This window comes from Carcharodon carcharias, chromosome 15, assembly GCF_017639515.1.
Source record: "Carcharodon carcharias isolate sCarCar2 chromosome 15, sCarCar2.pri, whole genome shotgun sequence".
NCBI lineage: Eukaryota > Metazoa > Chordata > Chondrichthyes > Lamniformes > Lamnidae > Carcharodon > Carcharodon carcharias.
Window position 1 is genome coordinate 10188746 of NC_054481.1, and position 72089 is coordinate 10260834.

Sequence of the window (72089 nt, forward strand, 5' to 3'; positions counted from 1 at the left end):
GCCCATCGAGTCTGCTCTGCCATTCAATGTGATCATAGCTGATCTGATAATCCTCAACCCCACTTTCCTGCCTTTTCCCCATAACCCTTGATTCCCTTATTGATCAAAAATCTGTCTATCTCAGCCTTGAATATACTTAATAACCCAGCCTCTACAGCCCTCTGTGGTAAAGAATTCCACAGAATGACTACCCTCGGAGAGGTGATTCAGTATTATCTGATGAAATACAGTGGCTTAAAAACATCATGTTATAGCCATCCACCGTCCAGTTGCAAGGCCCAGGAGGGTCGACACAAAGTAACAAGCCAACACTTGGCAAGATGAAGATACAAGGGTAAAAAAATTATGGAACCCCTGTGCGTTATAAAGAACCAGGAACCATCGTTACTCAGCAGGCAAGCATACTTGCAGTTGAGGCACATTTACAGGGTTGATGAAATTGCTGATGAGCAGTCTAATAATATATTCGGAAATGAATTCCCATCCCTAGTTTCAGGCTTAGGAAAGCTGAAGACAGGATATGATGTAATCCTAAGGGTTAGCCTATGTGCCTCTTCACAGTGAGGAAGATCCCTCACCCATTCTTGGACAAAGTCAAGAGCGAGACTGAACATGGTTACAAGAAGCGGTTATCTTTCCAATAGCCATACAGATAGTGGTGTTCTGGAATAGTCATAATACCAAAGCCTAGTGGTTCATTTAGAATTGGTGTGGACTTGACTCATTTAAACAAGTCAGTAGAGTGCAAGACCCACCTGATGGCATCAGTGGATGGAAGTCTCGCCAAATTAGCAAAAAGCACCCCCTTTACAAAATTGGATGCCAACAATGGCTTTTAGCAGTTGTCTCTACACAACAAATCAAGATTTTTAAACTGCTTTTATCACCCCATTTGGTTGTTACTATTTTAACAGGTTACCATTCAGAATTGCTTCTGCATCCTGCAACACTTGAGAAGCTTGACATTGTCCAGGACAAAGCAGCCCGCTTGATTGGCACCCCAGCCACAAACATTCACTCCCTCCACCACTGATGCAAAGTAGCAGCATCTACAAGATGCACTGCACCAATTCACCAAGGCTCCTTTGATAGGCATGGACACAGTGCTGTTTCAAGTTCAAAAAGATGGACAAAGAAGACCAGCATATTACACCTCGAGAACTCTCAACAACACAGGAACCATTGAAAAAGAACCATTATCAGCCACATGAACCTCCGAGAAAATTTCTGATTATGTCATGGGTTTAAGGTTCAAAATTAAAACCAACCACAAGGCTTTGGTTCCTCTCCTTAACCTTAAGGAAATTGCACATTCAACATTTTAGCCGAGACTCATGAGACTCAGTTACTAAAGGCACTCAGACCAGACGACAGAAAATGCATTGTCAAGAAGATGAGCTTGTTGTAACTGTGTTCAATCTCGCATTTGACTTTGTCCAAGAGTGGGTGAGGGACCTTCCTCACTGTGAAGAGACATATAGGCTTGGCATCTACTCTTAGGATTACATCATATTCTGTCTTCAGCTTTCCTGAGCCTGAAAATAGGGATAGGAATTCATTTCCAAATATATTATTAGACTGCTCATCAGTAATTTCATTGTCAAATGCATTGTCAAGAATTCCAGTGGAAGAAGTCAAACTGGAAGATTTAAATTTTATTGAGGAAATGGAAGCATATACTTCACTCAATTCCAAACGCTTACCAACTACTGAGAAAAGACTACAACAGATTAAGCTAACACATTAGCAAGATGATCAGTGCATCAAAACAAAGGAGTATTGCCAGAATGGATGGCCAGAATACATTCCTAACAACCCAGTACATTGTCAATACTTTGAGCAGAGAAAACATCTTACAATCGTTGATGATTTCTTAGTTTTCAACAACAGACTAGTCATCCCAAAAACACTTCAACTAGACGTTCTCCAGAAAGTCCGCCAAGGTCACTTGGGAATGGTGAAATGCAGAGCAAGAGCCCAGCAGTCAGTCTGGTGGCCAGGCATCAGTCACCCCATTGAAGAGTTCATCACAAATTGCCTTACGTGTGTACAGCATAACCAACAGCAGAATGAACCACTTGCGCCATTTACCTTTCCTTCGAGGCTGTGGCGGCTGCTGGGAATGGATCTATTTGAATGTAAAGGCAAAGTTTTCATCACCATTGATTACTACTCCAGATGGTTTGAAGCGATTAGATTACACATCACAGCAGAGACAGTCATTATATCACTGAACAGAATATTCTCAACACATGGCATCCACAAGAAACGAAGGGATAGCCAAGCTCATGATTTCAACTCAAGGCACATGGCACAATACAAAAGTGCTACAGCCCCAGGAGAGAGTGTGGATATGAGATCAACAGAAAGAAGGCATTGTCATAGAAAAAACTCCACAACCGAGATCTTATAGAATTGAGACGGAGCAGGGAAATATCAGAGGGAACCGAAGAGCTTTGATGTCATTGGGAAGGAAACCAATGGACCCTTGGACATACTATTTGGATCTGGCTGGAGTCAAGGAACCAGAAAGAAGTAGAAACTCAACTACCAACAGATGGAAGACATTCCCATCTCAAGATGAGAGAGTACAGTTCACCCTCAACCTCAAAATGAAATCAGGACTAGATCAAGGCACCTGCGAGACCAGCTGTCAATCTTAAATTGGTTGTCAGCATAATTCTTAGCACACTGAGGATTATTTATCAAATGTCCAATTGCAGAATCACATCTAATGTTGGGTACTGTGTTTTGAGCTTTGTAAGCATGGGCTGGTGGGTACGGTCTGTACCTTGTCCATTGCAAACAATGGAAGCAACATGCTGCTTGATATGATCCACCTGTCTTTGGGTTGTACAGTCCACATACCTAGCATCGCACTGACACTGAAATTCATATACCACATTACTCATTTGTGTGATAGGCAGCATCCTGTTAGTGGAGAATACCACTCAAGTTGCTATGTTTTTTCTCAGCAAAGGAAATTATGAACGTATGAGGGGCAAGTTGGCTATGGTGGATTGGGAAAATACATTTAAAAATTTGACGGTAGACAGGCAATGGCTAGTACTTAAAGAAGTATTCCATGGTCTACAACAAATATACATTCCTCTGAGACACAAAAATCCAACAGGAAAGGTGAATCAGCTGTGGTTATTTTTATTCATTTATCCATGGTTTTACCCCTTTTTTTATCCCCTTTTCTATTCTTCTTTTTCCCCACTACCACCCCTCCCACCACCTCATCCCCTACAGAGCCATCTGTCACCATGTTGTTCTTTCATACAATACTACCCTTTTTCTGCTATAATCAAATTCTGGAAGCTTTCTTACCTTAATGCCACTATTAGCACCTTTTTTTAAGCACTAAACACTACCATTATCACTCAAAACAAAAACAGAATTACCTGGAAAAACTCAGCAGGTCTGGCGCAGTTTTTTGTTTTTACCATTATCACTCCCTTTGTCCTTTAGTTCATGACATCTTTGTCAACCCCTCCTTTGTCCCCACCTATCGCTGGCCTCCTATCCAGCTCCACCTGCCCCACTCCCACCCCCTTTAAACAGTATAAATTTCATCACATTTCCACTTCTCTTCAACTCTGAAGAACGGTCATACGGACTCGAAATATTAACTTTGTTTTTTCTCTCTCAACAGTTACTGTCAGACCTGCTGAGTTTTTCCAGCATTTTCTGTTTTTGTTTCATTTCTGGACTCATTGGTGTCTCCAGGGCCCCCTGAGGATTCAAACCGTGTGGACCCTTCCAGGTATCAGACTGCCTTCCCTTACCCTGGGAATGGGGATTGTGGTCTCCGCTGGAGGCACCTCCTCTGAGGAGGAAGAAAGGAGCAGAAGGGAGGGGAGGCCAGGTGTCCCTATGCAGCCTCCATAGGAGTGACCTGTGGGGAGAGAGGCGCAGGCTCAGGGGGTGCAGGACCAGCAGGAAGTCCAAGGTGGAAGGGGCCACAGAAGACGTCACTATCCTGCAGCCAGGGTTTACAGGCGGTGATGCAGCTGCCTCAATATGTCTGAGGTGCAATGGCGAAGGAGGGTCCGTCTCTCCAGGGAGACTGTGACCTCCATTTGCCAGATGATTGGGCCTGAGATCAGTCCTGACTGTGTGTGTGTGGGTACCCCATGCCAGTGGTTCTGAAGATCACAGTGGCCCTCAACTTCTATGCCTCCAGGGCTCACTGGGGGATCTGTGTGGAGTCTCCCAATCAGCTGTCCACAGTTGTGTCAAGCTGGTAACAGAAGCTGTGTTCAGGCGGTTATTGACCTTTATTCATTACTATATGGACAAGGCCAGCCAGGCTTTGCAGCGATTGCTGGGTTCCCCTGTGTCCAGGGTGCTATAGACTGTACACATGTGGCCATCAAGGTGCCAGCAGGTGAGCCCGGTGCCTTCATCAACAGGAAGGGCTTCCACTCCATGAACGTGCAGATAGTGTGTGATCACCGGATGCTGATCCTACAAGTCTGTGCAAGGTACCCTGGCAGCTCCCACGATGCCTACATCCTCAGACACTCCCAGATGCCGAGGCTCTTCAGTGCTCCGGCTTGGCTGGATGGATAGCTTCTGGGTGACAAGGGCTATCCCTTGAAAAGGTGGCTCATGAGACCTCTCCACCACCCAAGAACAGAGGCAGAGCAGCGGTACAACAGGAGCCACGGCTCCACAAGGGCGGCGATAGAGAGAACCATAGGTCTTCTCAAGGTGCACTTCCGATGCCTGGACCGTTCAGGGGGCACACTCCAATACCCCCGCCCCCCTCAGAGCGGGTGTCACTGATAGTGGTTGCGTGTTGCACTCTCCACAATCTGGCACTGGCAAGGGGGGACCCACTGGAGGAAGAGGATGTTGACACAACTGCACAGGCTACAGAGGATGAATCCAGTAGTGAGTCAGAAGAGGAGCTTGGCGAGGAGAATGCTGAGGGTGTGGACCCAGACCTCGGTATCCTCCAGGGAGGCAGGGACACCAGGGACGCCTTGATCCAACGCTCCTTCAGCTAGCCTGCCAAATAAGAACTATCACCTCATGCCAGGGCTGCCGCATCCATCAAGAATCACAGAAATGACCCTTTCCTTGGACCCCAAGATACACTCAGTGCCTGTGCAACAAAGTTTCGAGCCACCCACGTCCAACATTACATACAGGCCTACCCTGCACCTACAAAACAAATGAAACATACTCAGGCCAATAACACAAAAGCAAATTTAATTGTATGTTTGAACACACATGGTCTTGAACAGAAAAGAAACTGTGTTGGTAGTCATGCCACTAAAAAAGGAAAAAAAATGGGGGAACAAAAGATCACCAGTGAGCAGTTCCTCTTGTGCTTAAGGTGCTTTAAATTTATGTTTATGGGTGCTACGTCTAGATGCTCCCCGCTCGCTGGCACCAGCTTTGGAGACAGCCTGCTGACCCTGCTGTCCTGTTGGCCTTGATGACTTTGGCAGTCACCCTCTGGCCAGTGAAGCCCGTGCTGGCCCCTCCTGGGAGGGAGCAGCTAATGCCACAGCTGGCATCTACCCAGTCGCCGTAGCCTCATCAGATGCGACAGAGGGCACTGGCAGACGGGCGGAGGAGCTGCGGCCCTCATCCGGAGCGCCCTGAGAGGAGCCCACAGGTAGCTCGTGCACCAACGTGAAGTCGCTCTGGACCTCCCTGCTCACCAATAATGGACGGGCACCTAGCTGGGATATCGGGTGCTCCATCCATCTCCCATACAGTCACAGACCAGCTGAGGTCAGTGCCTGTGTGACATGCCCTCACCAATGTTCACCAAGATACTATCCGCCGAACTAATACCCACCGAAGTGCTGGTATCTGCTTCAGACACCGGGTGTGACTCAGGTGCTTGGGTCAGGGTGGCCCTTCAGGTTCCGGAGAGCGAACGCCTGCTGGCGAACCTAAAAGGGAGAAGAAGGACAGGTTAAAGTCTTCACACTGTCACCGTGCATGCCAGGCACCCTGGTGAGACAATGGAGATCTGCATCATGGTGCCCTCTTCTTTCAATTATCAATGGGGACTCAAGGTTTGATGCTGACATCAATGATGAGACTGCACTAGTATGGTTGCACGAGCCGAAATTCTCACCTCAGTGCACTGCACTCTTAACCACGTCTGACAACCCAGCCTCACCATGGCCGCTAAACCGAGGTGCATGGCACCTCTCGAGCTCCAAGGCCTCCTGCTCATAGCGGGAGAGGATGAGCAGGTTTGGGAGCCTCTGCCAGTCCCCACTCACTATTGTTATGGGATGTCTTCTCCTGAAAGGACAGAGGAGCATTGATTAGTCCACTCTGTACCTGCAGAGCCATTGCAGCCTGGCCAATCCCAGCTGAGCACCACCATGCAGGGCAGATCCGAGTCGTGGGCCTCGAGCTGCAAGGCATTCAGTCAAAGCCGCCAGGGCTCATTCCCCTTGGCCATCTCCGGCGTGATTGACAGTTGGCACTCTAACACCCCTGAGCTCATGGGTGGGGGTGGGGATGGCTAGCCCAAAACAATTGAACACACTGACCCACGCCAACATGGTACTCACCCTTCCTGAGCGTAGCAGGTCACTGAAGCGCTTCCCGCACTGCTCCCAGGGATGCCACACCACGACACCCGGTCTGCCACCTCCTCCCATCTCTGAGGACCAGGGTGTCCCTTCTGGCAGCCACCTCCTCCAGATGGGGACCGAGGCACCCTTCGGATAAACAGGGAGCCGAGTGCACCCCCCCCCCTCCCCCCCCAACCCACCCACCCCCGACCTGCCCTCCCGCCTGGCTTTTGCTAAAACTCTGGACTCCATCCTTGCAGCAGTTTGTTGCTGAGTAAGTGCCACTTGATGATGATCAAGAGTAGACTGGTGGGGTGGTAATTTGCTGTGTTGGATTTGTCCCATTTTCTGTGGACAGGACATACCTGGGCAATTTTCTACATTGCCAGGGAGATGACAGTGTTGTAACTGTGCTGGAACAGTTTGGCTAGGGGCACAGCTAGTTCTGGAGCACAAGTCTTCAGTACTATTGCCAGAATATTGTCAGGGTCCATAGCCTTTGCAGTATCCAGTGCTTTCCGCCATTTCTTGATATCATGTGGAGTGAATCGAATTGGCTGAAGACTGGCATCTGTGACACTGGAGACCTCTAGAGGAGGGCGAGATGGATCATCCACTCAGCCCACCGGGCTGAAGATGGTTCTGAATGCTTCAGCCTTGTCTTTTGCACTGATGTGCTGGGCTCCCCTATCACTGAGAATGGGGATATTTGTGGAGCTTCCTCCTCCATTTAGTTGCTTAATTGCCCACCACCTTCCCCAACTGGATGTGGCAGGACTGCAGAGCTTAGATCTGTTGGTTGTAGGATCGCTTAGCTCTTTCTATCACTTGCTGCTTCCACTGTTTGGCATGGAAGTAATCCTGTGTTGTAGCTTCACCAGGTTGACACCTCAAATTTAGGAACGCCTGGAGCTGCTCCTGGCATGCCCTCCTGCACTTTCCATTGGTCCAGGGTTGATCCCCCAGCTTGATGGGAATAGTAGAGTGTGAGATTAGCCAGGCCATAAGGTTATAGATTACAGTCGAATACAATTCTGCTGCTGCTGCCCCACAGGACTCCATGGATGTCCACTGGGCTGGATGAGGTTTCCGAAAGCAAATAAAAAATTAAAACGTTAAAATTTAATTAATAACATGTCCCCACTCATGTAACAGAGTCACATGAGGGGGACATGTTTTATAAAATCTTATGAGCCTTTATTTATTTTTCTGAAAACTCTTCATCTCTCTGAGGCAGCTCTGTGCCTCAGGGAGATTTGCAAGTGTGCACTTGTGCGCATGTGCGAATTCGGTGCTTGCACTCACCACCCCCCCACACCCCCCCCCCCCCCCCCCCCCCCCCCCCCCCCCCCCCCCCATACAGGCAGCGCTGCCGCTCGTGTTTCATGCTGGGCAGGCCTTAATTGGCCCACTATCTTGAAATTGCGGCCCAGCCCCCATTGTGAGTGGCTTCCTGACCGGACCCGCCCAACCCCCGCCAAACCCACCCGACAAGGGCTAAATTCTGCCGCAGGAATACATTTGATGACAGTTGGCAACCCTATGTACTAGTCTACATTGTGAATACACAATGAGCTTTTGTTTAACCTCTTTTTGTAGACTATAGTGTTTAAACTTCTCTAACCTTTTACTCATGGCTCATTGATTTTACACATCGAATCAATCTTGTGTTAGCATGGGAGAGAATGTAGAAAGGCGCCACATTTTGTGCTGAATAGAATTTAATGCCAGTAAATTTTACAGCCCCTATGTAACCTCTGGAGGTGTCATCTGTTTGAGTGACACATTCCCAAACCCATCAGCTGCTTCAAACTGCTTAACCACATCTGCCAGGCATTTTGCTATTTTCAGTTCCATTCATCATATACATATATGCACATTTATGGTCCAATATTTAAATTGCTCTGCAATTCTTTTGCAACATCCACTTTTCCAACTGCACTCGAGGAGAAATTTTCTGCTTTAATCACAGTGCATAAAGCAGGTGATAGCTGCTCATTTTACACCTACTCTGGTTTTCTTATCAATCAGAGCCCCATATTTTCCTGTTTGCCAGCAAACTTGGCAAAGGTACATTTATTTATGATAACCAGTTCTCTAATTGCTGACTATAAAAGCAGGGTCCCATTCAAACACTTCCCCATATTTTTTTCCTGGTACACAAAATGCTACAATTAAAGATTGTACATTTGTTATTATATTTTGGCATGGCTCACCAAGATTGCCATTAATTTGTCCAGAGGCTCACAAATCATACCGACGAGAAATGTCCTCAGTTTTAACTGCGAACGATTTTGAATGAGCTCTGTGCAACAGCAGTAGCAGAATTGGCTATTGTGTCTTCAAGTCTGGGGGGAGGAGAAGGGGGAAAATCTCACAAGAATATAAGAAATAGGAACAGGAGTAGGCCATTCGGTCCCTTGAGCCCACTGTGGCCTCTACTCCACTCTCCTGCCTGTGCCCCATAACCCTTGACTCCATTGTCAATCAAAATTGTTCCTGTGACAATTCATGGATAGGGTTGCCAACCCTCCAAAATTGGCCTGGAGTGTCCAGGAATTGAAGATCAATCTCCAGGACACTGCTGTGTGCAACCCTGAGAAATATCTTGGGGACATTAAAAAAATATAGATTTTTCTTTTATTTGCTTTGAACATTGCTCTTTACCAGATATAATAATATTGACAGTCAACCATCATCCGATTGGGTAATGAGTCTTTTCACTTTCCAATTGGGAGAGGAAGGCGGTACATCACAAGGTTGGATGAATTGGCCAGCAAATGGCTGGGGTGTGGGGGCATGTCATGTGATGAAACCTCCAGGAATTTATTCACAGTTGGCAACCCGAGATGTGGACATTGAAAAAGTTACCAGCTACAAGTATCTAGATATAAAATTAGGTGATGAGCTGAACTGGGGGAGGGAACTGTGTAGAGATATGGTTGGCAAGGGACATGCACAATTATACTACCTCAGAAAGTTTAAATCCTTTCGAGTAGATCCAGCAATCATGAAACTCTTTTATATGGCTGTAGTTGCAAGTGTTATCCCTTTCAGGTGTCTCACCTGGTATTGCTGTCTTATTGAAGAAGATTGTTTAAGGTTTCAGAGATTATTGAATCAGACAGGAAGGGTAATTGATGAGCAGATCTTTCTTGACAAAACCTGCTCTCCAAGAACTTTGATGAAAATAAAAGATAGTTATGAACAGTGAGAGTCACTCCTTGTTTCAGGATTGCTGTTGGATGCGTTCAGGAAAAAGGCTACAATCCCTCAGAAGCAGGACAATCGGCTCTTGAACTCATTCGTGTCCTTCTCTATAAGAACTCTTAGCAGGAGTTTGATGGCTTCTCATGATGGGACTCGCTGACTGATTATTTTAATGTACTGGAATAGTTTTTAATATATTTTAATCAAAGTTAGATTTCTGTGATAAGGTAGTTTTCTTTCTTTTGTGTTATTATTCATTTCTATATCTTTTTTAATGAATGAGCAATATACCCAAAATGAATTTCAGTATTAGACAATAAAGTGAAATTGAATTGAATTGAATTGAAAAATCTGTCTAACTCAGGGGATGGTATTTTTAACTTTTGCCAATAGCACAAAATAGACAGTTGCCCTTTATGGACCACTCCCTTAAGTCACTGGAATGGAAACAGGCAATTGGTCAACAATAATATAAAATAAAAACAGAAAATGCTGGCAAAACTTAGCAGGTCTGACAGCATCTGTGGAGAGAGAAACAGAGCTAACGTTTTGAGTCTGTATGACTCTTCTTCAGAGATGGTCAACAATGTCTGTTTTACACTATTGTCAAAAGTTAAAAACTGACCATGTGTTTTTAGACTGATTCAGAGCAGGAGTGAAAAGAACATTTGTGGAGAAAATTAAATTTTATTTATATGTAGCAATGTAGTGCAGCTGGTTTAGAAACTACCAAAATCTTGGGGACACTAAAGCACTAAAAATCTTTATCATACGGGATTAAACCAGCGCTTCATAAATTACCTTCCAATGTGACCCCATTTTAATATCTGAAAATTAACAAAACCCAGCAAAAATAAACCAGCAATAAAGCAGCGTTGTAACATACAGTATAGAATAACAAATAATACATCATATAAATATGCAAATCTGAGCTTCTTGAGTGTTGATGGAGCTGCACTAATCCAGGCAATCAGAGATTATTCCATCACACTCTTGAATTGAGCCTTGTCAATGGCGGACAGCTTTGGGGAGTCAGGAGGTGAGTCACTTGCCATGGAATTCCCAGCCTCTGACCTGCTCTTGTAGCCACAGTATTTATATGGCTAGTTCAGTTCAGTTTCTGGTCAATGGTAACCCCCAGAATTTTGATAATAGTGTTTCAGCACTGGTAATGCCATTGAAGGTCAAGGGAGATGATTAGTTTCTCTCTTGTTGGAGACGGTCATTGCCTGGCACTTGTGTGGCGCAAATGCTATTTCCCAGTGGAATAGTTGGGCCATGGAAAGGACACTGTGAGCTATCTTAGTAAATGATCTTTAAATAGTATGTGGTTAAAAAAAGGAACAAAAGAAAATATAGGCAAAAACAAAAGGATACATTAAAATAACTGGAGGAATGCAATGCTGATAATGCAAAAATGATCAAAGGACAAAAGTCAGGAAAGTTGTACAATTAAGTTGGCCAGCACAACTGTACAATGACCAGGAAACGTGTGTGAGAGACCAGCAATGATATTGCACTATTGGAGTGAATGACAGGGAATTACAAGATGTAAAAGCCACAAAGAAATAAGTTTAAGCCTCTGCTGAGGCTCACAGACTGGAGGGCACAAATCTCCTACAGCCCCCAAATGTTGACTGGGTAGGAAAGATTCTGTCCCAGGTTTCCCCCACTCCCCCCACTTTACCCACCACTGCATGGGAACAAGGTTTTTAAAAGTCGGATGTAATCTTCTATTTCCAGGGGCTAACACAATTCAACACACATCTGGGACACATTAGTCTTACTATGTGGAGCATCAATTGAAATCTGAAATCACCTCTTCTACCAGGCTGAGGTGTTCTAGGTTACATTCCCGTGTTCATACTGTTCTTCAGACTCGCCACAATTTCCCAGCTTGTCTATGAAGAAACCAGCCAGTATCACCACCACAGCATTACTACAGGAGAGAAAATACAATTTAGGAATAAAATGCAAAAAACCATTGAGGAATTTTGTTCTCTTCAAAGCAATAAAGCTGGGTTGGAACTCATCTTCATCCTCCCACAATGCTGTTACGAACGGAGTTCCAGGACTTTGACCCAGTGACAATGAAGGAACCGCGATATATTTCAAAGCCAGGATGGTGAGTGACTTGGAGGGGAACTTCCAGATGGTGGTGTTCCCATGGATCTGCTGCCCTTCTCCTTCTAGATGATAATGGCCATGGGTTTGGAAGGTGCTGCTGAAGGAACCTTGGTGAATTCCTGCAGTGCATCTTTTCGATGGTACACATTGCTGCTACTGTGCGTTGATGGTGGAGGGAGTGAGTGTTTGTGGATGGGGTGGCAATCAAGTGGGCTGCTTTGTCCTGGATGGTGTCAAGCTTCTTGAGTGTTGTGGGAGCTGCACTCATCCAAGCAAGTGGGGAGTGTTCCATCATGCTCCTGACTTGTGTCTTATAGATGGTCACCAGGCTTTGGGGAGTCAGGAGGTGAGTTAGTCGTCACATGATTCCTAACCTCTGACCTGCTCTTGTAGCCACAGTATTTATATGGCTAGTCCAGTTCAGTTTCTGGTCAATGATAACCCCAGGTTGTTGATAGTGGGGGATTCAGTCAACATTAAGGGGCGATAGTTGGATCCTCTCTTGTTGGAGATGGTCAATGCCTGACACTTGTGTGGCAGGAATGTTACTTTCCATTTGTCAGCCCAATCCTGGATATTGTCCAGGTCTTGCTGCATTTGGACGTGGACTGCTTTAGTATCTGAGGAGTCGCAAATGGTGCTGAATATTGTGCAGTGAACATCCCCACTTCTGACCTTACAATGAAAGGAAGGTCATTGATGAAACAGCTGAAGATGGTTGAGCCAAGGACACTATCCTGAGGAACTCCTGCGGTGATGTCCTGGAGCTGAGATGACTGACCTCCAACAACCACAACCATCTTCCTTTGTGCTAAGTATGACTCCAACCAGCAGAGAGCTTTCCGCCTGATTCCCATTGACTCCAGTTTTGCTAGGGCTCCTTGACTCTGTCAAATGCAGCCTTGAAGTCAAGGGCAGTCACTCTCACCTCACCTCGGGAGTTCAGTTCTTTTGTCCATGTTTAAACCAAGGCTGTAATGAGATCAAGAGCTGAGTGGCCCTGGCGGAACCCAAACTAGGCATCAGTGAGCAGGTTATTGCTAAGCAAGTGCCACTTGATAGCACTGTTGATGACCCCTTCCATTACTTTACTGATTGTCAAGTAGACTGATGGGGCAGTAATTAGCCGGGTTGGATTTGTCCTTTTTGTGTACAGTACATACCTGGGTAATTTTCCACATAGCCGAGTAGATACCAGTGTTGTAGCTGTACTGGAACAGCTTGGCTAGGGGTGTGGCAAGTTCTGGAACACAAGTCTTCAGTACTATTGCTGGAATATCGTCAGGGCCCATAGCCTTTGCAGTATCCAGTGCCTTCAGCTGTTTCTTGATATCACGTGGAGTAAATCGAATTGGCTGAAGACTGGCATCTGTGATGCTGGAGACCTCCAGAGGAGGCCAAGATGGATCATCCACTCGGCACTTCTGGCTGAAGAATGTGGCAAATGCTTCAGCCTTATCTTTTGCACTGATGTGCTGGGCTCCCCCATCATTGAGGATGGGGATATTTGTGGAGCGTCCTCTTCTAGTGAATTGTTTAATTGTCCACCACCATTCAGGACTGGAATGGCAAGACTGCAGAGCTTAGATCTGATCCACTGGTTGTGGGATGGCTTAGCTCTATATATCACTTGCTGCTTATGCTGCTTGGCACACAAGTAGTCCTGTGTTATAACTTCACCATGTTGACACCTCATTTTTAGGTAAGCCTGGTGCTGTTCCTGACATGCCCTCCTGCACTCTTCATTGAATCAGGGTTAATCCCCTGGCTTGATGGTAATGGTAGAGTGGAGGATGTGCTGGGCCATGAGGTTATTCGAGTACAATTCTGCTGCTGCTGATGGCCCACAGCGCCTCATGGATGTCCAATCTTGAGTTGCTAGATCTGTTCAAAGTCTATCCCATTTAGTACAGCGGTAGTGCCACATAACACGATGGAGGGAATCCTCGATGCGAAGGCAGGGCTTCGTCTCCACAAGGACTGAGCGGTGGTCGCTCCTACCAATACTGTCATGGACAGACGCATCTGCGGCAGGCAGTTGGTGAGGATGACGTCAAGTATGATTTTCCCTATTGTTGGTTCCTTCATCACCTGCCGCAGACCCAGTCTAGCAGCTATGTCATTGCGGACTCAGCCAGTTCGATCATTAGCAGTGCTACCAAGCCATTCTTGGTGATGGGCACTGAAATCTCCCAGAATACTTTCTGTGCCCTTGCCACCCTCCAAGGGGTGTTCAACATGGAGGAGCACTGATTCATCAGATGAGGGAGGGAAGTACGTGGTAATCAGCAGGAGGTTTCCTTACCCATGTTTGACCTGATGCCATGAGATGTCATGGGGTCCGGAGTTGATGTTGAAAACTCCCAGGGCAACTCCTTCCTAACTGTATGTCACTATGCCGCCACCTCTGCTGGGTATTGTGCATAGTTTTGGTCCCCTTATCTAAGGAAGAATATTCTTGTCATAGAGGGAGTGCAACGCAGGATCACCAGATTAATGTCCGGGGTGGCAGGATTGTCTTACGAGGAGAGATTGAAGATTCTGGGTCCATATTCCCTAGTTTCGAAGAACGAGGGAGGACTTTATTGAAACTTACGAAATTCTTACAGGGTGTGACAGGGTGGATATAGACAAGATGCTGACTCTAAAACCAGGGGATGTAGGTCTGAATTTTTCATTCATCGGGCGCTTGCAATCGGCGGACTCAGGAGCAGACGGGAAACGGGTCCCCGACTGTGATCGGCCCCTGACTGCGATTTCACGCTGGCTGGTCAAGTAATGGTCAGCCAGCACGAAACACGTCCTGAGAAAGGCTCAGCACTGCCACTGGCAGCGGGAAGAGGGTGGGCACCGATATCATCATCACGGGTGCTGGTGAGCACTTCCACTGATCTCCCTGAAGGCAGACTGATACCTCAGGGAGCTGCCAACCTCCACAGAATAAAATAAACAAAATAAAAAAATGCTGCAAAGTGTTTCCATGCACCGCAATCAAACATCTGAAAGCGTACCTCATAAAAAAAAAGTCCCCAGATATCCCTTTTCACTTTATTGCCCCATGGAGATTTCATCCCACCCTGGATAGAGCTTTGTGAAAAAACATAAAGGCCGCCTGGTCGATTGGCCCACCTGCCAAGGGTAAAAATGGACAGGCCTCGATAGAGCGCTTTCAATTGCCTACTTAATGGGCTTAATTGCCTGTATAATTGTCAGCGGACACCCTTCTGACTGCCGAGGGCCTGCTGAGCAAGATATCGTGTGAGTGCGCATTGGGATGCTGACCTGACATCATCACGCGCTATTTCGGGACAGACTGGTCGGGCACATGCCTGCCCGCGGGACATAAAATTCTGGCTATAATCTCAGGATAAGGGGTGGGCCATTTAAGACTGAGAGGAGGAGGAATTTCTTCACTCAGAGGGTGGTGAATCTTTGGAATTCCCCATCCCCAAGAGCTGTGGAAGCTCGATCACTGCGCATGTTCAAGACAGGAATTGATAGATTTGTGGAGACTAATGATATCAAGGGATATGGAGATAGTTTGGGAAAGCAGCATTGTGGTAGATGATCAGCCACGATCTAATTGAATGGTGGAGCAGGCTTGACGGGCTGAATGGGCTGATTCTCTTCTTATGTTCCAGTCTCTGCCAATGAGGTTTTACAGCAATTGGGTTATTAAGAAAGGCCAATGTCCAGTAGAATATTGCGTGTCATTCTGATCTTCTTCGATCTAATCAGAACGTCCTAAAACTAACATGATCACTACTAGTGACAACAATGAAAGCTGAGCCTTGGGCAGAAGGTCACATACAGTATTGATTTTATAAAACATGTTCTTTGTCAATTCAGAAAGGATGTTTCAGTTGGAAAAGACAATGTGTGATCGAGCTGTTAAGAGCAGAAAGCCACAGGTCAGCTAATTGCAAGAGGGTGACGTTATGAAAAAGATCAAATTCCTTGAGCTGGAGGAAAGGAAACTAAAAGAGAGAGAAACTGCCTGGAGTTCTCGTTTCTAATTACAGACTAATAACCACTGCTGGAAAATGCTTTGGTTGGGCCAGAGTGAATTAGAATCAAAGAAGATGACCACGTTCGAACAGACTGCAGACACTCTCCGCCTCAGCTCACATCAAGAAAGAGAAAGATGCCATAGGGTGGCAGATGCCCATTGAGCATCATCACTTGACAAAGGAATAAGGGAGAAAGTAAGTAAAGAAGTTTAAAAGGGAAGGAACATCAAGAGAAATATCTTAAAGCATTTCAGTAATTTAGTACAAACGGATGCTTCAGCGAAGAGATGTGGGACAAAAATGGAGCCAAGGAAATCATGGTCATCAGAAATTCAATGATCAAGGCTGGACAGAACTAGATTAGCTACCAGAGTCTGATAAGCTTTTTACTCACCTGACAAGACCAATGATAGTTGAACAAATTTATTGAGGTTTAAGATAAGAATGGTCAAGAATAGACTGCTGTACTGGTGTTCACCATATAGAATCAGCTTCAAACTGAGATAAAAGTACAAGATGAAGAGGGCAGTTTTACAGTGAGTATTTGTTACAGTGTGTAGAGGCTTCTCATGTCCATGCATAGATAGCATAGAGAAGGTTGAATTATTGTGGGGTAATCCCTAGTCCCTCCACACAATCTGTTGTCCCATTGGTCACAATTGGGACAAGTGAGATTCTAGAAAGACAGAGGTCACAATTATTATGCAGGTACATCAGAAAGTGCTGCATCAGGACAGACCTACACTCTGACAACCTAAACATTTCATGTCCTAGATGCTGAGCCTTTGGCCTTGGAACCAATCAGAATCTATAATCATTCACATCAAAAATCATCCTTACAGGTTTAGCTCATGTGACTTCTATAGTAATTTCCCAGCACCCAGGACCAACTGAAAATCTGCTAAATATTGAAAAGATAATTCACATTAAATTTACAGTTAAAGTAGGGGAAAAAGATATTTCAGATTATATGTATTGCCAGCTATATAACTGCTTTGTTTTAATACATTGTCACTTTAAATTAGATTGAAAATCAGTTACATTCCTGCAACAAATTCATCCCTCCCAAGAGGCTAATGGACCATACCATGAAGTTATATAGATTGAGTATTACTGAAAGAGACATCACAGTATCTTTACAATGCAGAAGGAGGACATTCAACCCATCAAGTCTGCACTGGCTCGCTGAAACAGCATTCTACCTAATCCCACTCCCCTGCCTTATCCCTGTAACCTTGCATATTCTCGCTTTTCAGGTAGCAATCCAATTCCCTTTCAAGTACCTCGATCAAACCTGTCTCCGCCACCATTTCAGAAAGTTTGTTCCAGACTCCAATCACCCCCTGGGTGAAAAATGTTTTCCTCACATCACTTTTACTCCTTTTGGCAATTATTTCAATTCTATGCCCTCTAGTTCTTGATGTTCTCTTGAGAGGGAACAGTTTCTCACTATATACCCTGTCCATACCCCTCAGGATCTTGAATACCTCCATCAATACTCCTCTCAGCCTTCTTTCATCTAAGGAAAACAGTCCCAATCTATCCTCATAGCTACAGTTCTTAATCCCAGGAATCATTCTTGTGAATCTCCTCTGTACTCTCTCCAGTGCCACTTTTTTCAGCAATGTTCAAGTTCTGTACCACCAAATGACCACATAGATCAGTTTCTACAACTCTAGTCAGTAAAGTTTCAAATAAAATTCAAAGCAGCAGAAATTGTTTTTTCTTTAATTCTTTCACAGGTTGTTGGCATCACCAGCTAGGCTAACATTTATTGTCCATCCTAATTGCCCTTGAGAAGGTGATAGAAGAATAATAACTTGGTAACAGCTCGTACCCAACTTCAAAAACTATAATAACCCTAATGTGCCCACCATCATACACGATAGGTCATTTATCACTCTGAATGAAGAGATTCTTTGTCAAAAGGTGTTATATACATGATTTTTCCCCCACTACTTTCCTGGCTGTCTTTGAAGAAATCATTTGGACAATTCTGAACCATCAACCCATAGCATCATGCCAGCAGAGGGTCACATTCAACCCACTGTCAGTGGGGAGAGAAATGCAAGGGAGAAATTGACCTTGGGTGGGTAGTCATGCATCCCAGTTCACCCAAAACCAGCATCCACTTTCTCAGCCAATGGTGACATTTGATTTGGAGAAAGAGCAAGAGGAGAATTTTATTGCTGCACACAGAACAAGTTCAACAAGTAGCCAGGAGTCTCTGAAATGGTGGCCAACAATATTGTATATATCCAGGGTAAACAGCCAGAGTACAATGGAGGTGTGTTCCTTTAGCTGGAGGACAGAATCCGGCATCACCAGTCCCTCATCAGGCAACGTATTCATTCTCTGCACAATTCTGTACTCACCCTCTCCCTGGAACTGCTGCGGAAGCACACTGGGCATGTCAAAGCAGAAAAAGGAGCCAAAGGTCAGTAGACACTTGAAAAAGAGCAACATAAACCTTTGTAATAGGCCAGAAAGAAGGAAGAAAACTAAAAATAAACTGAGGGAGAAACCATAAATCAATTCACTTTCCTTAATATGGGACTAAACAATTTGAATTGTTGCTCATTATTATATTACAGTTCAACACTGACAAAAACCAAGCAGGAACATAAGGCCTTGATTTATGAACTCAAGCCCTGGAGTGTGGGACTTGAATCTGGAACCTTGTGACTCAGAGGTGAGAGTTACCAACTGAGCCAAGCTGACACTCCATATTTTTATACCTAGTATCATGTGGTGAATATGACTGCTTGATTGTCACAAGTTTGGCCGGCATCAAAATCCTATTGGACAACACAGAGCTAGGGGAAGGGAGGGACGTGACAGAGACAGCTATGTCAAAATGTCTCAATCTTAGTGACCAAGAAGCTCCAAGTGACAACAGGTTCCTTGGACTTGTGGGAGATGAGCATGGAAGGGTGAGGGGAAGGGTTTAAAAAGTCAGTTTGCAATAAAGGGAGCTGGGGATGATCATTGTATTCCTGGATGATTCTGGAATAATGAGCAGCATTGGCAGACGTGGGAAAGACCTGACAGTGCTACATTTGCTCCAGTAAGACCTAACAACGAATGGCTAAACCAACTGGCCACCATATCTGTTCCAGTCTCTGTCCTTGGACTTGAAAACAGAGATGACAGCCCAACTGGGGAAACAGTCAGAGTGAAAGAGAGATTATTGGTGTTACTGGGGACTAGGGCAACAAAAGGGGGGGGCGAGGGTTGAAGGTGGGGTTGAGAAAATGTGTAGCTGCAGAAACATCATGGTGAATGGAAGATGGAAATGAGCTTCTAATTAGTAGAGTGTTAATTTCCTGGGGTGACATAGAAGTCAGTGGGTTTGGGAGGGAGAAGGGAGAAATGGGTGCAGAGTGATATAAGGAAGTGATCAGAGATAGGCTTATCTGTGATTCACACAATAGGAGTAGTGAGGCCATGTGAGACAGCTAGGTCAATGGGGTGTCCGTGAGCATCGGTTGGGGAGTTTATATGGAAGGAGAGATTAAGGACGGGGTAGGAGGGCAATGAACTAAGGAGAACAGGCAGCATGATTAATCAAGATGGAGGCTGCAATCACCAAGGTTGAGAAGTCACTTGGGGCAGAGGCTGAGGGAGGAAAAAAGTGAAGATATCTTGGTGAGAACATTTTTAAATAGTACTTGGGTGGGTGGTAGAGAATGAGTGTTTTAAATTAGGGGTGAGAGGGATGAAACAAGGAGAGGTGCTCAAAGAAGGAGAACATTCCAGAGGAGCAGGGGGACAGACCAAAGTGTGATTTGGTGACAAGAGTCACACGGCCACCCCAACGGTCTGGATGAAAGGTTTAACCAGGCCAGGAGGCTGCATTTAGGGGAAAGGTGTCATCATCCCTACACCAGGTGTCAGTCAGGAGCACGATGGTGATGCAATCATCCACAATTGAGTTCATGATGGCAAGGTCCTTGTTAACAAATGAAGGGCATTCACACATCACCACCAACTTTCCTATTCTTACCAACTTCCCTCAGCGAATTAATTCAAAAATCCTCACATTCAAATTCCTCCACATCCTCACTTCTCCTTACTCCTACAATCTTCTCCAGCCACACATCCCCCTTCATCCTAATCTGTCTAAACCTCTCCATCTTCACTCATTTCTCATTCCCTTCAAAAACCTCTCTTTTCAGTAGCTACTCTCACAGTTCATACTCAGGCCTGACCTGTCCAAGAGTTAAGCTGTTTGATATATTTGTTACATCCAAAGGCACTATTTCGGTGATTAATAGAGAGTTATTTTCATTTGGATTCTTTGGCCATTTTTCCCCACAGAAAGGCCTTTAAGATGAGCAATGTTAAGTGCATTTTATTTTAAGTAAATGTTTCCCAAGACAATGCTATGCTAAGTGGGAACAATAGGCAGATGAAATGTGTTCACATTGGAAGGATAGGAGTTTCTCTGAGGCCAAAATAAATAACAATTTGAAACAGAGCCTGAAGAGGAATCATATGGACGTGAGGCATTGACTCTATTTCTCTCTCCACGGATGCTGCCAGACCTGCTGAGTTTTTCTAGCATTATCTGGTTTTGTTCCAGATTTCCAGCATCTGCAGTATTTTGCTTTTATCTTAATGCACAAATCACAATTTGTTAGCCATGTCTGGTTATACAGAAGAACACTTTGCTGCTTGATGTTACAGGGACTGACAGTACCTTTTAAAAATCAGAGCACAGCTGCTGATTTGTCTTCACACTTTTAGACTCAAATTGCTGGAGCTTCAAGGAACGTATTTCTTATAGGTGGCTGGTGGACTGATATATTCTTGCTTGCCACCTGGCTACAATGCATCACTAATTGTGACACCCTGGATGTGCATTGACATAACAGTTAGCTCCTAGCTCTTTATAAATAACATAACCATACAACAGCCACCAACAGAGGCCTAAACCGTAGATCTGCAAATGGCAAAGAGCTGTCCACTACTGAGTGTTGCAGACTGACACATTTTGAGGCCCAGGATGCACTAAAGCTTGGGGCAGCCACCAATGTTTCGATGTCTTATCAATGTTGTTGCCGAGCATTAGTGAGGCTTCTTGGTCTACCGAACCTTGATGCGGCTTTGCTTCTCTTTGACAGACTTGAGATCAGTGTAGTTTAACTTCAAACCTTTCATTAAGACCTATTTACAAAGACCTCATAATGGACAGGACACAGGCTGTTCTGCTCCCAGCTCTCTTAGAGCCATTAATATCATTAACATATCCATTAACCCATTCCTCTATATCTTGCCCCCCAAGTATAATCTCAAACGATTATGTTATTTTGTTAAACTATTTATATTACATTTTCCAACACCTGTAAACCTCCTGTACTGTCACAGGTTCTATCCAACTCCATCCCCCCTCCCAAGTCACTGTCACAAAGGGCTTCAATCTGGCACACTGACCTCTACCTCGCAGAGGCTGAGCGTCAACTCGCAGACACTTCCTCCTACCTCCCCCTGGACCATGAACCCACCACTGAACATCAAGCCATTGTTTCCAGGACTGTCACCGACCTCATCTCCTCCGGAGATCTTCCTTCCACACCTTCCAACCTCACAATCTCCCAACCTCGGATGGCCCGCTTCTACCTCCTACCCAAAATCCAAAAACAGGACTGTCCCAGCAGACCGATCTTGTCAGTCTGTTCCTGCCCCACGGAATTAATTTCTTGTTATCTTGACTCCATTCTCTCTACCCTTGTCCAGTCCCTTCCCACCTACATCCGTGATTCCTCTGACACCCTACATCATATCAACAATTTCCAGTTTCCTGGCCCCAACCGCCTCCTCTTCACCATGGAAGTCCAATCCCTCTACACCTCCATCCCCCACCAGGATGGTCTGAAGGCTCTCCACTTCTTCCTCGAACAGAGGCCCAAACAATCCCCATCCACCACTACTCTCCTTCGTCTGGCTGAACTTGTTCTCTCACTGAACAATTTCTCCTTCAACTCCTCTCACTTCCTCCAAATAAAAGGTGTGGCTATGGGTACCCACATCGGCCCCAGTTATGCCTGTCTCTTTATGGGGTATGTGGAACATTCCTTGTTCCAGTCCTACTCTGGCCCCCTCCCACAACTCTTCCTCTGGTACATCGATGATTACTTCGGTGCTGCTTCATGCTCTCATCTGGACCTGGAAAAATGTATTAATTTTGCTTCCAATTTCCACCCCTCCATCATTTTCACATGGTCCATCTCTGACACTTCCCTTCCCTTTCTTGACCTCTCAGTCTCAATTTCTGGTGATAGACTGACCACCAATATTCATTACAAGCCTACCAACTCCCACAGCTACCTTGACTACAACTCTTCACACCCCACTTCCTATAGGGACTCCATCCCATTCTCTCAGTTCCTTTGCCTCCGTCGCATCTGTTCTGATGATGTCACTCTCAATAACAGTTCCTCTGACATGTCTTCCTTCTTCCTTAACCAAGGTTTTCCACCCACGGTGGTTGACAGGGCCCTCAACCGTGTCCGGCCCATCTCCCACGCATCCACCCTCACACCTTCCTCTCCCTCCCAGAAACATGTTAGGGTCCCCCTTGTCCTCACTTATCACCCCACCAGCCTCCGCATTCAAAGGATCATCCTCCGCCATTTCCGCCAACTCCAGCATGATGCCACCATCAAACACATCTTCCCTTCACCCCCCCAGCGACATCCGCAGGGATCGTTCCCTCCGGGACACCCTGGTCCGCTCCTCCATTACCGTCTACACCTCAAGCCCCTCCCATGGCACCTTCCCATGCAACCGCAGAGGGTGCAACACCTACTCCTTTACTTCCCCCCCTCACCATCCAAGGGCCCAAACACTCCGTTCAAGTGAAGCAGCATTTCACTTGTACTTCCCTCAATTTAGTCTACTGCATTCACTGCTCCCAATGCAGTTTCCTCTACAATGTAGAGACCAAATGCAGACTGGGTGAACGCTTTGTGGAACACCTTCGGTCTGTCCACAAGCATGACCCAGACCTTCCTGTCACTTGTCATTTCAACACACCATCCTGCTCTCATGCCCACATGTCCATCATTGGCCTGCTGCAATGTTCCAGTGAAGCTCAAAACAAACTGGAGGAACAACACCTCATCTTCCATCTAGGTATTTTACAGCCTTCCGGACTGAATATTGAGTTGAAGAACTTTAGATCATGAACTCTCTCCTCCATCCCCACCCCATTTCCGATCCCCCTTTTTCCAATAATGTATATATATTTTTCTTTTCCCACCTATTTCCATTACCTTTAAATGTATTTCCATCCATTGTTTAATCTCTACCTTTTAGCCTATTTTGATTCCCCCCACCCCACCCCCACTAGGGCTATCTGTACCTTGCTCGTCCTGCTTTCTACCCTTAATGTCCCCATTAGCACATTTCTTAGCTAATATCACCACCGCCAATATCTCTTTGTCCTTTTGTCCATGACATTTTTTGGCAATCTCCACCTATCACTGGCCCTCTATCCAGCTCTACCTGTCCCACCTCCCCTTAAACCAGCTTATATTTCACCTCTTTCCTATTTTTCCTTAGTTCTGATGAAGAGTCATACGGACTCGAAACGTTAACCGAGTTCCTCTCCGCAGATGCTGTCAGATCTGCTGAGCTTTTCCAGGTATTTTTATTTTTTCATCAATTTCACTACTCAGTGTAACAAAGCAGTGTAACAATTCAATTCGAACTTTACCTGATCCAGTGATACCTCAATCTACCTTTAGACAGGCTGAAGGAGTACTTGCGCGCAAGACACAAAGTTCGCTCCAGGTCACAAGAGTTTGACTGTTACACCCATTCAACCCAACTTTAGCAATGCTGGTGTTTACCCACACACGAGCCCCACTCCTGTTCAAATTACCGCTTCCCAGCCTGTCCTTTACGTCTTCAAGACCGGCAACAAAAGCGAACCCCCTTCAAAATGCCGCGTGTTTCCAAGCTGCTTTTTAACTTTCACCGCTTTCTACTGCCTGGGTCATGTTGCAAAATTAACCAGCTGTTTCCAGGCAGCGCATACTTGTTTATATCACTGACTTGCTGCATTCTGCGGTGATAGCGCCTGATTGGAGTCACGTGATTTCATGGCCACCCTGGCATGTTGATGTGTAGCCATGCCTAACAACTGGAGCGTTGCAGGACTTTAGTTTCATATCTTTCACTTGACATAGGGACTGAATAGTCTTTCAAAATGTTTTGAATCACTTTCTGAGCAGCAAGAGTTTATTTGTTTCTGAAACTATTTTACTGCTAGCAAGGGTTTGCTTCAATAATCCGCACCATCTTTCCATCTTGCTGGGGGTAAAAATGATTACCTTGCAATGGCAGGTAGAGAAAAAAAAAATGTCCATATAATTGTGTCATTTGAATAAAGAAAAATGAAGTTGTTAACTAATTTAATGTTCTATACTTTCTCGGTTGATCCCATCACATACCATTCTTGAGTGAAAAATTCAATAGGTTCCAGTGGCATCAGTGTACTTGCCCTATTATGATGCAAGTTAAGATGATCTGAGATGACACCAGAACTGATTTATATTTTCTCTGCTTGTGTATGCTCAGGCTCGCTATGGATGGCATTTCTCAATCTTTACACGACTTAGGCGCAGTTGGCCAACAGGCGTTTTCTTTAAATGAGTGCAGATATGCATTTTTCAAAGTAGTTGCCAGCTATATTTGGTTGTTATTCAAAGAGTAATTTTAGTTTAATGAACTCCATTTAATTCCCACAGTTACTTTAATCAGATAATGAGAAAAACACAAGGCTGTTCCAAACTGATTTAAATCATGTAGGTTGCATTTTCAATGATACTCTAAAACAAAGTTTTTTTTTTACAGAATTCGCTATCTTGGACACATGGGAATCAAGAGATGTGGGAATAGGGCGGGAAAGTGTTGTTGATGTAAAAGATCAACTGTGATCTTGTTGAATGACAAAGCGGGCTAAAGGGGCCATAAAGACTGCTCTTGCTCATAATTCTTATGTTCCTACTGTAAATAATATATTGCTTTGCAATAATGATACGTGTTCCATGATTTACCCTCCAGTGCCCTAAGGGTGATATGTTTTTCTATTTAAAAAATTAGCAGATCCTTGGGTGTTGCTCAATAAGAAAGAAAGGCTTGTATTTATATACTGCCTTTCACAACCTCAGGATGCCCAAAGCACTTTGCAGTTAATGAAGTACATTTTGAAGTGTAGTCAGTGTTGTAATGTAGGGAATAATAATTTGTAGGTGCAAATCTTTTTCAGGGACAGGTATATTGTACTATATTTTGTGCATTACATTCCCTGAGAGGCGGCTCTTTCCTCTTATTTCTCTGCTCCACTCTGTTCCTTCTTCACCCTGTTCCATTTCTGGTCTTCCCATTACACCCTTCTACGTCCCTAATTCACACTTCTGTTGTCCCATTTTCTCTTGTTCCCATTCCTCCACTCCAATCCATCTCCTTTTCCTCTATTTCCTTTCCTTCTCGTCTTCCTATTCTATTCCTTCTGACTCAGCTCCCGTCTCTACTCTCTCCATTCCTCACTCCCCTCCTGTGTTCCTCCTCTCTGCTTCCCTTCCTCTCAGCCCCTCTTCTTCCCTTTACTCTCATGTCTTCTCCTGGAAAGTGCCATTGTCTTGACAATGCCATGGGATCTTAGCTAGTATAAAAATAAGAACAGAATGCATAACGCTCAAATTGTGACTGAATTGTGTACATATTCACGTTGTTTCTTGCATGCACCTTTTTCATTTGCTGAAAAAAGAAATGTACTTTCGAAGCTTTTCATTTTGCACTCATCAGGACAGATGCAAGAATGTCAAATTTCAAAGGGATCAATAATTTATACTGCATGTGTAAAGACTGCTGATTGACTGGCAAATCAATGCTGATTGGTCAAAATGTTGCCATGGAGAATGCACCAAGGAACTATTGTTCCCCGTGGTTTCATTTAATTCAAAACATGTGCAATGCGTGGACATGTTCCTTTTGCCTGCAGAGGACAGGTCCCTGCATATGAATATATGTAGCTTCTAGCAGGTATAAATGAGCCACATTGCGAGCCCAACTGATAATCTTAAATTGGTTGTTAGTGTGATTCTCAGCATACTTGGGATTATTCAGCAAGTGTTTCCAATTGCAGCATCACATCGAACAGTAGACATTATGTTCTGAGTTTTACAAGTATGGGCTGGTTGTGTACAGTCAGTACTCTCCTATTGCAAAAAGCCAAAAGGATGTGCTGTTTGATACAATCTGCCAGCCATCAGGTTGTGCAGCCTATGTACCTGGCATCACAGCAGCACTGAAATTCATTAGCCACATTACTCACTTGCATGGCAGGCAGAATGTCTTTTTGGCTTGATGGCAGCATCCTATTAGTGGAAAATACCACTCGGGTTGCTACTGCATAGTAGTATCATGAATTGGCTAGCTTCACCTGTTATTCAAATTTTTGAGCTACCTTACCATTCCAGGGTAATGTCTACCGTGAGGTGTGATTCCACAACTGGACAGCACTTGCCAATTTAAGATCACCAGTCAGGCTCACAATGTGGCTCACTTATGCTTGCTAGAGTTACATATATTCATACGCAGGGACCTGTCCTCTGGAGAAAAGGAACATTTGCAGGCACCGCACCTTTTTTGAATTAAACAAAAGCATGTGGGACAATAGTTTCCATACACATTCTCCGTGGCAATGCCTTGACCAATCAGAATCGACTTGTCAGCCAAACAACGCACTTTTCTCATGCAATATAAATGGTTGCTCCTTTTAAAATTAGTCATTCTTGCACTTGTCCTGATGAGTGCAAGATGAAAAGTTGCAATCTCATGCCTCTTTTTTCAGCAACACTCAAGTTCTGTACTACCAAGCGACTATTCATACATCTGTTATTTCTCTCATTGTACCTCCATTTGTCTCCTGGTAATATCATATCAGCCATTTAGTCGGCACCCGTTCCCCATACATCTACTTCTTTTCCTGTCCCATCCTCCCGATGTTGGTCAGCAGTTAACGAATGTACAAGTTGCAAAAGACATTGGCAGGGATTTTCCGGTCCCATCCTGGTGGGACCCGCTGTGGGAGGTTCAGAGGCCCAACCAAAAGTTCATTGACTTTCGGCAGGACCGGACGATCCCAGCGGTGCACAGGACTGGAAAATCCCGCCCATTCAGTATTCAAAAAGGGTAATCTATGCTATGTAGTTTAAGTAATGTATGTCAGTGCTTTGGCTGGTTTTTTAAAATTGTGTTTGATCCCAAGTTGGTCATGTAAATGTTACTGAGTATGAATGGGTTAGGATTGTCATGTTTATACCTGTGAATACACAAAGTACTGAAAATAAACATTGCAAATGTCCTCCTAAGTTTTACCAATTGCTGGCCAAGAAAATAAAATAATTTTGACATTCTTGCAATTTGGTTAAGTTTAAGCACTTTTAATTTGCACAATTAATAGGTCATTAATTAAGATGGTAGAGATACATTGAATTTTTAATAAAATAATTTACCCCTAAATTACCTGAATAGTCATTCTTTTGCCCCTTCATCTCAGTTCACTTTGATATTCAATCCCTCTCCATGGTAAAGTAAATGGACTAGTAATCCAGAAGTCCAGGCTAATACTCTGGGGACAAAGGTTCAAATCTTACCATGGCAGCTGGTGGAATTTAAATGCAATTACTAAATCTGTGTTTAAAAGCTGGTCTCCGTAACGGTAATCATGAAACCATTGTTGATTGTCATTAAAACCCATCTGGTTCACCAATATCCTTTAGGGAAGAAAATCTACCATCCTTACCTGGTTTGGTCTACATGTGACTCCAGACCCACAGCAATGTAGTCAACTTTAAACTGCCCTTTGAAATGGCCTCGCAAGCCACTCAGTTCAAGGACAATTAGGGATGGGCAACAAATGCTGGCCTTGCCACATTCCATGAAAGAATAAAGAAAAAAAATGCAGTTTGTAGAGACACTAAACCAATCCAACTCCCCACTGTTTCAGACACTCTCTTCACACCTCCCAGTTCACACTGTCACCCATCTTCCTGTCTCTTGTCAATTCAACCTGGCATTTTTTACCCCTTCCAAATTTGTTTCACTGGTACTCTATTTCACTTCCCCAATTGGAAAAAGTGCTCTTCCCTCTTCTGCTTAGAATTCATGCTGATACCCCTGCCCCATGCTCCCTCCCCCTTTCCTTGCATGTAATGCTGGTACATTTCTGGTCAAGCTTCTGGGGCGATGCTTGAACCCATGGATGAGATACAGATCCCATCCAGCACATGAGCCACTGGACATGGAAGAGTAGGACAAGGGTACATAGGAGACTCGGTTGTGTATGCTTATGTCAGCAAAAAATATGCTCAGCCTAAACCATTTACAATTGAAAAATATGCTGTATATAAGTGGAAGAATTCAAGTTTACTGACAGACACAACCCACAAATCATTAACTTGGGAGAACAGGACAAATTTGGTTTGCATTTATTTAATTGCATTAATATGTATATATTTATATATATATATATGCAAATTCATAGAATCGTAGAACGGTTTCGCTATCACTTGAGCTGTCTTTAGAAGCTCCTGAAGGTCAGATGGCAGGACAAAATACCAGACCCTGAAGTGTTCAACCGAGCTGGCTTACCAAGGATCCACACCATACTGGGACAGTCACAACTGAGTTGGGCTGGTCATGTAGCCAGAATACCTGACGCTCACTAACCAAAGTGAATCCTCTATGGAGAGCTTGAGTCTGGGTGTGCTCTCACGGTGGTCAAAGGACAGGGACACTATGAAGGCTTCATTTAGGACTTTTGATATCAACCCTGAGTTCTGGCAGAAGTTTGTCCAGAATTGCTGCATCTGGAACAACCAAATAAAAAACTCCTTCGAAAGCAAGTGCTAATGAGAAGCAGAGGAAATCCCAAACCAGCCACTCATCTAAAACTCAATCATCTGCGGTATCCTGTCCTACTTGCAGCAGAACTTTCTGGATGCAGATCAGCCGTAGCAGTCACCTGTGTACTCACTGGAGCCCGTCCCTACCAAATGGCCCAGATGGTCACCTTCACCTCAAAGAATGAACGGGAATGATGTATTGCTGAAAAGATAAATATGTTGCTGAAGCTTTTAGTCTTGCAGTATAAATTGTTGTGATCATTTGAAATTTGGCATTCTTCCATTTGTCACAATGAGTGCAAGACAAAAATCTTCAGCAACATGTCCCTCTTTTCAGTGATATTCAAGAACAATGTAATTATAATGTATGTATGTATGTCACTGTGTACTGAACATAATGTTATTATTCTTTCTTTAAAGCATGTGGGCCCAGGAACTTGCCATGGGGCATTTTTGTTCCCATCTGGTGAGACTGGAGGAACTCAGTCCCACCCCCTACAAGACAGCACGAAGCACAATAGAATGGGCACATGGAAACACGTAGCCCCCAAGTGGAGGGGAGAGATGGAACCTGGAAACACATGATCCTGGGATGGAGGGGGGAGGGGAGAGATGGCACTAAGGGTGGGGGGAGAGACAGTGCCTGGAAACAATAACCCTGGGAAGGAGGGAAGAGATGGCACTTGGAGACACATTGATTGTCATCTGTGATTAAATGTATTCCTGGAGGTTTCATCACATTACTTGCCCCATACTCCAGTCATTAGTCAGCCAATACATCCACCTTTGTGACGCACTCCCTTCCTACACCAGTTTTTTAATATTCGTTCATGGGATGTGGGCTTCACTGTCTAGGCCAGCATTTACTGTATTGCCCATTCCTAATTGCCCTTAAGGTGGTGATGAGCTGCCTTCTTGAACCACTGCAGTCTATGTGGTGTAAGTACACCCAAAGTGCTGTTAGGGAGGGAGTTCCAGAATTTTGATCCAGCAACAGTGAAGGAACTTCAATATGGTTCCAAATCAGGATGTGGAGTGGCTTGGAGCTTGCAGGCGGTGGTGTTCCCATGCATCTGCTGCCCCTGCCCTTCTAGGTGGTAGAGGTCACAGGTTTGGAATTGGAAAGCAAAAAGACTCATTACCTAATGACGAATGATGCTTGACCATCAGCCAAACAATCTTTTTCCAATGTTCAATATTTTTATATCTACTTAAAGAGGAATGTTTAAAGAAAATATTATGACAAGGCAGATGATGCATGCCAGGCAGACGAAATCCACAAAGGAAACTTGGTCGCGCTATCACAACGGTTTTGCTGTTTGTATTTATTACAAGATGTGTGCACTGAATTCAGAAGTAATAAGTCCGCCAAGACCTTTAGAAATTTTTAAAAATTAAATTAAAATATTTATTAACAAAATAAAAGATGTTAAGCACATTACTACTATAATAACTCCTAAATTTCCTAATTAACCTGATTCCCAGTTACACTCCCTTTAAGGCAACATTCCACAATAGATTTTAGACTTAAAACAAACTCAGCAAGTTAACACAATACCCTGGACAGTGGAATTCCAAATGACTTTTCCCCACCTTCAGCTTTGTTAGACGGCGGACTTATGCACAAATGTGGAAGGCTTCATTAAGGCTATTTCACATACTCCTGTTGGATCTTACACCGCCTTCAGAATCATAGCCTTTCATTCTCCTTTATATATGTTTCTCTCTTTTTTTAATATGTAAATTATATTGTTTCATATGCCTATGAAACCGTATCTTCCTCAAAATATAAAAACTTTCATGTTGCCACTATATATATTGTCAGTAACCTCGGGGGGGAAAAAAATAACACGTTCCTTAGCCTTGCTTATCTGGCTAGTTATAAACAGGGACTAAGAGCCCTTTGAAATCCAAACCTCCTTTCATTTATCTAAAAATGCAAATTCCCTTCACACCTTACATGCTAAGCCAGCTTCCATGTTTATTCATTAGCATGTCAAGCACCGAGCTTCTTTTGATGATTTAAACTTGCAGTCTGCTTGACTCCAAATGTAATTAAATCATATAGGACCCACCTATACTCACACCCATAAACCTACTTCACAATAAACCAGAAAAATATTATGAAAAAAAATGTTAATTTCATGACAAAAATGAAAAAAAAATCTTTTTTAATATCCCTGTGATTTTTCTTGGAGGGCAGTGCCCTGGCGACTCCAGGCCAACCCTGGAGGGTTGGTAACCCTGGAAACACGTGACCCTGGGGTGGTGAGACGGGTCGGGGGCGCCGGGGAGCGCGAGATTGAGCGAGAGAGCGGGGGGGGGTGGGTGGAGAAATGTGCGACACGGACCACGTGATCCTTTGTGGGGCTGTCACGCACGTGACGGGGCTGTCGGCCAATGGGCGAGCGCGGCTGGGAGCGCGCGCGGGGACACGAGGGGAGGCCGCGAGACGGAGACAAGGAGCGGAAGCGAAAAGGCGAGGCCGCCATTGAAAAGCCCGGAGTTCAGAGCGCAGCCGTGAAATGGCCGAGGATAAAGCCAAGGGGGTGAGCGGCTTGAGCTGGCGGGCAAGGTCCGCGGTGGAGGTGGAGGGGGGGAGGATGTTAGGTGATGGCGGTCGGCCGCGACGCAAGGGCCTGGCCAACTGGTGTGGCCTGAGGGGGAGGTAGAGAGAGAGAGAGAGAGGGAGGGAGGTCGGAGTGGCCGCGGGTCCCAGCCAGAGGCTGCTCTAGGCCGCCTCAGCGCCGCTCCGTTAATCCGAGGCCTACACGGGAAGCGGGGTGTTAAGGCGCATCCCGCGGCCCCTGCTTACTCCCCGCCCCCCTCCTCCTCCTTCTTCTCCCTAGTGTTGAGAGTCCCGGTCTGTGACGCCGAGGAAACCCAGGGCGGCACTAGAATATTCGGGGGTTGGTGAGGCCCGAGCAGCGCGGCTGAATCCCCGGGCTCAGGCTGCAGCCACTTCCGCCTGCTCGTGCCCTTTGGGCACCAGCAAACGCAGTGATTGCAGCGAAATCAGCACAAATTGCAGCGAAAATCCGACACCATCCGTTGACTAATCCCTTTCGGAATTTTTTTTTTCATCTTGCTTTATTCCCGTGTTTTGGATGAGGACAATTGAATTTTACTTCGATCCAGGCATCCATTCAGAAAACTGTTATAGCTGCTTGGATGCGGCTGTTCTCTCCAGAGCACAACTGGAACGGTTTTTAATTCAACCCAGAGTTACGATTAAAGCCAGAGGTTGCTCAATCCATAAAACATCATCGTGCCCAAAAGGACTTGCAATTTATTCGTTCCTAGTCGAAGACTAATATCCAAGTCTTTCACATGTCTGGGAAGTCTCACAACTTGGTTAATGAAGCAAGGCTCCAGGACAGACCATCTGGAAAAATAAACATGCTTTATTGTGTAAAATATGGATTATAAATTGTTCCTATATTGAATTGTTGTATTTACACAGCCCAGCATTTTTGTTTTTTTTGGGGGGGTGAGTGGTGCATGCATGAGATTTTTTTTAAGACCAGTTTTGTCATGCAGAAGATAATGTAAGAGCTCTTGAATGGGAGTCTTTTCATCTGCATAAAATGCCCTTACTGTTATGCATCTTAAAATGATTGTCCATGAGTGTATCTTTGTGACTCTGATGTCACATACTCATTCTACATATGTAATATTTTCACATTCTTCACAATCAACATTACATTTCATTTCCTGCAGTCCAGTGGAGAGAATTTTTTAGTTGGTATACTAAGGTACCGAATTAGTCTGAAACTGTAGTTAGCTGGTATTTGAAATTATTTTCAGAAAATGCTTTTGGCGAGCCTGTATGTGACAAATTGTAAGAACGAGTAATCCTAAATTTCTTATACCAAATCAAAAGATTGTGGATGCTGAAAATCTGATATAAAAACAAAATGCTGAAAAGCTCAGCAGGTCAGGCAGCATCTGTGAAGAGAAAACCAATTAATGTTTCAGGTCAACAACCTTTTTCGGGTAATCGATCTAAAACATAGCTGCTGTTCGTGCCACAGATGCCCTTAGACCTACTGAGTATTTCCAGCAATTTTCTGTGTTTTTTCTAAATTACTTGCTCTTCAAACAATTGTTCTATTACCAAGTCTGGAACTTCCACCAAATCCATCATATCTTTGCAACATTGCCTGGTGTACCCCTGTCTTACACCCATTCAAATTTTCATTACCTCTGGGCTCATTCCCAATACCTTCCATCTCCAAACCATCCAAAACTACACTGCTGTTTGTTCCAACATTTAAGTCCTGCTTGTCTGTTATACAGACAAGCCAGCAATGAGTAATGTTGGGGGGAGGGAGCAATTCAATAAATACAGCAATCTAGATTACTTTTTTTGCCTCAGCATAAGACTTCAGTATAGTTCATGCTGGATATGAGTTGTATCATGAAATGCTACCAAAAGTGTAGTCCTAGTGACTGATCTGTTACTGAAGCTCAGCAATCTTATAGTGAGATGCTGTTCTTCATAATCTTCATCAACATGGTTGTTGGAGCATAAACCATTATCTTTGAACACAATGTACTCCAAATGTGAATTTTCAGTTTCCCTCAATCATCCTTCGTTCTTGGTGATTTCTATTTTTTGTGATGGACCGAATGGTCATTCTTTCAGATGCCATTTGATTTGAACAAGATTCAAAGCTTTGTTCTATAAAATAACCCACAAGCCTAATATTTCCTTCTACAGGATACTGTCAACTATATGCTATTAATATTGCTATTTAATTGATTAAGGTATTTCTGTTTTCTTGTTGCTTTATTAAAACACAGTTTGGTTAGACTGTATGTTATTTTAGCGCTGCCCTTAAAGGGGCACCTATGTTTTCTTTTCAGTGGCACTGGGCCTCAGTGTCGTCCTTCAAAGTTCTATTGAAAATAGGCCCTTGTATTATTTTTTTCCCAAGAAAGCAAAAATGTAACCAATTTGTGTTCCATTGGGAATGGGAAATGTTTTCACTTGCATGAGTAATGGTGTCAGGTTTTGTTTCTATGCAGGCAAGTGGAGGAAAAGGCCCTGACTTCTGTTGGGATTCCAAATTAAAGCTGCTTGGCAGCAAAATTAGCTCGGATTGCCTTTCATATGTACTTGACATAATTGTTGGCAAAATGGGAGCTGTTAATTTGGGTAATATTCTAAACCCTGTCAAAGACAGAACCTGCATTTATATAGTGCCTACATTGCAGGAATAAACATCCAAGGCACTGAGCAGAGGAGGATACATAACCAAAAGCTTGGTCACAGATAGCATTGAAGGGTGATGGGAAAGGTTTGAGGAAAGTAGGTCTGAAATGGCTGAAGGCTCTGCCAGCACTAGTGGAATGTTGAGAGTGGGGGAGTAAGTAAGGAATGTACAATAAATCAGTTTGAAGATGTGGACCCTGAGGAGGTTGTAGAGATATCATGGGACAAGTTCTGGAGCTTTGAACATGTTGGAAATAATTTTAAATTTGATTATTGGACATAGAACCAAGCCCATGTATGTCAGCAGTTGGAGGGAGCACTGCACTATTAGAGGTGCTATGCTTCAGTTGAGACTTTCACCCAAGGTCCTATCTGCCTGCTTGGATGGATGTAAAAGATCCCATGGCACTACTTTGCAGAAGAGTAGTGGAGTTAACCCCGGTGTACTGGCCAACATCTATCCCCCAGTCAACATAACAAAAACAGATTATTTAGTTAGTATTACATCGCTGTTTCACTTATAAAAATGTTGGTGGAATGCAGATGTTGGTTTGTGAGGCTAACACACCCAAAGCAGCAGCAGATAATGGTCAAGTGGGATTTGGGACCAGAAGCAGGCAGTGGAGTGTAGGGCACTGGAGCAATTGACCCCAAATATTATGAAAATAATTATAGGGGTAAGGTAGGGGCACAAACAGGCATTGCTGCCAAGATGAGGTTTGAGCTTTTGTGAAAGGAAGTAGGCTATGTAAGATATATAGCTGAAATGAACAATGAAAAGGAACAGAAGACTAGTAATGAGAAATGAAACAAAAACAAAAAATTCTGGAAATACTCAGCAGGCCAGGCATCTACAGTATTTTTCAGATTCTGTAGGTCCAGACTTTTGTTCATTATTGACACTTCGGTGCATCATGTGTGGACCTTCAGAAGGGAAGAAAGGATATTGACAGGTGTACATCTTTGTTTACCTCTGTGCACAAGTGCAGCAACACAACATCGAGTCTTGTCTGTACACTGACACTCGGCTCTATCTCACCAACAGTTCTCGACCCCTCCCTTCACTGTCCCTAATTGTCAGAATGTTTACCCGACACACCATTCCTTATCCTGGTAACTGTCTGAAGCTGAACCAGACTGTTTGCAATTGTATTTGACTCCAAGATGATACTCCAACTACTTAAGACTGCCAGTTTCCATCTGTGTAACATTGTCCAACGTTACTCCTGCCTCAGTCCATATGCTGAAACCCTCGTTTGTGTTACCTTTAGTTATGACTAATTCAATGCACCCTTGGGCCAACCTCTCATTACCTTCCTATATAAAATCAAGCTAAACCACAACCCAGCAGCCCATGCCTTAACGGGTATCACCGTATTCATCCATTGCCCTTGTGCTCGCTGACCTACATTGGCACCCGGTTAAGCAATTTGTCAATTTTTAAAATTCCTACCCGTTTTCAGAGCCCCAACACCCCCCAGTGACCTAACTCTCACTATCTTCATGACCTCTTCCAGCCTTACGAACTTCTGGCATGTCTGCCCTACTTCTATTTGTGTCTCGAGTGTTTCCAATTTTAATCATTCTGCCATTGGCAACTGCCCGTCTTAAACTCTGGAATTCCCTCCTTAATTCTCTCTGCTTTGCTTACTTTGCTTTCCTGCTTTAAGAGATTCCGTAAAACCTACCTCTTTGACCAAGATTTTGGTCACTTGCTCCGATATCCCCTTATGTGGCTCTGTGTCAAATTTTGTTTGATCCATGCTCCTGTGAAGCACCTTGGGATGTTTACTGCAGTAAAGGTGCTGCTTAAATGCAAGTTGTTCTGTGTGAGTACAAGCAGTTGAAGCCTTTAGAATCTTGAAAGGTGTTGGGATATAGTGTATGGTGTTTTCTTAATCAGAAGCAACTACATTTGAAAATGGACCAATTGCCTACTTAATTACATGGGAAATTAAATTTGCTCTTTCTGGTGAGGCCTGGATATTGTGAAAGATAGAAGTTTGCATCAGGAAAAATACACCAGAGCTAATGTACCATGTCTGAGTTCCTTTAAATTAAATCCTGATTAAATTAAAACCAAACATTTGAATTGAGTGAGCAAACCAGTATAGAACTGGCATGCTGCAGGATCCAATTTTATTTTAGTTTTCAGATTTGCTGAAGTTGGATAGTAGCTACCTGGCAATTGGAAGAAGATATTTAAAGCAGCGCATATAACTAAAATTCAGACCAGAACTTGTCCAAAGACCACTGTATAGTTCCATGTTTCTTTTTTGAAAGCTTTTTCCTTGTATTGATACACTCCTAGTATTTAAGCAGCTTGTTGAGTGTGGCTTGTCTTTTGTAGTTCTGGATATTGACTTTAATCGGTGTTCTTTATCCTGGTTTTAGGAAAACGTTAAAAGTGAAGGGAATGACCACAGGAATGATCATATTAACCTGAAGGTGGCTGGACAAGATGGTTCAGTCGTACAATTCAAGATAAAGAAGCAAACACCGCTGAGCAAACTGATGAAAGCATACTGTGAGCGACAGGTTAGTGCTAATGTGTTGAAATAAGTGAAAGTAGTCAGTAAATCTTTGGAACAGTTGTTCCAGTCGTGCAGCTAGTACTAATAGCCAGTATTGTACAGAAATACGTTCAGTCTCCTATGCTGTGTCACCTAGTTCCTTTGGGTGACTGTGAAACTACTCTTTGACTTTTGTATCACCTGTTTTAAAACAGAGACCAAAGTGGTATAAGTAGAACACTGCGGGCGCTGGAAATCTGACGACAGAGAAAAATGCTGGAAATAATCAGCATGTCAAACAGCATCTCTCCCTTTCTTAAGAGAGAAACCGTTAACAGTTTCTGGCCAATGGCCTTTCTTCAAAACTGGCGAACAATTCAAACATGAAAGAAATTCAAACCCTGAACTATTAATTTCTCTCTCCACTCAGATGCTGAATACTTCCTGCACTTTCTGTTTTAATTTAAGGCCAAAGTGATATTGTGTTTGCTCTTTCTTTCAGCCCTACTCCCCTGAGAGTGGATGCTCGCCACCACTCTGCACAGCAGCTACAGAGTTAGCAATGACAATGGTCCAAGGTGTGAGTTCATTTGAACCATATTGTTAAAAGAAGTGATTTAAGATGGTCTTTCTATTCATTGCGTTTGCTAGTGGCCTGCAAGAAGTTGGCAGCATAAGTGTTCATTGTAAATAGTGGGCTTTATTTGGAAGTGGAGAGGATCATCTGTCTGATTTCATTTTGGACTCCAATGTAAATCAGTTTTCCATTAAAATATTATAAAGATTAACTTTAAAATGCAAGATTGTTTTAAAGCTGATTTTGGCTGCTATGGAAACCATTTGTGTTTTTTGGGTTTCTTTATTCCAGATGTGTTTTGGCTTGAATATTTTGTTGGTATGTCCTAACTCTCTATGTTCCAGAATGTTTTCACTTGCCTGAATATCTAAGTAAATTTATGGTGGCAGGATAACACTATGACTTTGGTTTTTAACTGCCAAACTTAAATGACGCTAAAGTAAATAGCAGTAACAAAATATTTATACAGTAGTTATCAAGCTTAGCTAGCTTCTCAAGTAGTGAAATAAAAGTGACTATTTTTCTGAACTATGAAAAGGCATGGTCCTAGCTGAGATCTGATAAACGTACGCATCAGTAATTGAACTTTTGGGTCCATAATGCTCTTGATAGGCTTTGGACCGCACTAAATGGTTCATTTACCTGTTGAAACCCGAGTGTGTTTCAATAAATATTCTCTTTTTGTGCTCTTGAAGAGTGGGTTCTTTCTGAAGAGTGCAGGTCTGCAGTGAAGAAAATGCTTTGCTGGTCTGTATGTGTAGGCTGAGACATTCGTCGGTCTGTAGCCAGAAGGTGACCCAAACTCTCCGTCCATAGCATGACTCAGTTCAATGTTCAGTGCCATTGAACAGACCAAAGGGCTCCTCCAAAAGAAATCTTGGTTCCTCCGGCACTGGCTTACTTGGTTCCTTCTGGTGCTTTTGCTTTCAAAGCTGATCCTTTTTTAAGTAAATTAGGTATAAAAGTGCCCTACAATGTAATTTAACTGTAAGCTCACTTTAGAAGTGCACTGTACTAAATTTTGGGTGCTCTTGTGCTGAAGAAGAAAAACAAGATAAAGTAGCTGTAAAATTTAAATACGATATTTAGTTTTTTTTGTGTAGTACCTTCTTGCATCATGCAGAAATCCCCCAAAGTGATTAATAAAATGAATTGTTTAAATTTGGTGAACAAGGTCCCACAAACAGCAGAATTAAATGTTACAGGATCTTTATGCCCACTGAACAAGTATATTGTTAAATTGGTTCATATCGCATCTGAAGATCAGGACCTCTGATGTAGCACAGCTTCTGTATTGGCCTAAATTATATTTTCAAGTCCTGCAGCAGTTTTGAAGCCAAAACCTTCTAACTAAAGGTGGAAATTACTAGTTAGACCAAGCTAACACCTGTGCCTGAATGCTTGAAGCATTCAAAATGGGTCCTCGAGTTGGAATGTTGCAAATATTACTAAAGCTTAGTTGACTCCAAATGTGGATGTAAGATATACGAAATGGGAGGCTAGAAAAGGTAGAAATGTTGATATCTTGGAAGCAAAGAGAGCTGGATTGATACCCCGGAATCTAAAATTGCATTGATAGAGTATGCATTGGATCAGGGATCTATTACAGGATATCGGGGTTCAGTAAAGGAGTTGTAATTAAATAAGAAGGGTAATGATAACCATGGGGAGATAATCCTGGGTGGCTTCAACCAACCCAACATAAACTGTGATACTGCACTGACTAACTGATTTTGAGTTTGTGGTTGCTTTCTTTCCTGATCACACATGGAGTCTAGACAAAACACATCTTGATCTGATTCATAACAGCATTTATAATTTGGGTAGATGGGAATTAGTGATCATAATTGATTCATTCAATTTTGAGATATAAACCAGTGATGGCAGTTACAGACAAAAATACAACAGTGGATAGATACTTGGTAAACAAGGGGTGATAGGTTATTGGGGTAGGCGGGATGCAGATTTGAGGTTACTATCAGGTGAGGCTCGATGGGCCAAATGGCCTACTCTTGCTCCTTGTTCATATAACTTGTAAAGGACAAGTTACAAAGGAGTGGACAAAATATAAACTAATGGAACAGTTGAAGAGAAGTTAAATGCTTTTAAAATAATATTGAACACGGGGGAATACACGCTCAAGAAACTAGTGAACTAAACATCAATTCAGTGGATGAAAGAAAATTGAAATTAGGATGAATCATAAAGAGAGAGAAAAGGACGAATCATAGAGAGAAAAGGATGAACATTAGGAGGTGTACATGTCATTCCATATAGAGCTTGAGGTGCTAACTAGCTCTGAAGATGAACATAGTTATAAGAAGCCAACAGTAATGAATTTTTCCAGCATTGTGATACCAACAGTACTTGGAGGAAAATGGAATAGTAAGAGAAAATTGGAAGAGTGAAGGCTGCAAATACAAAATATTCCAGATACTTTGTAACAAGGATAAGAAATAATTTCCTTTTTTTAAAACAGTATATCACATATCCTAGAGAATTAAGGTTGGTGTAGCAATTTGGTTGGGTACAGATTAGTGATAAATACTTTGAACTGGGAAAGTTATTTGAGTGGAGTTCCATAGGGGTGAGTGGTTACATATATTTCATTTACATGAATTGTAGCGCTTGGATTTTGAAAAATTGGAGAGAAAGGTAAAACTGGGGATGCATCTGGGTTTGGATTATTCAAGGGATTGTTCAGGAGTTGAATTAAATTTAGCGTGATCTTTGCAAAGTGTTAGAAATTGGACACAGTAAAGTGCATCATAAATGCAGCAATTAGTGGAGTGACTTAAAGGAGTAATAGAGTTTTGTTTATGATAAAGATGAATAGCAAGCATTGGAAAAAACGTGTGCACGTTTAAAAGGATTGAATCAAGTTTCGGAAATAAACTTTAATATTGATCTGAGCAATTATCTAGTAAGTACTCAATATGGGTTTAGAAATGGAAGATTGTGCCTGACCAACCTTGACTTCTCTGAGTAGGTAATCTAAGTGGCTTGTGTAAAGCAGTGAAGACTTCTGTAGGAAGTCTTGGTATTTTCGACATGTGGATTGTATTCTAATTGCAAAACTGTAGATTCAGGAAAGTCTTGGAAATGGATAAGAAATTAGCTGACTGTTAGAAAACAAATGGTACTTGTTAGAGGAAGTCAAAGTGTGTGGGCATGCATTATTGAGTGGAGTCCTTCAGGGATAGGTGTTACTTCTGATTCACAGCCTTACATTCAGAAACACCAGTGTAAATTGGCAGATGGTATCCATCAAGGAAGAGCAGTGAATTCACAGAAGGCAACTCAAATTGGTGAATTGTGGGCAAAGCAATGGCAGATGAAATTGAATGGGGGTAAGTGTAAAGCACTGCACATAGGAAAGACAAATGAGCATGTTGAAAAGGAGGTGCCAAGGATAGACCCTTGGGTGACTCCAGAGGTGACAGAGACAGAATAATCAAAGGATTTTTCTGCAGTTATTCTACCTGCATTTTGATAGGTCAGAATGGAACCAGGGAAGTGGGGTCCATGAGAGAAAGGGAGGAGATTTGAGAATAGGGTGTCATGAACTGCATCAAATGTTGCAGACTAGGGCTGAAGCATGAGAATATGGCTCGTTACTTGTTGGAGTTGGGAGAGATTGAATAGGAAGTTACTGGAATTGGAAGATGACTGTATTCATTTGCTAGAAACCACCCATGGGCAATTGTAGAATGGTTGCAGTACAAGGAGACATACATTTGGCCTGTACCACATCGGCTTTTTGTAAGAGCAACTCAGCTAATCCTACTCTGCGTCTTTTCCCTGTAGCCTTGCTAAAAACAGCCCCAGTTTCACTAATTGAGCCACATAACTGAAGTGTTTCATCCACAGAACCATTCAGGTAAATCTTTTTTTGCACCCTCTCCAACGGCTTCACATCCTTTCCAAAGTTTGGTGCCCAGAAAAAGACACAGTACTTCTATTCAGGCCAAAGCAATGTCTTATAAAGGGTCATCATAGCTTCCTTATTTTTGTACCCCATGCCTAGGATCCCATATGTCTTGTCAAGAGCTTTCTCAACCTGCCCTGTCACCTTCAATGATTTGTGCACATGTACCCCCAGGTCCTTGTGCTCCTGCATCCTTTATTTTTTATTGCCTCACTGCACTCTTTCAACCAGATTGTATTACTTCACTTCTCTGCATTAATTTTCACTTGCCACATGCCTGATCATTCCATCAGCCTGTCTGTGACCTCTTGTTGTCTATCACTATTCTCTTCACAGTTCACAGTGCTTCAAAGTTTTGAATTCGGCAAATTTTGAGATCGTGGCCTGCTCACCCAAATCTTGGTTGTTAATATATTTATAGTAAGAAAAACTGTGTTCTTAATACCTATGTACCTTCCTGTAGCCCTGAGAAGCAACTGTTCACCACTACTGTTTTCTGTCACTTAAAAAAGACTTCATATCTATGCTGCCATTGTCCTTCTTATTCCATGAACTTCAACTTTGCTGACAAGCATGTGGCACTTTATCAAACACTCTCTGGAAGTCCATATACACCACATCAACTGCATTACCCTCATCAACCCCCTGTATTACTTCATCAAAAAACTCATTGAAACTAGTTCACACAATTTGCCTTTAAATTCCTTAATTAGTCCACATTTGTCCAAGCGACTGTTATATTTTGTCCTGGATTATCGTTTCTAAAAGCTTTCCCATTATTGAGGTTAAGCTGACTGGACTGTATAGTAAGTCCTCACTTAAAGTTGTAGTTGCATTCCTGAAAGTCACAACTTTAAGTGAAACATTGGTTCCCAAAGGACTTTCCTTAGGGGGAAAAACCCGAAATATTAAAACACCATACCCTTCAAAAAAAATTCTACGTTAGTAAATGAAATCATTTTTAAAGTAAGTTTAAAGATATAAAAGAAAAATATAACTTGGAGTACCTCCTGCTCGCTGCGGATCCTGCTTCCCAAACCTCCCGCTCCCTGATGCCACAGTCACTGCAGATCCCCTCCCCAACTGTCTGATTTATGGCATCTTCTCTTACAACCCCCCCCAAAACTTTGAGTTGTGGCGTCTTCTTTCACCTCCCCCATCCCCTGACCTCTTGAGTTTTTGTTTAGTTGTTCACAGGATGTGTGTGTCACTGGCTAGGCCAGCATTTATTACCCATCCCTAATTGTGCTTGAGAAGGTGGTGGTGAACTGCCTTCTTAAACCACTGCAGTTGGGGCCTCTTTCTCCCTGCCCCTCACCTCAGAATTGTGACTTCTTTTTCCACCCCCTCCCCCTCCCTGACCCGCCTTCTCAACAAACCTCTCGCTCCCTGACTCACCCTCTCACTGCTTCCCTTTCCTGCACATGCATTCTTGTTCAAGATCCAGATCTGATCCAAAGCCAGAGCTCCGATGTTGTAGAAGCGCAAGTCTTGAAGATGCAGTAGTGCCGAGCTGGGGCTGCTGCAATCCATGTTTTTTGAAATGCTCTTAATTGTCACTTCCCTCTCCTAAACCCTCACTGCAGGTGGGTCAGTCAAACTGCAAGACAGTCATTTTTAAAAAATACATGGTTGTAGCAGCCCCAGCTCAGCATTTCTGCACCATCGGGACTTGCACTTCCAGAGCCTGGCTTCAGATCAGATCTAGATCTTGAACGGGAATGCAAGTCCAGGGGAAGGAAGTGGCAAGAGAGTGAGTCACAGAGCGGGCGGATCAGGGAGAGGGAAGAGGCTGCAACTCTCAAGAGGCCATTCCAAAATGGCACCAATCGAATCACGTGGGAAACGACCTTAAGACAAATCTCGTGACGCTCAACGAGATTGCAGACCCCATTACCTTACCGATGTTAAAGCAAAACAATATTAAACAGGGCAACTTTAAACAAGGATTTATGTAGTTGCTAGATTTATCCTTGCACTTTTTTTTGCAAGAATGTAGCATTTGCAATTCTCCAGTCCTATGGCACCACCCCTGTATCTAATGAGGGTTGAAAGTTTATTGCCAGTGCCTCCACAATTTCCATCCTTAATTCCTTCAGTATCCTCAGGTGCATCTGATCTGGTCTTAGCGTTTTATCAAGTACAGTTTGCCTTTGTAGTACCTCCTTCTTTTATCAATTTTAGTCCCCCTGTGTTTCAATCACCACCTCGTTCACTACAACTTTGGCAGCGCCTTTTTCCATTTATTGCACAATAACAATTTACAGGGGATAGCTGTAACACAAATGATTTATCAACATCACAAGTGACAAAATGGTAGGTTCTGTGTATGAAATGAAGCCTAATATCCATTGAATAATGTGCTTCTCTCAGTCTTGCCTATGAAAAGTCCATCAGTAGTTCAATGGTTTTTATGAATGTAAGAATCTTGACATGTAATGTCCCAGTTAGTGATTGTTTTGACCTAGCACAATAGAAAAGTTTCTGCACAAGCTATTAATCATCTGGTGCATCTTGGAAATTATATAAATCAAGATAATAAAAGGGTTTGTCCACCGCCACGCTATTCTGCATTACTTTGCACACAAAGTCTGGCCTTAGTTCATAATTGCATAGGCTTACCAATGGGAACTGGTTTGTATTGATCACAAGGAAAAGTACCTGGAGGAAACCAATCGTATTGTTTTTGAAAAGTTGAAATGTGCAGAAGGGCAGCTAAGTTGGGGGCTTATTTGAATTTTAGCAATATTAGTTTTAGGTAAGTAAATGTTGAATATTGCTTTAAAATAAGGCATAATAGTAAAGTTAAAGTTTATAAGCTATCAAGACTCCTATCACGCAAGACCTTAACTGCTAGCATAGAGGGGTAAGTTTCACACCATTAGTCTGAGATGGATCAGACCCAGGTTACAGCACTGAAAGGACGATAACCGTTGCACCAACTTACAACCACAGAAATTATGGATTAGCAAATGCCAGTAATTTCTCATATTCTGAATGCTGAATGTATTTTTCTGCCTGCAGGGCTTGCAGATCAGACAGATCAGGTTTCGTTTCGATGGGCAGCCAATAAATGAAACTGATACACCGGCTATGGTGAGTAACTTTTTGCAGATTGAAAATAGCAGTGTGCCAGGTGATGAGGATCCATTGGATTTAATTCTAATATTCAGCAATAAACTTTCGATGTTTCACTGAAAACAAGAATTTAAAGTTTAAACTCTTCAATGTTGCTGACTAACCTGTAGTTTCCTCTCTCAGTTACCACTCACCTGCAGAAGTAGGGAATATGGACCCTCAAGCCTGCTTCGCCATTTAGCAAGCTGATAACTGGTCATGATCTTGGCCACAGCTCCCCTTTCTTGCCTGTTCCCCATAACTCTTGACTCTCCTATAGTTCAAGAATCTCAGCCTTGAATATATTCATTTCCTGTAAAAGTTGGCACACCCATTCCAGATTGCTAGTGCTTTCTGCCAAAGAAATGTGACAGCCGCAGTTGAGAATTAAGTCGTTAATGAGGTCAGTGTGTAGTGAGATGCATGGTAGAAATAAATATTCTATTCTTGGAGCTGACATGGACCATCATTTTCTTGGAAATTTAAAGAAAACAGGTCAGAATGGGACAGGGAATTGAGGTGATAAGGGACAGGGAGCGTGGGGATGCACTTACAGAAGATCACCTAATTGCATTTATCCCCTGTATGTAAAGATGGCAGCATTACAAGCAGTGAATTTTTGATTGGTATGGGGGCTCTCACTGTACCCTTGCTGTTAACCTGTTTATTTTATTTTGACCGGGTTCTTGAACTGCTGGAGCTTGCTGTGTGCCAGTTTTTCATGCTTGCCTTTCTATCTTTTTGAACCCCACATTATGCTTCCACATCTGTGTTGTATCTTTCAATTTCCTTGATTTATATGACTATATTTCTTGCTAATATTCCTTCTGCTATTTAACAATCTCCTATTCTACATTTGATCACTTTACGTGTCCTATTTGCTCCATCGTGTTTCCCCTTCACCCCTCCTTCCCCTGTTCTGTTCCTTTCAAAATGCTGTTCAACATTTTTTTAACAAAGGATCCACTCTCGAAAGTTTAATTTGTTTGCTTTCTGAGCTATGTTTCCAGGATTTGGAGCTGGGGAGAGGGTTTGTATTTCTAGCACCTGCAACGTTTAGTCACTTGAATGTTGATGTATAATTTTTTTTAAAAGCTCTTTTGGATAGGAAACTAATCCTTTTATTTTCTAAACCACCACCTGCCCCACCCCAACCATTTTGCAGTTGGAAATGGAAGACGAAGACACCATTGATGTATTCCAGCAGCAGACGGGAGGAACCTGCTAACCTCATGACAGTAATTTAATGTAAATAACGTTCCACACAATGTACATGTTCTTGCAACACGCTGTATTTTACTCTATTTTGAACAATCTGCAACATTTGGGGCGATCGCTGTTATAAAAATGTTAGAGGGAGGGATAAAGAGCTGTGTGACATCCCTGCAATAAATTGCTTCTTTTTTTTTGCATTGTTTTACTTTCTGGATACAGGGAATTTTCTTTGTATTTTGGATTAATCCCAATAAAGTTGATCTTGTATGTACAGTGTTTGGTTTATGTGTGTTATAGGTTATGTTACTGAAAGGGGTCTTGACAGGGTGGATGTGGAGAGGATGTTTCCTCTTGTGGGAGAACCTAGAACTAGGTGTCACTGTTTAAAAATAAGGGGTCGTCCATTTAAAACACAGATGAGGTGAAAGTTTTTCACTCAGGGTCGTGAGTCTTTGAAACTCTCTTCCTGAAAAAGTGGTGGGAGCAGAATCTTTGAATATTTTTAAGGCAGAGGTGGAAAGATCCTTGGTAAGCAAGGGGATAATAGGTTATCGGGGTTAGGTGGGATGCAGATTTCGGTTTACTATCAGATCAGCCATGATCTTATTTAAATGGCAGAACAGGCTGGAGGGGCTGAATAGCCTACTCCTCCTTGTTCATATGTATGTAAAGTAGACTGCTGATTTTATATTGCAATGAACTCTTGCCAGTACAATTGCATTGGGCACTGGTCAGCCTGTAGTACCATACTGCAAATGGTCTCTGGTGTTGGCCAATTTTGTGTGTGGGCAACACTCTCTCTCTGATCCTGTCCTTGCGCACATAATATGGCAGGGACCTTCAGGCAGTGGATGGTACTGAGGTTAATTATACTGCCCATGTTGAGCATTCTGTATTTATGAGTAAAAGCCATGGCAGCTTAGGAGCAGAGTTTAAATCAGTGCTGTTCTGTCATAACAGCATTGATACTAGTTGATTTTGATTTTCTGATTTCGAACTTGTCTACCAGTAAGGTAATATGGTGAAAAATGGCTTTTTCTGAACCCCCAACCTTCAAACTTTATCAGTACACATCAGCAAATAGGAATTGTACATGAAAAATGCAGTTGCTTGGCCTTTGAGAGGCAAAATTCCAAGGATGAACAATTGCACGTGACTCACAGGCTGTATTTTGAACAATCCTGAGCTAAAACAATACAGATTGGGAGTCAAACATGTAGCGTCAATAATCTGCATGTGAACCAGGGTTGGGGGGGCTGCAGATGCTTAAATCTAAGTACTATAATACACGTTTCAACAGAAAAGGAACTAGATACTGAACAAATTTGACCTTGATTGCTACATTGTCTACTAATAATTGATATGAGACCCTTCTAATATAGGTAAGGATAGTTTGTAAAGTCTTTTTGGTACAGAAGTTGTGTAATAAAACAAGGAAGTCCAATACTAGTTCAGATTATGCTTTTGAGCAATGTGTAATTGTTAATGTATGCAACCATGTCTTAATGTAATAAAACTTCACGTGGGGAAACCCGGTATTAAAAGTTTCAAGTCTGCCTTGGATATTCTCTTTTGAGCACTGTGGTGCTGCCCACTTCCATAAGCAGTTTGAGCTCAAGCCAGAGATGAAAACGACAGCACAATCCATTCTCAATGGTCTGACACCTACAGAACTAGACATAGCGCACACATTAAGAAACTTGGGAAATAGCGATTGTAGGTTCTGAGTTTTAATAAAGATTTGCTTAATGCTTCTGGCTAATGAAATTGAGATCAGGCAATAGATACTTGTATTGGGTTTGAAGTAAATCTGCTTGTCTCTAATGTATCTTCAATGCCTGTAGCCTGTGCCTATTTTTCTTTAGACACGTGCAAATTTACTTTGCTGCAAAACGTAGTGCATAACTGAACCCCAAAATCATTCCCATGGGGGAAAGATTGATCAAAAATCCTGAAATAAGTTAAGTGAAAATACTACCTCCTGTGCATCTTTGCTGTTACATTCACCTACATAAGCCACTGAACTTCAGAAGCAATTCATTGGTTATGTTTTTTTTGAACATCTTGATGTGAAAGGCATTATAAAAATATAAGGTTTTCCGTTTCCCTTTTGTCCAAGCAGTCACATTGGCAAAAGAGCAATCCAAGCATTGCACCACAGGTTAGCAAGCCCTTAAAAAGGTAAATCAGGCACTAGGCTTTATTTTTAGAGGGATGGAATTGAAAATAGGGAAGCTATTCTAAACCTGTGCTGAACTTTGGTTAAACCATATTTAAGAGTACTGAGTTCTGGTTGCCATAATTTAAAAAAAAAAGTGAATGTAGAGAACTTGGAGAGGGTGCAGTGAAGATTTCCAAGGATGATACCAGAATTGCATGGGTATATCGGGACAGGATTGATGGGCTGGGTCTCGTTTCTCTTGCGGGGGGGGGTGGGGGGGGGGAATGGCTGAGTGGTGACCTAATAGAGATCTTTAAAATTATGAAAGGTTTTGATAGAGAAGGGCATAACTGGAGGCCATCAATATCAGATAGTCAACAAGAAATCGAGGACGGAATTCCAAAGACTCCTTTAACTAAGAGTGGTGAGAACGTGGAACTTGCTACTGCAGGGAGTGATTGAAGCAAATGTTATTTGAGGGAGATGAGATTAGAGGGTTATGGTGATGGATTTAGATGAAAAATGGGATGATGTCCCATTTGAGCATAAACACCAGCATTGACTGGGCTGAATGGCCTGTTTCTGTGCCCTATATTCTATGTAATCCTATGGTAAGTAATCTTGGGGATCTGCAAGGATAGACAGGCTATTTGTAACAAGTAACCATTTCTTGCTCGTTTAAACACTTGAAATTGCCGGTGCTTTAATCTTGAGATCTTGTAAGCAGAGATCTGGAACTTAGTGTAAGTTAAGACTTGCCACAAAGAAAATTGAAGATGATGTTACCACAAAGAAAATTAAAGATGATGAATCACGTGATAAAGCGATAGAGAATGAGCGTCGTGTTGTAGACCAACATGAAATTCTTGAAGAAGGTGCCAGAGGAATAAGGGGAGAGACCAGGATGTGAATTGATCAGGGGCAAAGTATTGCCACTTATGAACTAAGTTTTAGCTAAAGTCAGGATATAGTTTTTCAGTTCTCTGCCCAAAGGCAGCTCCAACCCACAGTGCAATGGTCTCCACCACGGGTAGAACAAGGAAGCAGGTCCCAAATCCACCCCAACCAGAATGGGGATTGAACCCTGTGCTGTTTGTACCAATCTGATTCATATCGACTGTCCAGCCAACTGACCCAACCAGCATGCCCCACCTCCAAAAGGTTCCATGCATATTGTAGTTTGGAGCTATGGGTGGTGATGGTAGAGGCTCCAATTTTCTTTCCATCACACAGTTAATCAAGAATCTCTCATCCTGACCACCTGCCATTAGCATATGTTGGAAGGATTTATAAGTTAATGCTCAACCTGTACCACATTCTGAATGCGGCTTCCTTGGCCATCAGATCCTAGAATGGGACATGAACCTGGAGCTTCTGGCTCAGAGGCAGGGATGCTACCCACTCTACCACAAGATCTCCCTCCCAATGTTTATTACGCAGAGAAATAGAGGGGCTGATAATTATTCATTCACTGGCAGTGCCGAGGGGGCAGTGGCAGGTTGGGTTGGATTGCTGCTCATAAGTAGTTTGTGATGGATGGCCCGAAACCTCCAAGAGGGTGATCAGCATGTTGAAGAAAAAACTGCCAGTGCAGGAAACTATTGATTTTGAAAAGGAAATCTGGAGGATTTCATAACATATTTTAAAAATATATGCAGATATGTCAAGGGAATGAAGGGTTAAATGGATGGGCAGACTAAATGGACTGTTTCATCCTTCCGAAAATAAGTTACTCTTAAATGCAGAAATTGTTGGATTTACTTTCTTGGTATTCAAGGAAGTGGTTGTCTACACCGTTTCCTTTTGAATTCAATATTGTAGACAGTTGCTCTTTTGGAAAGAGTCTACCTGGAATTTCCTGCAGGCATGTCATGTAACTGCAGCAGATGGCAGAAATTTTGCAGAAACTGCACAAACAACTGATTCCTGATGGCCTCTGACCTGTCCCAAAGTTATGGGCATTGTGACTATAAAAGGGAAAAATATATGTGTTTAGGTCCAGATATTGCATGAACTGCTTGAGCTTCCCCTACCTGGCTATTGCCCAATGCAGTTAGCCTAGAAATTGTTGTTGGCATGAAGTATTTTGCCAGCAAAGTTTGTCTGGTCCTAGCTGGAAGGTTTTGGCATTTGTGTCCTTCCTCCAGTTGAGTATCACAGAGTTATTGTAGGTCTGATGATTGTTGATTCACATTTACTTTCTTTTAAAATGTAGACTTTTTTTATCATTATGAAGAAGTTTGACATTCCATAAATATATAATTAGCTTCAGGGCTATCGAATGTGCTTAGCAATAAGTATGGGCAGAATTTTCTAGATGGCGGTGGGGGTGCGGAGTGGGCACAGACCCAATCGCTGCTCGCAATCAGGTCCATGTTGCCATTTTACGTGGGCAGGCCAATTGAGGCCCGCCCAGCATACTTCATGACTCCCATGCATCGCGGGAGTGGGTGGACAGCGGTGGGCGCACTCGGCCTGCCGGGTCCAATGGCGACCCGGCGGCCTATTTAAAGGAAGGCCCTGCCTGCTCACAATGGCTGGGCGAAGGGCTCTGCAGAGGTGCAATGGAGGTGACGCATGTCGGGAAGGTAGGCCTTCGGGGCAGGCCAGGCCGGAAGGTAGGGCGGGAGGCCAGTGTGCCCCTCGTTTTTCCGATGAGTGCCTCGCTGCCCTCCTCGAGGAGGTGGCAGCACAGCGGGAGGTGCTGGTTCCCTAGGACAGGAGGAGGAGGAGGCCCCCCCGACATGACAAAACGTGCCTGGGGGGGAGGTGGCAGAGGTGGTGAACTCCTCCAACGGGGTGAGGTACACCTGGATCCAGTATTGCAACGACTTGTTGCACTCTGGAAGTGTGAGGACAATGTTGGCATTGGTCATTTAACCCCGCAGGTCGGCTTACCCCTTCCTGCCCTCCTGCACCCCCACCTCCCACAAGTCTGAGTGCAGTGACTGCATTGAATCATTGATGTCATGTGTCCTTCGCTGGGTGGACCAGCAGATATTGCCCATACCAAGATCATCCTGAGAGGGTGATGAAGAGATGGGTTCTGCGTCCACAGCATGTGTTATACTGAGATCCACATGACTGTTTTGGGGCAACCCGGAGGAGCTGAACCGAGGCACAGTGTTTGAACTCCAGGACATGTCCAAGTCAGGGCGATGTCATGCTGGGAGGGGAGCTTCAAGGTGGCGTGGCAACGAACCATCTGCTGCGCTCTGTGCTCCATGTGCTTGCGCCTCCTTGCTGTGGAAGGATATACCGTGTGTGCCTAAAGTGAAGCCAAGGAGGGGGTGTGGGGGGAGTGGGGAACAGGCCCAGTGTCTTTGTGTGAGTGTTCGGCAGCAGCGAGGTGAGGAGGCACTGGAGCCCTGAATGTCCCACTCTGGTTGGGGTGGGCCGTGCGCGAAAAGAGTCCATTTACAATTTGCACTAATCAATGCTCTTCTCTCATTTTCAGGAGAAGAATGTTCATAACGCGGCAGAGCAAGAGGACTGGCAGGGGCCAGGTGCAGTTACCATTCTCAGCCGGTTTGAACAGGAGGACCTGGATTTGGAGAGGCGCCATGCGCCCAGGTCCAATGGTGTTGGTGAGGCTGGGGTGCCACAGCCAGATATGTATGCCCAGCAGTGAGATCAGCATTGTTCTCCCAACAGTCATGATAGTGCTGAATGTTAAGTGATTTAATTTTGCAACTTGGCTTGACCATTGCTTATGCATGGATGAGCGTATAATGATCCGGGGGACAGGGATGTACTTTGTCATTGTCTCCACGTTAACTGATCCAATGTCCTTGTTCTTCCTTTCAGCATCAGCAGAGCAGGGCTGGGAGGAGGAGCAGCAGAGGCCCCCTCTCACACCTGAGGGGCCTGAAGTCTCACCAGTGTCACACCATCTCTGCCAGTCAGGCACCAGCGCAGATACTAGCACCTTGGTGGGAGTTAGAACATCAGCTAGTGTCCTGGGGCACAGTGGCGGGGGCATGTCACAGTCGCTGGAGGAGCTGGCAGAGACAGAGTGCCCATGGTGCCAGTGGTTAGAGGACTGCAGGGGACCAGGCATATGCTCAGTCGGTGCCTGGTGATGTGCCTGTGGAGTCGTCTGCTAATCAGCAGGGGCATGAAATGCGGCCGGGTGTGCGGGCACATCTGGGGGAGATACATGAGGCTGTGCTTTGCTTGGTGTCGTGGTGGAGGAGTCTACATGGACAATCACCAAAGCAATGAGCCACATGTCCGAGCACCAATCATCCTCCATGGAGAGAATGGCGACTCTCGTGGACAGTCTACTCCAGGAGACCAATCAGACCAATCTGACCAGCAAGCCCTCACGTCGGCATTGACCTCAGCTGGTCAGTGCCAGTGTAGGAGATGGTGTGGGCACCAATTTTCCCAGCTCGGTGCCCATCCATCCGCGGTGAGCAGGGAGGTCAGAAGCGACCTCATGTCGGCGCAGCAGCTGCCTGTCGTCTCTGCGGGCTCCTCTCAGGGCGCTCTGGATGAAAGGGGCAACTCCTCTGCCCCTCTCCAAGTGACCGTTTCATCTGGTGAGGCTGTGACAACTGGGGAGATGCCAGCTGTGGAACTGGCAGATCCCTCCCAGGCGGGGCCAGCACAGGCTCCACAGGCCAGAGGACAACTGCCAAGGTCATCAAGGCCAACAGGACAGTAGAGTCAGCAGCTGGCTCAGATGCCACTCCCAGCGATGAGGCAGCACCAAGATGTAGCACCCAGAAATGTAAACATAAGGCACCTTAGGCATTTTAACTGTTTTTAACTGGTGCTTTTGTGTTGGCCCGAGATGAGGTCTTTATGATTTGGTTTGAATTAGAACACCCATGTCATTTTGTTTCATTAAGTTTCTTTGCCTGTGATATTAAATTCAGACATGTGGCCATAGCTGAGGGTGCCTCTTCTGCATGTGTAAGGTTTTCAAAATGTTAGGAATGCTTTGTGGGACATTCAGCTTTATTAACAAGGCCCTTAGTTACTGTTCCTAACCTGAAAGATTTGGAACATAGGTATCGAGTATGGAGCCTGCAGCCCAGGCTTGTCCTGGAGGTCCATCTGTGCTGTGCTAACTGAAGGTTCGTTGGATTAAAGCCTCCCAGGTGTCCCTGCCTCCCTGAAGTATGCCCGGGTCAGCGTCTACCCCCTCAGCATTTCCCTGTGCGTGCTCATCCTCGGACTCACTGCTGGACTCATCATGTGCAGCTGCAGACACTGCGTCGATATCTTCATCGTCCACTGTGTCCCCCCTTTCCAGCGCAAGATTGTGGAGAGCGCAGCATGTAACCACTATCACCGACACACGATCTGGGGGGGTGCTGGAGTGCATCCCCTGAGCGATCCAGGAATCGGAAGTGCATCTTGAGAAGACCGATGGTTCTTTCCACCACAGAACTTGTGGAGCCGTGGCTCCTGTTGTACCGCTGCTCAGCTTCTGTTCTTGAATGGCGGAGAGGCGTCATGAGCCGCCTTCTGAACGTACACACGTGGCCATCAAGGCGCCAGCAGGTGAGCCCGGTGCCTTCATCAACAGGAAGGGCTTCCACTCCATGAACGTGCAGATAGCGTGTGATCACCGGATGCTGATTTTACAAGTCTGTGCAAGGTACCCAGGCCACATATGTACAGTCTATTGCACCCACCGACCCCTGGAAGGATCCAGAGGCAAACAAGCTGACGGCAGCTGTAACCTTTAGAGCCACTGGCATGGGGTGTCCACCCACGCAGTTAGCAGAGATCTCAGGCCCAATAATCTGACAGATATAGTTGACTGTCTCCCTTGAGAGACAAAGCCTCCTTTGGCACTGCACCTCAGACATATTGAGGTTGCTTCTTAGCTGCCTGTAAACCCTGGCAGCAGGATAGTGGCGTCTTCTGCGGCCCCTTCCACCTTGGACTACCTCTTGGCTCTGCGCCCCTTGTGCCTGCGCCTATCCTCTCAAAGGTGGTCCCCTGGAGGCTGAATGTGCAGCCCTGGCCTCCTCCCTCGTCTAGCCCTCCCTGCCTCCTCAGAGGAGGTGCCTCTAGTGGACAGATCAGTTCCCATACCCAGGCTAAGGGAAGGCTTCCAGAAACCTGCAGGCCCAAAAAAGATTCCTCACTGCAGAGTGCTGACGTGAGGGTTAAGAGTCCTGACAAAGCAGCTGGTTTGCATTTTGAAGCATTGCAGATCACACAGGCAAGTTTTAAAAACTTTGAAAAATCAATATTTGACTGTGCATACTCGCAACCCCAGTGAGCCCTCTTATCCCGCCCGTGGATGAGGTTTATACAAATGTGTCCCACCCACTCGCCCGTTGTGACTGTGCGCTGACCCAAAGATTGTACGAGCGCCGAAAAATTGGCGTCGATTAGTGAGTCAAGGGCCTTAATTGGCCCGTTAATTAATGGCGGGTGCGCAGCGGTTATCATCACATGATCTACTGTGAGGGGCACAAGTGCACAAAAATCCTTAGACTAATTTGGAAAGAGAAGGTAAGTTCCTCCAACCTCTGAAGACAATTAAGCAAACACCTGGAGACTGCAGTGACTGATACCAGTAATTAAGTTAACATCACTGTTGGACTTAGTTGGAGGCAGAAGGAGATCAAGGCAGTACAGCGCTGACAAGATGCACCCGAAGAGCTATAGGCAGAGTCAGATTCAAAAACCATTAAACCATCGGAATGATTATTGAGCATACCATTGGCATCTTAGGCAGCATTTAATAGAAGTAACGGGGGGGTCTCACCCTTTGGCTGGAGAGCTGGCAACAGCTCTGCGCTTTGTCGCATTTGGGAAAGTCTCGCCAAATTAAATACCAATCGGTACTTAATGGGCAGTGGTGGGCCTTTCCTGGGTGGACATTGCTCAGCAGCGCCACTTGGGGAGCGCTGGCTGCTGGCGGTAATGCACCTACAATTGGCCTAGGATTGCTGATGGACCAGACCACAGGTGGAATGCTGGTGGGATGGGGTTGGTGGGGTGAGGGTCGTGGGTGAGAGGGGTCGGCAGCAAGGATAGGGGATTGACTCCCAGCAAGCTCCCCTTCTCTCTGATGCTGGGTCTGTCAATCAGGCACTGAATGCCTTTGAATGAGTTTCCCCCTCCCCCACCCCACAAGCAACCCTGACAGGGTTTGATTTTCGGGCTTGCAGCATGGTGGGTGCCCCACCCATCGTTGGGTAAATACCGGTGGTGGCTGGATGAAGCCCTTAATCGGCACCAGGGAGGGAAGGCTGTTCTTAAACCTTCCCGCCTGGACTTGATCGGGTAGGAGGTGGGAAGATGGCAGGGTCCCCACATGCCACCCTCCCAGCTGAATAAGTACCCCTGCCACCACCAAACTTGCCTGGAGGGGGCGGGCATTAAATTCTGCCCCTTGAAGCAGCACTTCGGATGTTGGAACAGATAGGAAGCTGAATTGGTCAAGGAAACTTCCATTTCAAATAGCGGATTCACGGATAAAAGGCATTATAGAGGAAAATAAATTTAAAGTTCCAGTTTTTGAAGACATATATAAGGAATGCTGTAAAACTAAATAGTTGTGTATTTCACACCTTAATTCGTAATGAAAAGCAGACAGCTCTCCCAGAAGCAAGCCCATTTTAAAATTGTTACAATACGCACAAGCTATAAGTTCCTAATTTTAAAAAAAGTAGAAATTCTTATCATTTATAACAGACTTGACCTGCATTGTGATAGGTTGTAACCTAACTTGGCAGATATAAATGTGTAGATCAGGGTTGCATGTAGCAAAGCAATGGGAAATTTTCATTTTCACATTGACTGGGTGTAGCAAAATTTATTTTTTTTATGGGTTTTGGGTGTCGCTGGCTAGATTAGTATTTATTGCCCATCCCTAATTGCCCTTGTATAGGTGGTGGTGAGCTGTTTTGGACCACTGCAGTCCATGTGGTGTAGGTAGACCCACAGTGCTGTGTTCCAGGATCTTGGCCCAGTGAAGGATATAGTTCCAGCTCAAAGTGGTGGGTGGCTTGGAGGGGAACTTGTAGGTGTTGTTCCCAAGTTCATGTAGTGACGACAATACATTCCTAGAATGTAACTGGGACCATTTTCTTGAACAATATAATCTGGAACCAACAAGTGAACAGGCCACACCGAATTTGGTGATGAGTAACAAACTAGAATTAGTTAGCAATCTGACAGTAAGAAACACCTTACAAATTTGACTATAATATGATTGATCTCAATTTTAGATTTGAGAGAGAGAAGGGAAAGTCATAAACCAAAGTTTTGCATTTAAGTAAGGCAAATTTCATGGGGATTAGAAATAAATTGACCACAGTAAACTGTGTTGAACTGTTAATGGGTAAACCCACAGATAAACAATAGGAAGTATTAAAGGAAGCATTTGGGATGATAGGGTCAGTTAGCTTAGATGGCTAGTGTATGATGCAGAACAACACCAACAGCATGGATTTAATCCCTGTACCGGCTATGGTAATTCATGAAGGCCCTGCCTCCTCACCTTGTCCCACGCTTGCAGAGTGGTGCCCCTCAAGCTACAAGTAGCCAAAATGTCTCTCTAATGGAGAGAAACCCTTTGGGACCATGGCTAGATACATACATACATTTGGGATGATACAAAACCTGTACATACCTCTTTACGGCAAACGCTCTATTTAACGTAGTTAAGTGACCATAGCCTGTAAATGAAGTTACAAGATAGTAACAAACTACTTAGACAAATGCAAAGAAAAGTGGAAATTTGGTGGGTGGGGAGAGTTATAAAAAAACAACAATGGGTTATCATTTTATCAATAGGAGTTGCAAAAAGGGAACATGAGAAAAGACTTCAAGGGGAATCAAAGGTAACAGCGAATGTTTTTCTATGTCGAGAGACAGTGGTAAAGGGGAACAAAAACAGAATTACCTGGAAAAACTCAGCAGGTCTGGCAGCATCGGCGGAGAAGAAAAGAGTTGACGTTGAGTCCTCATGACCCTTCCAGTTCGGTCGAAGGGTCATGAGGACTCGAAACGTCAACTCCTTTCTTCTCCTCCGATGCTGCCAGACCTGCTGAGTTTTTCCAGGTAATTCTGTTTTTGTTTTGGATTTCCAGCATCCGCAGTTTTTTTGTTTTTATCTCAGTGGTAAAGGGGAATTTGGATTCATTAAAAATAGATGTAGGCAAGACTGTAAATGGACAATAAGGAAATGGCAGACTTATTAAATTAATACTTTGCATATGTTTTCACAGCAGAAGAAGCAGACAAAATACCAGAGGTAAAAGGGACCCTAAAAATAAGTCAAGCAGAGGAACTCAGTGGATTGAATTTAAGTAAAAAGATGCTAATGGAGAATATAATGAAATTAAGATAGACAAATCTCCAGGACCTCATGATTTCCATCCCAGAGTATTAAAAAAATAGGTAACAAAATTGCAGATGCATTACTTATAATTGTCCAAATCTCTAGATTTAGGAATTGTGCATTTGGATTGGAAAGTTGCGACCGTCAATTAATTGCATAAGAAGGGAAAATGGCAGAAACCAATTAACCCCAGACCCATTGGTTGAACATCAATTGTGTGAAAGTCAATGGACAAGCAGGTGATGGCATAGTGGTATTGTCGCTGGACTAGTAACCCAGAGTAATGCTCTGGGGTACCGGGTTCATATCCTGCCATGATGGTGGAATTAAAAGTCTAATGACCGTGAAACCATTGTCGATTGTTGTAAAAACACATTTGGTCCACTAATGAATTTGCCATCCTTACCTGGTCTGGCCTACATGTGAGTCCAACCACAGCAATGTGGTTGACTCTTAAATGGCCCAGCAAATCACTCAGTTGTATAAAACCACTGCAAAGCCACAAAAAGTGAATGAAACTGGATGGACCACCCAGCATCATGAAACGACAATGTTGACCCTGCAAAGCCCTTCTTACTAACATCTGGGGGCTAAAATTGGGAGAGCTGTTTCCTCGCGGAATCATATCTTACAGATAATGTCCGAGGCATCAATCTATTCCATCGGCAGGACAGACACAGCAGAGGTGGCGGCACAGTGGTTTACAGTTGGGAGGGAGTTGCCCTGGGAGTCCTCAACATTGACTCTGGACCTCATGGCATCGGGTCAAACATAGGCAAGGAAACCTCCTGCTGATTTACCATGTACCGCCTTCCCTTAGCTGATGAATCAGTACTCCTCCATAACAAAAACAAAAACAGAATTACCTGGAAAAACTCAGCAGGTCTGGCAGCATCGGCGGAGAAGAAAAGAGTTGACGTTTCGAGTCCTCATGACCCTTCAACAGAACTTGAATTCGAGTCCAAGAAAGAGTTGAAATATAAGCTGGTTTTAGGTGTGTGTGGGGGGGGGGGGGGTGGAGAGAGAGAGAGAGAGGTGGGGGGGGGTGTGGTTGTGACAGATCCAAACAAGCAGTGATAGAAGCAGATCATCAAAAGATGTCAACATCAATAGTACAAAAGAACACATAGATGTTAAAGTTGGTGATATTATCTAAACGAATGTGCTAATTAAGAATGGATGGTAGGGCACTCAAGGTATAGCTCTAGTGGGGGTGTTTTTTTTAAAAAAATAATGGAAATAGGTGGGAAAAGGAAAATCTTTATAATTTATTGGGAAAAAAAGGAAAGGGGAAACAGAAAGGGGGTGGGGATGGGGGAGGGAGCTCACGACCTAAAGTTGTTGAATTCAATATTCAGTCTGGAAGGCTGTAAAGTGCCTAGTCGGAAGATGAGGTGTTGTTCCTCCAGTTTGCATTGGGCTTCACTGGAACAATGCAGCAAGCCAAGGACAGACATGTGGGCAAGAGAGCAGGGTAGAGTGTTAAAATGGCAAGCGACAGGGAGGTTTGGGTCATTCTTGCGAACAGACTGCAGGTGTTCTGCAAAGTGGTCGCCCAGTTTATGTTTGGTCTCTCCAATGTAGAGGAGACCACAATGGGAGCAACGAATGCAGTAGACTAAGTTGGGGGAAATGCAAGTGAAATGCTGCTTCACTTGAAAGGAGTGTTTGGGTCCTTGGACGATGAGGAGAGAGGAAGTGAAGGGGAAGGTGTTGCATCTTTTGCGTGGGCATGGGGTGGTGCCATAGGAGGGGGTTGAGGAGTAGGGGGTGATGGAGGAGTGGACCAGGGTGTCCCGGAGGGAGCGATCCCTACAGAATGCCGATAGGGGGGGGTGAAGGGAAGATGTGTTTGGTGGTGGCATCATGCTGGAGTTGGCGGAAATGGCGGAGGATGATCCTTTGAATGCGGAGGCTGGTGGGGTGATAAGTGAGGACAAGGGGGACCCTATCATGTTTCTGGGAGGGAGGAGAAGGCATGAGGGCGGATGCGCGGGAGATGGGCCGGACACGGTTGAGGGCCCTGTCAACGACCGTGGGTGGAAAACCTCGGTTATGGAAGAAGGAGGACATGTCAGAGGAACTGTTTTTGAAGGTAGCGTCATCGGAACAGATGCGAAGGAACTGAGAGAATGGGATGGAGTCCTTACAGGAAGCGGGGTGTGAGGAGCTGTAGTCGAGATAGCTGTGGGAGTCGGTGGGTTTGTAATGGATATTGGTGGACAGTCTATCACCAGAGATTGAGACAGAGAGGTCAAGGAAGGGAAGGGAAGTGTCAGAGATGGACCACGTGAAAATGATGGAGGGGTGGAGATTGGAAGCAAAATTTAATAAATTTTTCCAAGTCCCGACAAGAGCATGAAGCGGCACCGAAGTAATCATCGATGTACCGGAGAAAGAGTTGTGGAAGGGGGCCGGAGTAGGACTGGAACAAGGAATGTTCCACATACCCCATAAAGAGACAGGCATAGCTGGGGCCCATGTAGGTGCCCATAGCCACACCTTTTATTTGGAGGAAGTGAGAGGAGTTGAAGGAGAAATTGTTCAGCGTGAGAACAAGTTCAGCCAGACGGAGGAGAGTAGTGGTGGATGGGGATTGTTCGGGCCTCTGTTCGAGGAAGAAGCTAAGGGCCCTCAGACCATCCTGGTGGAGGATGGAGGTGTAGAGGGATTGGACGTCCATGGTGAAGAGGAAGCAGTTGGGGCCAGGGAACTGGAAATTGTTAATGTGATGTAAGGTGTCAGAGGAATCACGGATGTAGGTGGGAAGGGACTGGACAAGGGGAGAGAGAAGGGAGTCAAGATAACGAGAAATGAGTTCTGTGGGGCAGGAGCAAGCTGAGACGATCGGTCTACCAGGGCAGTTCTGTTTGTGGATTTTGGGTAGGAGATAGAAGCGGGCCGTCCGAGGTTGGGCGACTATCAGGTTGGAAGCTGTGGGAGGGAGATCACCAGAGGAGATGAGGTCAGTGACAGTCCTGGAAACAATGGCTTGATGTTCAGTGGTGGGGTCATGGTCCAGGGAGAGTTAGGAGGAAGTGTCTGCGAGTTGACGCTCAGCCTCCGCGAGGTAGAGGTCAGTGCGCCAGACAACAACAGCACCACCCTTGTCAGCGGGTTTGATGACAATGTCAGGGTTGGACCTGAGAGAATGGAGTGCAGTAAGTTCAGAGAGAGACAGGTTAGAATGGGTGAGAGGAGCAGAGAAATTGAGACGACTAATGTCGCGCCGACAGTTCTCAATGAAAAGATCAAGAGAAGGTAAGAATCCAGAGGGAGGGGTCCAGGTGGAGGAAGAATATTGGAGATGAGTAAAAGGATCTGTTGAACTGGGAGAGGACTACTGCCCAAAGAAGTGAGCCCGGAGACGAAGACGGCGGAAGAAGAGTTCAGCATCATGCCGAGCCCGAAATTCATTGAGGTGAGGGCGTAAGGGTATGAAACTAAGTCCTTTGCTGAGCACTGAACGTTCAGCATCAGAGAGGGGAAGGTCAGGGAGTATAGTGAATACACGGCTGGGGCTGGGATTGGAAGATGGGGTGGGTTCGGAGGGACAGACAGGGTTGGAGGGTCCTAGATGGGTGTTGGTGTCGATGAGTTGTTGGAGCTTGCGTTCCTTAGCACTTGAGAGAAACAGAAAAAGTTTCTTGTTGAGGCGTCAGATGAGCCGAAGGATAAAATGAAACTGGGAGCACGCGCAGCTTTGAAAAAGGGTACGGCGGTGCTGCTGGAGGGAGAGGTCGAGTGCGTTCATATGGCGGTGCATGGCACTGAGTGTGGATTTCAGAATGTGACGGGAACAGCAGTCCGAGAAACGTTTTATGTCCCGGAGATACCTGTAATCCTGGGTGGGTTCGAAACATGAGGGATGGAATTTCAGTTGAAATCCACGTGGGGTAGGTCGGAGATGGAGACAGTCACTGAGAAAGGAGATATGGCTGTGAAAGTGGGTTTTAGTAAACACCTTGTCAAACACCAGGAGGGAAATGGAAAGCAAGGAAGGTGAGCAGGGCAAAAGAGAGGAACGGAAAACTTGTCACAGAAAAGAACAGAACTTCTTCAAGGAGGTAGGCATTTCTTGAAGAGCAGTGGCAGTCAATTAAACACAGAGATAAAAACAAAAAAACTGCGGATGCTGGAAATCCAAAACAAAAACAAAAACAGAATTACCTGGAAAAACTCAGCAGGTCTGGCAGCATCGGTGGAGAAGAAAAGAGTTGACGTTTCGAGTCCTCATGACCCTTCGACAGAACTTGAGTTCGAGTCATTCTCTCAGGTCCAACCCTGACATTGTCATCAAACCCGCTGACAAGGGTGGTGCTGTTGTTGTCTGGTGCACTGACCTCTACCTCGCGGAGGCTGAGCGTCAACTCGCAGACACTTCCTCCTACCTCTCCCTGGACCATGACCCCACCACTGAACATCAAGCCATTGTTTCCAGGACTGTCACTGACCTCATCTCCTCTGGGGATCTCCCTCCCACAGCTTCCAACCTGATAGTCGCCCAACCTCGGACGGCCCGCTTCTATCTCCTACCCAAAATCCACAAACAGAACTGCCCCGGTAGACCGATCGTGTCAGCTTGCTCCTGCCCCACAGGACTCATTTCTCGTTATCTTGACTCCCTTCTCTCTCCCCTTGTCCAGTCCCTTCCCACCTACATCCGTGATTCCTCTGACACCTTACGTCACATCAACAATTTCCAGTTCCCTGGCCCCAACCGCTTCCTCTTCACCATGGACGTCCAATCCCTCTACACCTTCATCCCCCACCAGGATGGCCTGAGGGCCCTTAGCTTCTTCCTCGAACAGAGGCCCGAACAATCCCCATCCACCACTACTCTCCTCCGTCTGGCTGAACTTGTTCTCACGCTGAACAATTTCTCCTTCAACTCCTCTCACTTCCTCCAAATAAAAGGTGTGGCTATGGGTACCCGCATGGGCCCCAGCTATGCCTGTCTCTTTATGGGGTATGTGGAACATTCCTTGTTCCAGTCCTACTCCGGCCCCCTTCCACAACTCTTTCTCCGGTACATCGATGATTACTGCGGTGCCGCTTCATGCTCTCGTCAGGACTTGGAAAAATTTATTAAATTTGCTTCCAATCTCCACCCCTCCATCATTTTCACATGGTCCATCTCTGACACTTCCCTTCCCTTCCTTGACCTCTCTGTCTCAATCTCTGGTGATAGACTGTCCACCAATATCCATTACAAACCCACCGACTCCCACAGCTATCTCGACTACAGCTCCTCACACCCCGCTTCCTGTAAGGACTCCATCCCATTCTCTCAGTTCCTTCGCCTCCGTCGCTGCTGTTCCGATGATGCTACCTTCAAAAACAGTTCCTCTGACATGTCCTCCTTCTTCCATAACCGAGGTTTTCCACCCACGGTCGTTGACAGGGCCCTCAACCGTGTCCGGCCCATCTCCCGCGCATCCGCCCTCACGCCTTCTCCTCCCTCCCAGAAACATGATAGGGTCCCCCTTGTCCTCACTTATCACCCCACCAGCCTCCGCATTCAAAGGATCATCCTCCGCCATTTCCGCCAACTCCAGCATGATGCCACCACCAAACACATCTTCCCTTCACCCCCCCCTATCGGCATTCCGTAGGGATCGCTCCCTCCGGGACACCCTGGTCCACTCCTCCATCACCCCCTACTCCTCAACCCCCTCCTATGGCACAACCCCATGCCCACGCAAAAGATGCAACACCTACCCCTTCACTTCCTCTCTCCTCACCGTCCAAGGACCCAAACACTCCTTTCAAGTGAAGCAGCATTTCACTTGCATTTCCCCCAACTTAGTCTACTGCATTCGTTGCTCCCAATGTGGTCTCCTCTACATTGGAGAGACCAAATGTAAACTGGGTGACCGCTTTGCAGAACACCTGCGGTCTGTTCACAAGAATGACCCAAACCTCCCTGTCGCTTGCCATTTTAACACTCCACCCTGCTCTCTTGCCCACATGTCTGTCCTTGGCTTGCTGCATTGTTCCAGTGAAGCCCAACGCAAACTGGAGGAACAACACCTCATCTTCTGACTAGACACTTTACAGCCTTCCGGACTGAATATTGAATTCAACAACTTTAGGTCGTGAGCTCCCTCCCCCATCCCCACCCCCTTTCTGTTGCCCCCTTCCTTTTTTTTTCCCCAATAAATTATAAAGATTTTCCTTTTCCCACCTATTTCCATTATTTTTTTAAAAAAAAACACCACCACTAGAGCTATACCTTGAGTGCCCTACCATCCATTCTTAATTAGCACATTCGTTTAGATAATATCACCAACTTTAACTTTAACACCTATGTGTTCTTTTGTACTATTGTTGTTGACATCTTTTGATGATCTGCTTCTAACACTGCTTGTTTGTCCCTACAACCACACCGCCCCCCCTCCACCTCTCTCCCTCTCTCCACCCCCCCCCCACACACACCTAAAACCAGCTTATATTTCAACTCTTTCTTGGACTCGAACTCAAGTTCTGTCGAAGGGTTATGAGGACTCGAAACGTCAACTCTTTTCTTCTCCGCCGATGCTGCCAGACCTGCTGAGTTTTTCCAGGTAATTCTGTTCTTGTTTTTGTTTTGGATTTCCAGCATCTGCAGTTTTTTTGTTTTTATCTCAGTACTCCTCCATGTTGAACACCACTTGGAGGAAACACTGAGAGTGGCAAGTGCACAGAATGTACTCTGGGTGGGAAACTTCAATGTCCATCACCAAGAGTGACTTGGTAGCACCACTGCTGGCCAAGTCCTAATGGACATGACTGGATCTGCAACAGGTGGTGAGGGGGTGGTGAGGGAACCAACAAGAGGGAAAACCATACTCAACCTCATCCTCATCAACCTGCCTGCCACAGATGCATCAGACCATGACAGTTTTGGTAGGAGTGACCAACACACAGTTTTTGTGGAGATGAAGTCTCGCCTTCATATTGAGGATACTCTCCATCGTGTTGTGTGACACTACCACCATGATAAATGGGATAGATTTCAAACAGACCTAGCAATTCAAGATTGGGCATCCATGAGATGCTGTAGGCCATTAGCAACAGCAGAATTGTACTTGAACACAATCTGTAACCTTATGGCCAGGCATATCCCCCACTCTAAGCCATGGGAGCAACCCTGGTTCAATGAAGTGTGCAGGAGGGCAATGCCAGGAGCAGCACCAGGCATACCTAAAAAATGAGGTGTCAACCTGGTGAAGCTATAACCCAGGACTACTTGCATGCCAAACAGCATAAGCAGCAAGTGATATAGAGAGCTAAGCGATCCCATATCAATGGATCAGATCTAAGCTCTGCAGTCCTGCCACATCCAGTCGTGAACGGTGGTTGACAATTAAACAACTCACTGGATGGGGAGGTTCCACAAATATACCCATCCTCAATGATGGGAGAGCCCAGCACATCAGTGCAAAAGATAAGGCTGAAGTATTTGCTACAATCTTCAGCCAGAAGTGCCGAGTGGATGATCCATCTCGGCCTCCTCAGGAGATTCCCCAGCATCCCAGATGCCAGTCTTCAGCCAATTCAATTCAATCCACATGATATCAAGGAATAGCTGAAGGCACTGGATAGTGCAAAGGTTATAGGCCTTCACAATATTCTGGCAATAATACTGAAGACTTGTGCTCCAGAACTTACCGTGCTCTGAGCCAAGATGTTCCAGTACAGCTATAACACTGGCATCTACCCGGCTATGTGGAAAATTGTCCAGGTATATCCTGTACACAAAAAGCAGGGCAAATCCAACCCAGCCAATTACCACCTATCAGTCTTCTCTCGATCATCAGTAAAGTAATGGAAGGGGTCATCAACAGTGCTAGCAAATGGCCTTGACTAACAATACTCTGTTCATTGAAGCCCAGTTTGGTTTCCGCCAGGACCATTCAGCTCCTATCATCATTACAGCCTTGGTTCAAACATGGACAAAGAAACTGAATTCCCAAGGTGAGGTGAAAGTGACTGACCTTGACATCAAGACCGCATTTGACCAAATGTGGCATCAAGAAGCCCTGGCAAAACTGAAGTCAATGGGAATCGGGGGGGGGGGGTGGTAAACTCTCCAATGGTTGGAGTCATACCTAGCACAAAGGAAAATGGTTGTGGTTGTTGAAAGTCAGTCATCTGAGCTTCAGGACATCACTGCAGGAGTTACTCAGGGTAGTGTCCTGGGCCCAACCATCTTCGACTGTCTCATCAATGGCTTTCCTTCCATCGTAAGGTCAGAAATGGGGATGTTCGCTAATGATTGCAGAGTGTTCAGCACCATTCACGATTCCTCAGACACCGAAGCAGTTCATGTCCAAATGCAGCAAGACCTGGACAATATCCAGGCTTGGGCTGACAAGTAGCAAATAACATTCGTGCCACACAAGTGCCAGGCAATGACCATCTCCAACAAGAGAGAATCTAACCATCGCCTCTTGATGTTCAATGGCATTGCCATCACTGAACCCACCCCCCCCAACCCCCACAACTAACAACATCTTGGGAGTTATCATTGACCAGAAACTGAACTGGACTAGCTATATAAATACTGTGGCTACACGAGCAGGGTCAGAGGCTGGGAATCCTGCAGCGAGTAACTCACCTCCTGACTCTCCAAACCTGTCCACCATCCACAAGGCACAAGTCAGGAGTGTGATGGAATACTCCCCACTTGCCTGGATGAGTGTAGCTCCCACAACACTCAAGAAGCTTGACACCATCCAGGACAAAACAGTCCACTCGATTGGCACCATATCCACAAACATTCACTCCCTCCACCACCGACGTACAGTAGCAGCAGTGTGTACCATCTACAAGATGCACTGCAGGAATTCACTATGGCTCCTTCGACAGCACCTCCCAAACCCGTGACTGTTACCATCTAGAAGGACAAGGGCGGCAGATAGATGGGACCACCACCACTTGGAAGTTCCCCTCCAAGTCACTCACCACGCTGACTTGGAAATATATCGCAGTTCCTTCACTGTCACTGGGTCAAAATCCTGGAACTCCCTCCCTAACAGCACTGTGGGTGTACCTACACCACATGGATTGCAGCGGTTCCAGAAGGCAGCTCCTTCTCAAAGGCAACTAGGGATGGGCAATAAATGCTGGCCTAGCCAGGGAAGCCAACATCCCATGAATAAATTTAAAAAATTCACCATTGGATACTGAGTGACTGAGCACTTGAACAAGTAAGCTGATCAAAATGTGTCAGAATGAACTCATGAAGGGTGGGCCACATCTGACCTGACTGGTTCATTATTTTGAGGCAGTCGTTTGCATAGTGGATAAGGGACTGTCTGTGGATGTTGCCTATAGGAATGTCCAGATGGTATGAGATCCCCATTTGAGATTATTACCAAAAATGAAAGTGCACAGAATCGGAGTAACCTTATGTCATGGGTTGGTTTGTGGTTTGGAGCTATGAGGCAAGAAGTAGAGATAAGGGGAATGTTCTCTAATTGGCCGGATGTAAAAAGTGATGATCACTGGGGATCTGTACTAAACCATCAATTCCACCAGCTGCTTAGTGACTTTAATGAAGGAATATTGAGTTGTACATCCAGGTTTGGAGACAACACTAAATTAGGAGCACAGTAAGCTATGTAGGCGAGGGCAGGAAGTTAGAAAGGGTCATAGACAGACTAAGTAAGTGAGAAAAACAATGGCAGATGGAGTCTGGTGTTGGGCAGTATATGGCCATCAATCTAGAATCCAAGACAGACAAAGTGGAATATTTTCTTAATGATAGGAGAGTAGGAGCTGTGGAGGAGCAAAGGGACTTAGTTGGACATGTACACAGACCACTAACAGCCAGTGCATAGGCACAATGGAATGTTGGTCTTTATCCCAAATGGGTTGGAATTCAAAAGTGAGGAAGTTATACACAGTGTTGGACAGTGCTCATCTGGAATGCTACATTCAATTTTGGGCAGCAAACCCCAGGAAAGGTATATTGGCCTTGGAATGAATAGAGTGCAGATTCACCAGAATGGTAACCTGGCTAGGAAGTTAAATTTTGAGATAAAAACAAAAAAACTGCGGATGCTGGAAATCCAAAACAAAAACAGAATTACCTGGAAAAACTCAGCAGGTCTGGCAGCATCGGCGGAGAAGAAAAGAGTTGACGTTTCGAGTCCTCATGACCCTTCGACAGAACTTGAGTTCGAGTCCAAGAAAGAGCTGAAATATAAGCTGGTTTAAGGTGTGTGTGTGGGGGGCGGAGAGATAGAGAGACAGAGAGGTGGAGGCGGGGGGTGTGGTTGTAGGGACAAACAAGCAGTGATAGAAGCAGATCATCAAAAGATGTCAACGACAATAGTACAATAGAACAAATAGGTGTTAAAGTTAAAGTTGGTGATATTATCTAAACGAATGTGCTAATTAAGAATGGATGGTAGGGCACTCAAGGTATAGCTCTAGTGGGTTTTTTTTTTTATGATGGAAATAGGTGGGAAAAGGAAAATCTTTATAATTTATTGGAAAAAAAAAGGAAGGGGGAAACAGAAAGGGGGTGGGGATGGGGGAGGGAGCTCACGACCTAAAGTTGTTGAATTCAATATTCAGTCCGGAAGGCTGTAAAGTCCCTAGTCGGAAGATGAGGTGTTGTTCCTCCAGTTTGCGTTGGGCTTCACTGGAAAAATGCAGCAAGCCAAGGACAGACATGTGGGCAAGAGAGCAGGGTGGAGTGTTAAAATGGCAAGCGACAGGGAGGTTTGGGTCATTCTTGCGGACAGACCGCAGGTGTTCTGCAAAGCGGTCGCCCAGTTTACGTTTGGTCTCTCCAATGTAGAGGAGACCACATTGGGAGCAACGAATGCAGTAGACTAAGTTGGGGGAAATGCAAGTGAAATGCTGCTTCACTTGAAAGGAGTGTTTGGGTCCTTGGACGGTGAGGAGAGAGGAAGTGAAGGGGCAGGTGTTGCATCTTTTGCGTGGGCATGGGGTTGTGCCATAGGAGGGGGTTGAGGAGTAGGGGGTGATGGAGGAGTGGACCAGGGTGTCCCGGAGGGAGCGATCCCTACGGAATGCCGATAGGGGGGGGGGTGAAGGGAAGATGTGTTTAGTGGTGGCATCATGCTGGAGTTGGCGGAAATGGCGGAGGATGATCCTTTGAATGCGGAGGCTGGTGGGGTGATAAGTGAGGACAAGGGGGACCCTATCATGTTTCTGGGATGGAGAAGGCGTGAGCATGGATGAGCGATGCCACCACCAAACACATCTTCCCTTCACCCCCCTTATCGGCATTCCGTAGGGATCGCTCCCTCCGGGACACCCTGGTCCACTCCTCCATCACCCCCTACTCCTCAACCCCCTCCTATGGCACAACCCCATGCCCACGCAAAAGATGCAACACCTGCACCTTCACTTCCTCTCTCCTCACCGTCCAAGGACCCAAACACTCTTTTCAAGTGAAGCAGCATTTCACTTGCATTTCCCCCAACTTAGTCTACTGCATTCGTTGCTCCCAATGTGGTCTCCTCTACATTGGAGAGACCAAACGTAAACTGGGCGACCGCTTTGCAGAACACCTGCGGTCTGTCCGCAAGAATGACCCAAACCTCCCTGTCGCTTGCCATTTTAACACTCCACCCTGCTCTCTTGCCCACATGTCTGTCCTTGGCTTGCTGCATTGTTCTAGTGAAGCCCAACGCAAACTGGAGGAACAACACCTCATCTTCCGACTAGGGACTTTACAGCCTTCCGGACTGAATATTGAATTCAACAACTTTAGGTCGTGAGCTCCCTCCCCCATCCCCACCCCCTTTCTGTTTCCCCCTTCCTTTTTTTTTCAATAAATTATAAAGATTTTCCTTTTCCCACCTATTTCCATTATAAAAAAAAAACCCCACTAGAGCTATACCTTGAGTGCCCTACCATCCATTCTTAATTAGCACATTCGTTTAGATAATATCACCAACTTTAACTTTAACACCTATTTGTTCTATTGTACTATTGTCGTTGACATCTTTTGATGATCTGCTTCTATCACTGCTTGTTTGTCCCTACAACCACACCCCCCGCCTCCACCTCTCTGTCTCTCTATCTCTCCGCCCCCCCCCACACACACCTTAAACCAGCTTATATTTCAGCTCTTTCTTGGACTCGAACTCAAGTTCTGTCGAAGGGTCATGAGGACTCGAAACGTCAACTCTTTTCTTCTCCGCCGATGCTGCCAGACCTGCTGAGTTTTTCCAGGTAATTCTGTTTTTGTGTTAACTTTTGAGGACAGGTTGAATAAACTTAGTTTACATTTCCATGATTTCAGAAGGATGATGGATGATCTAATCAATGTCTTTAAAATGATAAAGGAACTCAAAAGCGTAGGTACTGAGAAACTATTTCCTTTGGTCAAAAATTCCAAAAGAAGAGGACATCATCTTAAAATTAGAGATAAGCCATTTAAAGGTGAAATCAGGAAGCGCTTTTTCATACAAAGGGCGGTAGAAATTTGGAAATGTCTCCCAAAAAAGGTTGTGGATGCTGGGTCAAGTGAAACTTTCAGGAGTGAGAATGATAAGATTTTTGTTGGTATCAAAGAATGTGGAGCAAAGATAGGTCAGGGAAGTTGAGGCACAGATCAGCCATGATCTAAGTGAGTGGCAGAACATACGCAAACGTCCTGATTCTGTTCCTATATTCATACAGAGAAACTAGTTTTTGGTCCTGGATTTAGTATAGTTAAGCCTTGCAGTGCAATGGGATTGAAGAATATTTCTGACCTTACTGATATAGAAGTGCATGGCTGCTAATTCTCTCATGCACAACATTGAAAATGGTGTAAACGCAGACATAACAAACACATGTTGGAACACGACTGGTGGAGAATGCATTAGGTTATAGGGAACATGGTTGTACAATTTATCAGCTCTATCTTTACTCCAAATAACCATCATGGCAAAGTAATTGAGAGGTATCTAGCCTTGTCAAAGCTTTATCTAATTTTATGCTGTTATGCCACCTGATAATTTTTAAAAATCTTAACGACTTGTAAAAATTAATTCTTACATTCCCACAGAGCCTTAGGATATAAATATATTGTTCTCTAGAACTGTTTGGTTAATCACATCAAGGCCAGCATGAATATTACAAATTCTAATGTCCTTATGCTAACTATTGAAAGTGAGTAACTAAGATAAACACACTATGATAACAATGAAATTCAAGTGATAATTTTGAACTTACTGTTTAGAGAATAAAACTGCTGGTGCCGATCAGGCATCATTATAGAAATCACCATTCAATGAAAAGGAAAATTGGGTGATTTCAGTAATAGGTGCCTGTTCTGCAACATCGCTTTTATGCTCCTGTGATATGTTGGATACAATAATTATTAAATATTTTTGGGATATACTTTAACTTGGCCCACTTACCTTAAATGTGGCTGTTATAGTCATAGTTGTGATCTGAGAATGACCTACCATCTCATTTACATTGTTGCCCTGGTCACAGGCATCTTCAAAGTGCCCACCACTGGGTGATTGGAGAGTCTGCCTATATCAGGGGACGGACCTCTTGAAGATGAAATTTAGCGCCCTAAAATGTACCATCATTACCATCACTGAATCCCCCACCTTAACATCCTGAGGGTCACCACTGATCAGAAACTTAACTAGACCAACCATAAATACAGTGGCCACAAGATCAGGTCAGAAGCTAGGAATTCTGTGGCAAGTTACTCACCTCCTTACTTTCCAAAGCTTTTCTTTGGGCTACAAGGCACAATCCAGGAGTGTGTTGGAATATTCCCCATTTGCCTGGAGTAGTGCAACTCCAACTCTGAGGAAGCTTGCCATCATCCAGGACACAGCAGCCCATTTGATTGGCACTTTATCCACCACCTTTAAAAATCGCTCCATCCGCCACCAGCACAGTACGGCTGAAGTGCATATCATCCACAAGATGGTTGCAGCAACTTGCCAAATCTTCCACAGCACCTTCCAAACCCATGACCTCTTGCAACTAAAAGAATAAGGCACTAAGTGCATGGAAATACCGGCGGTTGCAAGTCCCCCTCCAAGGCACACACCATTCTGACTTAGAAATATATCATTGTTCCTTCATTGTCATTGGATCAAAATTCTGGAACTCCCTACCTAACAGCACTGAAGGAGGTGACCTACACCACATTGCCCGCAGCATTTCAGGAAGGGTGCTTACCACCAACTTTTTAATGGCGATTAGGGATGAGCTATAAATGCTGGCCTTGCCAGCTCGTACGGACATATAAAAGAGTTTGGAGCAGAAGTAGGTCACTTGGCCCTTCAAGCCTGCTCTACCATTCAATAAGAATTAGTAATTTACTGTTTCAAATATTCTTACAACTTCCTGTTGGATGTATTTGGTAAATGTGCATGATATGTTTCAGTAATCTACAATGTACATAATGTAATGCACACGTTGCAAAGAATTTGGACACAAACTCTCATTGAGATTTTACTATTTTGATATTTGTTTAGCTACTCTAGCAATATTCTCCAATGAAACAGTCTTCTGGAACAATTTCGTATTTTGTGATTTTTGGTTTTTTTTTTAAAAGTGACTACAGACAGTAAAATTGGAATCTCAAATGGCTTATGTGTTTTTACTTTCTACTGCTGAAGGCTTTATGCTGATGTGTTTGGTATTTTAAATACAGCAGGGAGGAGAAATGTAGGATCTGACTGTGACCTCCTCCTACCCCCAACAACCTTTCACCCCCTTGTTTATCAAGAATCTACCTACCTCTGCCCTGAAAACAATCACAGACTCTGCTTCCAACACCTTTTGGGGAAGGAGTTCCAACGGCTTACTAACCTCTGAGAGAAAAAAATTCTTCTCATCTATCTTAAATGGGTGACCCCTTATTTTTAAAGAGTGACCCCTGGTTCTAGATTCTCCCACAATAGGAAACGTCCTCTCCACATCCACCCTGTCAAGACCCCTCAGGATCTTATATGTTTCAATCAAGTCGCCTCTTACTCTTCTAAACTCCAGTGGATACAAGCCTTGTCTGTCCAATCTTTCCTCATAAGACAACCCACCCATTTCTGGTACTAGTTTAGTAAACTTTCTCTGAACTGTTTCGAATGCATTTACATCATTCCTTAAATAAGGAGACCAGTACTGTACTCTAAATGTGTTCTCACCAGTGTCCTGTACAACTGAAGCATAACCTCCCTACTTTTATATTCAATTCCTCTCGCAATAAATAGTAACATTTTATGAGCTTTCC

The 72089-nt window shown here is 44.6% G+C and overlaps 1 protein-coding gene across 2 annotated transcripts; it reads left to right on the forward strand.

The window, feature by feature from the left end:
- The first annotated feature begins 31215 nt into the window (after positions 1–31215).
- Positions 31216–45665, forward strand: LOC121288241 (small ubiquitin-related modifier 3-like). Of its 2 annotated transcripts, XM_041206722.1 has the most exons (5): positions 31216–31373; positions 36437–36580; positions 37058–37133; positions 44085–44156; positions 45343–45665. In XM_041206722.1, exons 1-4 carry the CDS (start codon positions 31350–31352, stop codon positions 44135–44137), a joined length of 297 nt encoding a protein of 98 aa, XP_041062656.1. In that variant the 5' UTR covers positions 31216–31349; the 3' UTR covers positions 44138–44156; positions 45343–45665. The 2 variants fall into 2 exon arrangements, with proteins under 2 accessions (XP_041062656.1, XP_041062654.1); XM_041206720.1 differs by lacking the exon at positions 37058–37133.
- The last annotated feature ends 26424 nt before the right edge of the window (positions 45666–72089 follow it).

Excerpts from the sequence above, each read along its gene's own strand:
- LOC121288241 (XM_041206720.1), top strand. The coding sequence starts at position 31,350 with ATGGCCGAGGATAAAGCCAAGGGG. Across the intron at positions 31,374-36,436 it reads CCGAGGATAAAGCCAAGGGG|GAAAACGTTAAAAGTGAAGG; the intron begins GTGAGCGGCTTG and ends TCCTGGTTTTAG. Across the intron at positions 44,157-45,342 it reads AAACTGATACACCGGCTATG|TTGGAAATGGAAGACGAAGA; the intron begins GTGAGTAACTTT and ends ACCATTTTGCAG.